Here is a 72,089-nt window from a genome sequence, read left to right on the forward strand (position 1 = left end):
TAACGTTCTCTTTTGTGTGCCATAAAATTATATATACGAAACAAAGAACCAGTAAACACAAGAGACAAGGAAGACAGTAAATATTACTTCAATCCTTAGGTCTTAGCATTTTTCCCACTCTAATCTTGGTTCAGCTTTACACAGCGAGCTATCCTTTCTGTCAAAGAATCTATTACCTCACAAGTTGGTAAAACGTTTTGCTCCATGAAAAATCAAAATTTCGTTGTCTAATATTGAAAAAACTGTTAATACGAATGGTACCTAAGACTAGAGTGGTTTTTTTTATTTCAATACGTTTATTTCGTCACCGTCTGCTATACAGAGTGGTCCATTAATCGTGACCGAACCAAATATCTCACGAAATAAGCGTCAAACGAAAAAACTACAAGGAACGAAACTTGTCTAGCTTGAAGGAGGAAACCAGATGACGCTATGGTTGGACCGCTAGATGGCGCTGCCATGGGTCAAACGGATATCAACAGCGTTTTTTAAAATAGGAACCCCCATTTTTTATTACATATTCGTTTAGTACGTTAAGAGATATGAATGTTTTAGTTGGACCACTTTTTCCGCTTTGTGACAGATGGCGCTGTTGTAGTGACAAACATATGACTCACAGTTTCAGACGAACAGTTGGTAACAGGTATGTTTCTTAAATTAAAATACAGAACGTAGGTACGTTTGAACATATTATTTCGGTTGTCCCAATGTGATACATGTACCTTTGTAGACTTATCGTTTCTGAGCACACATGCTGTTACAGCGTGATTACCTGTAAATACCACATTAATGCAATAAGTCCTCAAAATGATGTCCGTCAACCTCAATGCATTTGGCAATACGTGTAACGACATTCCTCTAAACAGCGAGTAGTTCGCCTTCCGTAATGTTCGCACATGCACTGACAATGCGCTGACGCATGTTGTCAGGCGTTGTTGGTCGATCACCATAGCAAATATCAGCTTTCCCCACAGAAAGAAATCCGTGGACGTCAGATCTGGTGAACGTGCGGGCCATGATATGAGACTTCGACGATCAATCCACCTGTCATGAATTATGCTGTTCAATACCGCTTCAACCGCACGTGAGCTATGTGCCCGACATCCATCATGTTGGAAGTACATCGCCATTCTGTCATGCAGTGAAACCTGTACTAACATTGGTAGAACATTACGGAGGAAATCAGCATACATGAAGGAGGAGAAACGGGGACATCACACAAATTATATGGAAGAATATGACGATTACAAATGTATATAAAATTTCGTACTACTATTTTTGAGTCTCATGCCTGAGAAGCTGAAGCGCATGAATGGAATGTGAAAATATTTCCCAATATAAAAGTTTTTCATGTCGCAGGCCTAATTCGCATTTGGTATTGGTAAGTCGTGAATTATATTCTGTTGTGTTATTTATGTAATGGGGTACATAAAAATGACAATTTCTGCCAAAACAGTCCTGCTTACTTGGCGTGTGTTACAATTGCTGCAATATTATAAGGGCTTACCGGCATTTCGTTTTATACAGGGTGGTCCATTGATCGTGACTGGACCAAATATCTCACGAAATAAGCGTCAAACGAAAAAAAAACGAAATTCGTTCTAGCTTGACGGGGGAAACCCGATGGCGCTATGGTTGGCACACTAGATGGCGCTGCCATAGGTCAAACGCAAATAAACTGCGTTTTTAAAAAATAGGAACCCCGATTTTTTATTACACACTCGTGTAGTACATAAAGAAATTTGAATGTTTTAGTTGGACCACTTTTTTCGCTTTGTGATAGATGTCGCTGTAATAGTCACAAACGTGTAAGTACGTGGTATCACGTATCATTCCGCCAGTGCGGACGGTATTTACTTCGTGATACATTACGCGTGTTAAAATGGACCGTTTACCAATTGCGGAAAAGGTCGATATCGTGTTGATCTATGGCTACTGTGATGAAAAATGCCCAACGGGCGTGTGCTATGCACACTGCTCTGTATCCTGGACGACATCATCCAAGTGTCTGGACCGTTCGCCGGATAATTACGTTATTTAAGGAAACAGGAAGTGTTCAACCACATGCGAAGCGTCAGCCACGACCTGCAACAAATGATGATGCCCAAGTAGGTGTTTTATCTGCTGTCGCGGCTAATCCGCACATCAGTAGCAGACAAATTGCGCGAGAATCGAGAATCTCAAAAACGTCAGTATTGAGAATGCCACATCAACATCGATTGCACCCGTACCATATTTCTATGCACCAGGAACTGCATGGCGATGACTTTGAACGTCACGTACAGTTCTGCCACTGGGCACAAGAGAAATTACGGGACGATGGCAGATTTTTTGCATGCGTTCTATTTAACGACGAAGCATCATTCACCAACAGCAGTGACATAAACCGGCATAATATGCACTATTGGGCAACGGAAAATCCACGATGGCTACGGCAAGTGGAACATCAGTGACCTTGGTGGGTTAGTGTATGGTGCGGCATTATGGCAGTTTTTTTCTTTTTTTTCAACGGGGGTCCCACTGGCAGACACATCATGTAAACTATGCACACATACAAAAATCATCTTATGATCCGTTCACAAATCAACTTAGAATATGTGCAAACACATTCAGAAACCAGCAGAGATGCTTCTTAAAATAATATGAATAATCGATAGACCAAAGTGCGCTGGATGCCAGGCGCTTTGTGAAATAATTTTTTTCTTCTTCAACAATATGGATTTGGCGGCCCCTGAAACTGCCACCGGGACCAGATACCCCAGTATGGACCCCCCCCCCCCCCCCCCAAATGTCAAGTTTGTATCCTTGGATGTTTGGGGTGGGCGATGATGAGTGAGTTAGTGACTGACTCAATCACATTCTTTTTGTATACAGACACGTCTGACTGCCAGGCCAGGCACATGACTTTGGGCGAGTGGTTCTGCTGAGGCCACCGGTGGCCACACGGCAATCAACATGCTGAATTGTTCCTCTCCTGTAGCCGTGATGTCACAGAAAAAAAAACACTGTTGATATTTATTTTTTTATATGTGCATACACTGCCTGACAAAGTGAAGCACCTAAAGACACGGCCGGATGTCAATGTAACTTAGTGTATGTACACACCATCAGCAGATATATAAATGATTGGAGTTTCAATTCTTTGTGACAGGTAAACTGCCACCTAAGCACATTCAAGTTGTTACTTGTCTTCGGAGGGTATGTAAGGAGCACAAATAGTGTCAGATCATCTCGATCACCAAGGAGGATATGTAGACACTGCTTACTAGCGTAAGGCAATGCATTCTGCTCCTGACAAAATTTTGAAGGGGTCTCACTGCCATTTGTCTGGCTGGTTGAATCATGCAATCTCCACATTTCTGGGGAATTTGGTTGTGGCATTGGTCTGAGGTTGGACTATGTGTGAATGAAAGGACTGGCATACTTTTGGGGAGCCATCTTGTATGACTTCAGGTCATGTCAGGCAGTGATTGAAGGAACTCTGGCAGCACAACAGATACCTCATGGACATCCTGCAACCTCATGTGTTACCTCTCATGCGACAGTGTGATGATGAGGTACTCCTGTGGCCAGCAAGATCTTCACACCTGTTTCCAATAGAACATGCATGGGAACATGTCTGACGATAGTGCCAACATAGTGAACATACCCAAGATATTGAGGACCAGTTACAACAGATGTGGGCTAGCAACATGAGACATTACGACAGGGTTACGACACCCTTCCAAACCAAATCAATGCATGCGTCAAGGTTAGAGAGAGTGCATAACAAAATGGGGTCATAATGCCAAATTCTTTGTAAATTTGACTTGATTTTGTAATCATTGACATAAAATCACACACCCTTCCCAAACTGGTGTCAGCGTCAGGCTCTGCTGTGGCCCATGGCAGGCACACAATGTAAGGCATGAGGCTCTGCTGTGGCCACCAGCAGCCTCACTGCCATCAACATGATAAATTACAACTGAAATACACGGTGCCCATAAATGTTTACCCTGATTTCAAGATTAAATATTAATTACATTTATGATCATTACATTTGTTATTGTTACAGGTCTACCAGGGAACCCATGAAGTTCCTGTACAGCTATGTCTCATTCAACACTTTTGCCAGAAGGTGCATCGTGTGAGCTATGTCATAAAAACACCTTTCCCCAGGAGAAAGCACAATGTGATGCATGACTAGCAGACAGCAAATCATCATTATTGTGCAATGGAAGTTTGCATCCCATTACGGAAAGAGGCGCCTGATATCAAGTTGATCAGAACATGGATGGAAACTTTTTTTCGCAACGGGGTTAGTTCAGAAATGGACAAGCACTGGCATACCATCTGTTTCGGAGAAGATTGTGCAGGCAGTTCAAACCACATTTATGAGAGTATCACAGAAATTGATCAGACTTGTGGGAGCTTCAAGTGCCGAAGAGTAAAGTGTATAAAGTGATTTGCAAACGTCTTCAACTGTATGTGTACAAGGTCCAAATTGTTTAGGCATTACAACCAGATTATCACCTAAAACGATTTGCAATGGACATGTTGAAATGTTTGGATGAGGACAATGATTCCTTAAAGCATGTGTGCTTTCCGGATTAAGCTACATTTCATGTCTATGGCTCAGGTAACTCCCATAATGTCCCGATCTGGGCATCAGAAAATCCTCATGTTGTATGAGAATACATTCAGGACAGCCAAAATTTAATATATGGTGTGGATTAATGTGTGATTGGCCCATTTTTTCCCTCAAAAGCATTGTAAATAGATATGTTTGTCTGGACATGTTGGTGAATTATGCTTTTCCCCAGCTGCAAGATATGCAGGGCATTATCACCTTTCAGCAAGAATGTGCTCCCCATCACTGGGCTCTAGACGTCTGCTATTTTCTTGACAAAACCTTCCCCAACAGGTGGGCTTGCAGAGAGAGCCTAATTTCATGGCCCCCGAGATCACCTTACCTTACCTTACCTTACCTTACCTTACCTTACCTTACATTACATTACATTACGTTCTAATATTTTTGTCTCTGTGGGTATGTGAAAGCTACTGTGTACAAAACAGCAGTTCCTCATATTGTGACATTGCAACAACACATCAGAGAAGCCATTGGCACAATCACATCAAGCATGTTGCAGAATGTGTGGCAAGAGATTGTATACCAACTTGATATTTTGCATATTACCATGGGGTGCACATGCTGAAGTGATTTAATGTTGTGTATTACCTGTATTAAATGTGTACAGGAGGTTCAAAACTTAATGAGTTGAGGCATATTTGGTACAAGAGATGTCATTCACTGTATCCAATAAAGATTTACATTGCTTTGGTATGAGGGTAAATATTTATGGAAACCCCATACACTATTTTGAAAGCAACAAATAATTTGTTCTAGCACACAGACATATTTCATAATATTTCCAATGTTTCATTTGTTTTAATATGCTCGAGCTGTGTAATCATTGGCCTGGTGGTGAAAGTCCACCAGCATTCATACAGCAATCAACTATTAAGATGAAATAAAATTAAGAGTTGATGAAATCACAGTACCACCCTTGAAAAATTTTCAAAAGTGTTTAAGGAGTTAATTAACAAATGCACAGTTGCATTTCCATAGATTTGCATCATATATATTGCAGACTGACAGCTCTTGTACCGTATCTAAACGTCCATGCTTCACTTTGTTAGCTTTACTCTTGCTCTCTGCCTGAATCCTTACTTTTTCTGAAATTATGTAGATCAGTCCTTCAATTTGAGTATTAAAAAAACAATTTACAATCATATATGCAGGTGGTTTGAAGTCTGGAAAAAAAAGCAAGAAAATGTTTCTTTCATAAACAAGTCCTCTTACTTCCTCAAATAATCTCCTATGAGGAATACACACTCGGTCCAGCAACCTTCCGGCTTTTTCATCTCATCAGATGAATAGGTTCTGTCATACTCTGCAAAATACTCATTGACTGCAACTATTACTTCATAATTTGATGAAAATTTCTTTCCAGTAATTCAAGGTTTCAATTAGGGAATAGGAAGATGCCACTTGAGGCTAAGTCTGGAGGGTGAGGAACCAATTCAAAGGCCAATACATGTACTTCCACCATTGTTATGGCTGGTGTGGGTGATAGTACATTATCCAAGTGAAAGAGCACTTCTTTGCACCAATCATGGTCTTTTTTCAGCCAACGTAAGTTTCAAACGATCATCAATGAACCATGGTACAGTTCACTTATGGTTCTGCCCTTTTTTTTCTCCTTTTTTCCCTCCAAGTAATCTATTAGGATTATTCCTTGGAAATCCCAAAAAACAATGGCCATCACCTTACCAGCTAACAGCTTGATTGGTTGATTTGGGGGAGGAGGACCAAACAGCAATGTCATCGGTTCCATCAAATTTGGGTAGGAAATCAGTAGTGCCCTTTTCAATGGAACATTTACCTGAAGCGATTTAGGGAAATCGCAAAAAACCTAAATCAGGATGGCCAGATGTGAGCTTGAACCGTGGTCCGCCCAAATTCAAGTGTAGCTGACAAAATCATTTTCTTTCACCAGCCTTCATCCATTGTTTTGACTGCCATTTTGACTCTGGTATCGTTTCAACAGTCACAAATCAGTGCAAACAATCTTGCAGATGGGGATTAAATATTGACACACATTGTGCTGAAGTGTTGCGTTGAATGTACTTTTGGTCAACTACGAGCAGTCACGGCACCCACTTTGCACACATCCTCTTTGTAGGCAATTCTCCTTGTGGGATATTAATGCACTCACTCAGTTGGAATGCCTACAGTCTCAGCAGCCTCTCAAAGTTATTTTGACAGTCTTGCATCACCATTCCAATGATTGTCTCAATGGTTTCCTTTGTGGTGAGCTCAACTGGACAGCTGGAGTGCACTTCATATTCAGTGGTTGTCTGCCCATGTTTAAAGTCATTAACCCAAAAATAAATTGTCTTCAGTGACGATACAGAGCCCACACGAACTTCATCCAACCCTGTTTCAATCTGTGCAGCAGTCCAACCCTACAGATGAAAAATGTTTAATAACAGCACAAAACTCTGTTTTCTCCACTCCCAATTGCAGTTGACACACTGACCAATTCAGACAGCTGTCAACAATGAGCTGTACACTGTACATTGCTGAAATTAGTTGTACAATTCTTGGAATAATCAAGCTTACCAACCACAAAGACACAACAAAACTGTTCTTTTATTCTGTGGAAATTTATCAGACTTGTGAAACCAGCATCATATAAGTCATTATTTACTTTCTAGCAATAACAGTTAATGTGTCTAAACTGTGGGCAAAATAACATAGTTGCTTCAGTTTAATGTGTTGCAGCCAGTCTGAACATTGTTAGTGATAATGTTTTACTGACGCTAATATAAACAGCTACTTCATTCACATTACCTGTTAATGATTGTAACTCACTGGAGCCCTTATCACAAAAGGGAGGTGTCACCTACACAACTTACATGTGACTTAAGAGGTTTGGTGATGGCACCAACATCAGCAAGATTTAGGAAGATTTAGGAAAGGACCAGGATCTGAAGTCTACTTGAATTCAAATATTAGCTAAGTTATAGAAAGAGCCTCACATGAATATTCATGTAGCTACACACATTTTGTATAACAAAACTTACTAATTTCACTATTCTCAAATTCAGCAAATTATGGTAAACTTATTGAACATACTTGTCTTAGTAACCTACAATAATGTTTAATATGCAGACCAAAAAGGTTCACACTTTTTATCCTTTTATTGTGTCTAGATGGAACACTGTATTACTCAAAAGTGAGGTATTACTGGTGCTACTGAACTGGATGTGTCGTTTGTTTTTCAAAGTTTACAGTGAACCAATTTGTATAAAACCAATTAATAAGTAAAATAGCATCCTTTACTATCTTCACCACTGTTGCTGGTTTGACTGATTTATTATTTGTGCAACCCATAAAAATAACTAATTCTGTCTCTTTATTCAAATAAAATGGCGGCTCATTAACATAGGCACAAACAGTAATAGGTCTAGTCAAATGCTTTTGAGACTTTCAACAATGCGTATTGCCTGTAAACATTAATCTACAAAACTATATGCTTAACAGAAAAAATGCTGTGGTTTTCAGCCAACCCTACATTCCTCAATTTACTTTTGAATTTACTGAAGTCTTCAGAAGCTTAGATCATATATTCTGAATGATACATTGGTCACTGTAGGCGAAGCTCACGCTGTAGGCAAACTTAAACAAAATTTCAGCTTGTTCAGTGATATTTTCTGAGTACTGATGTATAAAGAACCACTCTCTGGTGCCTGGCTACAAGGTAATAATGCAAATACGATTTATTCGGTTTGTTACACCAACCTATGAAAATACCTTCACAGCAGAAACAAGCCTACCATATACAATCACCAAAACATACAATTCATAACATAGAGTAACACAACATTCAGGTGCTAAAGTAATGTGATATGATTGTTGTTGCTCAGCGAACATCTCAGCATAGCGTCATTGTGCAGCTTGTCCATTGCATTCAATGAATCCACACACAAGGTGCATGTCAGGCAATTCATCATTCGTAAATTCATCACTGACTGGAGTGGCATACACCAATTCCTTCAAGTGTTCCCTAAAATCAAAATTCTGAGGTATTATGGTTGTTTGCTGACCTGGCCGAGTCGGCATCAAAGTAGGAAATATATTAATGAAGAAGTCCTGATAACAAGCCCCATTTAACCTTTGTAGTAAAATACATGACCAAATTATCTACAGCAAAATAAACATGCCCCAATATTGATTGAGAAACACTCCCCCTACAATTGCATGGGGCTTTTCATCATCCTACACATGTTCATTATGAATGTTTGTGACACCATCTCTTGTGAACAGTGGATCTGCACTACTCTTTTGCTAGAGCCTCTGACAGATGTAGTGTGCCTCAGTAGTTTGGTGGCCTCAGGGCTGTAAGGCAGTAATGTCCACTGCTCAATGTTAAGGCAGTAGTCATGTGGGCTTGGCTATCAGCCACTGACGATGATCCAGGCAGTATGCCGGCTACTATTTTGAGGAAGGTGAATGGCTGCACTTCAATTTCTTGAAGTGTTGGAATGAGACAAAATGACTACTGAAAACTTCTGGCAAGCTTGCAAATCCATAATGGCATATAACACTGCGGTATGAAAAATCGCTGAAAACAGAAATAAAGCACCACAACGAGCAATAGGCACACAATAATGTGAGATATATCAGAATGGTTATGACAATGAAAAAAAAAAATATTTCCACTTAGTAGATGGTTGTATAAACAAAATTACAAAGCTATATTAAAAAAACAAAGATGCTGTGACTTACCGAACGAGAAGGTGCTGGTAGATAGACACAATAAAAAACACACAAACACACACACGAATTTCAAGCTTCATCATGAAAGAGGGAAGGAGAGAGAAAGACGAAAGGATGTAGGTTTTAAGGGAGAGGGTAAGGAGTCATTCCAATCCCGGGAGCACAAATAACTACCTTAGGGGGGAAACAGGGACAGGTATACACTCGCACACACACACACATGTCCATCCGCACATATACAGACACAAGCAGACATATGTAAAGGCAAGGAGTTTGGGCAGAGATGTCAGTCGAGGCAGAAGTACAGAGGTAAAGATGTTGTTGAGGGCGGCAACTTGAAATTTGCGGAGGTTGAGGCCTGGTGGGTAACAGGAAGAGAGGATATATTGAAGGGCAAGTTCCTATCTCTGGAGTTCTGATAGGTTGGTGTCAGTGGGAAGTATCCAGATAAACCGGACGGTGTAACACTGTGCCAAGATGTGCTGGCCGTGCACCAAGACATGTTTAGCCACAGGGTGATCCTCATTACCAACAGACACTGTCTGCCTGTGTCTGTTCATGCGAATGGACTGTTTGTTGCTGGTCATTCCCACATAGAAGGCCTCACAGTGTAGGCAGGTCAGTTGGTAAATCACGTGGGTGCTTTCACATGTGGCTCTGTCTTTGATCGTGTACACCTTCCACGTTACAGTATTGGAGTAGGTGGTGGTGGGAGGGTGCATGGGACAGGTTTTAGACTGGGGGGCGGTTACAAGGATAGAAGCCAGAGGGTAGGGAAGGTGGGGTGGGGATTTCATATGGATGAACCAAGAGGTTACAAAGGTTAGGTGGACGGCGGAAAGACACTCTTGGTGCAGTGGGGAGATTTTATGAAGGATGGATCTCATTTCAGGGCAGGATTTGAGGAAGTTGTATCCCTGCTGGAGAGCCACATGCAACAAAATTACAAAGTTATATTAAAAAAACAAAGATGCTGTGACTTACCGAACGAGAAGATGCTGGTAGATAGACACAATAAAAAACACACAAACACACACACGAATTTCAAGCTTCATCATGAAAGAGGGAAGGAGAGAGAAAGACGAAAGGATGTGGGTTTTAAGGGAGAGGGTAAGGAGTCATTCCAATCCTGGAAAGTATCCTGTCACTAGAGGGGCACTTTTGGGGTTCTTCCGTGGGAGGTTCTGGGTTTGAGGAAGTGGCTCTGGTTATTTGCTTCTGTACCATGTCAGGAGGGTAGTTGCGGGATGTGAAAGCTGTTTTCAGGTTGTTGGTGTAATGGTTCAGGGATTCAGGACTGGAGCAGATTCGTTTGCCACGAAGACCTAAGCTGAACAGAAGGGACCGTTGGATATGGAATGGGTACTGTTGCTTGTTGGTGGGTTTGATGTGGACGGATGTGTGAAGCTGGCCATTGGACAGATGGAGGTCAACGTCGTGGAAAGTGGCATGGGATTTGGAGTAGGACCAGGTGAATCTGATGGAACCAAAGGAGTTGAGGTTGGAGAGGAAATTCTGGAGGAATCACAAAGTTACATATTTATGCACGCATGAGTATTATCCACAATGCTTTTAAAAATTTATAGCACATACACACATCGAGTTACATTTGTGAGTGGGAATTGACATTAAAACTTTCAAAAGACAGCTCCACAAATATCTGCAGTGTCAATTAATGAACTTCTTAATTTTATCAATAAACTGGACCAAACACAAACTGAAGCCACATGAATGGAAGTATTCAAATCAAAGCAGTGATGAAGAGACAGACTGGATCATGAACAACATCTGAGCCTTATGGTTCCATGAATTACAGACCTCGAAGCCAAAATAGGAAATCAGAAAACTAATATGTCGCATCTCAGGTCTGAAAATGTATGAATAAAATAGTGATAAAACGGGAACAAAGACAACAGGAAAAAATACCACATGCAAGGGAAAGAGCATGTATGTTCACTGTGGAGAGTTGCATGTCTGAACTAGACACAGAAATGAAACCAAATGATACAGAAATTGGATGCACTGAGAAGTCTGAAGAGGTCTCACGCACCATCAACATCATAATGAAGCGAGAGAAGATAATTTGGTGGTTCATGTTGTTGGAGAAGTCTGCTTAGCAATGGGCACATAAGCAGTTGACACACTAGATTAATGAATCTGCACTAAAATACGCAATATAGTAATGCACAGGAGAGGGGAAGCTGATGATTTTCAATACGTACAAGTAATTTATGGTGAATCAGCATTAGATAAGTACCTACCAGGGGCAAAACTTCAAAATATTTTACGTGAGGCAGATGTAAGTAAGTGTGAGTGATATTGTGGCTTCTGTCATGGACACTTCTGAATAAGGGATAAGTATGTGCAGTAGATGAGGTAGGTGTGTGTGTGTGTGTGTGTGTGTGTGTGTGTGTGTGTGTGTGTGTGTGTGTGCACGCACGCACGCACGCACAACTGTGGAACAAAAGAAATGCGGTAATCTGAAATAACCCAACTGTGTTCCTAGAAAGCGGTATGTTGTGCAAGCTAAAGTAGATCAAAACTGTTCACTTTCTCTTGGGATGTTATATGAAAGTCTCAAGAATTTGTCTATTTTTCTCAAGACTGTAGAGTGAAGGACATTCCTATTCCTAATAGGCAGCCACTGCACTGGGAGGCAACAGTGATAATGTGAGAATGTTTATTGGCTCAGAAGAAGGACTTTCTTGAAAAGACAGGCAATTTTCAGTATGTTGACACATCTGTAAAAATATTCATTTTAAAAACAAAAAGTAGAAATAAACAGTTATGTTGTGTATGTTATACCACAACCTAGCAGATAATCTAGGTCACTGCGTATGTACCAAGTACTTTATCCAGTTCTGAGCAGCAGTTGTCAGATGTTATCAAAAAATAGAGCACTTTGGAACAGCAGTACAATTTGTGAAACAAGAGGAAACATCATTCAAATTGCCGTTAAAAATATCCATTGTTTTTGGAACATAAGAGTAGCTACCATCTTTGTAGCAGGTGTTAGATGTGAGATAAGAATCTCTCTGTAATGAGCAAATATACACACACCATGTTGATTGGGGTCCCAAGATTAGGGAAGGTTGGGGAAGAAAGTTGGTCGTGTCCTTTCAAAGAAACCATCCCAGCACTTGCCTGAAGCAATTTAGGAAAATCATGGAAAACCTAAATCAGAATGTCCAGACACAGGTTTGAACTGTCGTCCTCTGGAATGCAAGTCCAGTGTGCTGACCACTACACCACTTCGCTCGGTGACACAGCATGTTATGTCAGAGGTTGTTGCTGTTTTTTTGAGCTCATTTCTGTTAACAGCCAAAGTGAAATTAAAAAAAAATTCTTTTCCATAAACTCCTCTACCACCCTCAAAAGAGATTTTTATGTTGTCATGTCTAGAGAACTTTTTGAGACCAAGGATGTCAGGATGTGTCACACATCCCATTTAGTACGGAGGCAGTGTGACATCAGTGAACTGATGAACGTAGTGGTGCCAGTATAAAGCTCCATCCAATTGGAGCATGGGAAGTTGTGGAAAAAGTCACATCTGCAGCATTTTGTGATAAGTATCTGAAGTCCCCATGTGCATACGTTAAGCTGGTTAGTTGGTTTGTGGGATTGAAGGGACCAGACTACTAGGGCCATCGGTCACTTTTTCCACGAACTTGAACCACCTACAAAGAATAAAAACAAACAATGGAGATGACAAGAAATGACAGAGGACAAGAAAGACACAGAGACCAGAAAAAAGGAATTAAAATTGCACTGAGTGTGACAGTGGTTGGCCAACCATAGAAACAAAAATGGAAAAGCCAACCACCAAGGAATGCACTAAAAACCCCAGTCTAAAATCGTAGGTCAAAGGCCAGACTCAACACAAAAACAGGACAAACACTTACATCAAGCGATAAAAATCCCCTGCACGAATAAAACTCAAAACTAAATCTGCCATCGCAACGTCATCTGATAAAAGTGCAGGAATGTATCGGGCAGCGCAAATGCCTGCCTGAGCGGAGTTAAAAGCGGGCAGTCCAACAAGATGTGGGCCACCATCAAAGCTGACCCACAGCTACATAAAGCTGGGTCCTCGGAGCGCAATAAATAGCTGTGTGTCATTCAGGTGTGGCCAATGCACAGCCGGCAGAGGACAACAGAGTCCTTGTGAGAGACCCGCAAGGAGGAGTGCTACGCACCGGTAGCCTCATCGATGGCCCGAAGTTTGTTGGGTGAAGGAAGTGTGCGCCACTCTTCACCCCAGGTGTGAAGTACCTACTGTCGCAAAACTGACCTGAGGTCATTCTTCGACAGGCCAATCTCCAAGGCTGGTGCACTGACAGCTTGTTTGGCTAGCATGTCAACACGTCCATTTCCCAGGATGCCGATGACCCAGGGTCCACACAAAGACCACAGAGCGGCCGCAACTGGCAAGAGTATGGAGGTACTCCTGGATAGCCATCACCACACGAGAGCGAGGGAAACACCGATCAATAGCTCATAAATCACTCAGGGAGCCACTACAGATAACGAAGGTCTCACCCGAGCAGGAGCGGATATACTCTAGGGCGTGAGAGATGGTGACCAGCTCGGTAGTGAAAATAGTGCAGCCAGCCAGGAATGAGTATTGTTCATAATGATCCCCTGGAGTAAGAGCATAACTGACACGACCAGCAACATCAAATCATCAGTACAGACAACATCAGAGCCTCGAAATGCGGCAAGGATTGAAAGAAAGCGGCAGCGGAGCACCTCAGGAGGGACCGAGTCCTTCGGGCCCTGTGCCAAATTGAGCCAAAGGCATGGGCGGGGCACGCACCACAGGGGTACACGCAGAGGGGCCCAGAAAAGAAGTGGAAGAGGGATAACCTCAAACCCAGAGAGAAGAGCTCTGACGTGAACTGTAATTGTACGCCCTGTCCAGAGCCGCTGTTCCGGAAGATGGACGACCGACTGAGAGAACAGGAGATGGTAATTGGGATGCCCAGGCAAGCTACAAACATGTGTAACGTAAGCGGCCAGTAATCATTGGTGCTGGAATCGCAATGGAGTGACACCTGCCTCCACAAGTATGCTGTTGACAGGGCTTGCCCGGAAAGCTCCACTGGCAAGATGGACCCCACTGTGAAGGATGGGATCTAGCAACTGCAATGTAGAAGGGGATACCGAACCATAAGCCAGGCTCCCATAATCTAGACAGGACTGAATTAATGCCTGGTACAGCCGTACAAGGGTAGACCGATCGGCACACCAGCTGATGTGACTCAAGCAACGAAGAGTGTTAAGGTGCTACCAGCACGTCTGTTTAAGCTGCCGAATATGAGGGAGCCAAGTCAACCGGGTGTCGAAAACCAATCCCAAAAACCAATGCGTCTCCACCACAGCAAGAGGTTCGCCATCAAAATAAAGCTGTGGCTCAGGGTGAACAGCGCGTCGCTGGCAGAAATGCATAACGCAGGTCTTGGCAGCCGAAAACTGGAAGCCATGCACTACAGCCCAAGACTGTGCCTTGTGGATAGCGCCCTGCAGCTGCCGTTCAGCAGCTGCAAGGACAGTGGAGCTAAAGTATAGGCATAAGTCGTCAGCATACAAGAAAGCTGAGACAGACGTTCTCACCGCCACAGCAAGCCCAATAATTGCAATTAAAAAGAGGCAGACACTTAAGACAGATCCTTGTGGTACCCCATTCTCCTGAATTCAGGAGGAACTATCGGAGGCCGCAACTTGCACGCGATAGGAACGAAGCGACGGACAATTTTGTATGAAAATCAGGAGCAGACCCCGAAGACCCCAACCATGAAGCGTAGAGAGGATATGATGTCGCCATGTCATATCGTATGCCTTCCGCATGTCAAAAAAGATGGTGACCAGATGCTGATGGCGGGCAAAGGCCGTACAGATGGCAGACTCCAGGCACACCAGATTATCGGCAGCAGAGTGGCCCTTACGGAACCTACCCTGAGACGGAGCCAGAAGGCCCTGAGACTCTAGTAGCCAACTCAACCTCTGGCTCACCATGTGTTCAAGCAACTTGCAAAGAACATTGGTGAGGCTAATGGGGCGGTAGCTGCCCACCTCCAGTGGGTCCTTGCTGGGTTTCAACACGGGGATTACGAAGCTTTCCTGCCATTGTGACAGGAACTCACCCTCAACCCAGATATGGTTGAAAAGGTTTGGGAGGCGTCGCTGGCAGTCCACCGAGAGGTGTTTGAACATCTGCATCCTCCCGAGTTCAGGAGAATGGGGTACCGCAAGGACCTTTCTTAAGTGTGTGCCTCTTTTTAATTGCAATTAATGGGCTCACTGCAGTGGTGGGGAACATCTGTCTCAGTTTCCTTGCACGCTTACGACTTATGCCTATACTTTTGCATCAGTGGGTGCGATCTGGCCCGGGAGCCATATCAGGGAAAGCAATTAGGGCACTTAGGAATTGCCACCAACTGAATGGAGCATTGTACGATTCAGGGTGGTGCGTGTGAAATGAAAGGCTCCGACGTTCCAGCCGCTCTTTCAGGGAGCAGAAGGCCAGTGGGTAATTCGCAGAAGCAGAACTCTGGGTAAAATGCTCCGCTAAGTGGTTTGCAATTGTGTCAGAGTCAGTTCAGACTGCTCCATTCAGTGAAAGTGCAGGTACGCCTAATCTTGACCCAAATCTACGACGGAAAGGTACGGAGGCCAATACATACCTTCGCCAGCATTGGCGAATGAGGCGGCGGACTTGTGCATGGAGCTGTTTAAAGGCAATGAGGTGTACCAATGAGGGATGCTGCTCGTGACGCTGGAGTGCCTGCCTGCGACCTGTAATCGCCTCGGTGATCTCGGGCGACCCCCAAGGCACAGTCCTCCGCCGAGGGGACCCAGAAGAACAGGGAATGGCAGATTCTCCGGCAGTAACAATGCTGGTGGTGACTGAGTAAACCACCGCATCAATGGCATCATTGATAAGAGGCTCAATAGTGGCAATGGAGGTGAACAAGTCCCAGTCAGCCTTATTCATAGCCCATCTGCATGGGCGCCCAGAAGAGTGATGCTGTGGCAGTGACAGAAAGATCGGAAAGTGGTCACTACCACACAAAGGTATCATGCACACTCCATTGGACAGATGGTAATAGGCTAGGGCTGCAGATCGAAAGGTCAATGGCCAAGTACATGCCATACGCCACACTGAAATGTGTGAAGGCACCAGAATTTAAAAGAGAAACATCAAGTTGTGACAATACTTGCTCAACAATGCTGCCTCGGCCTGTTGCCACTGATCCACCCCACAGAGGGTTATGGGCATTGAAGTCACCCAGTAACAGAAAAGGTGGCGGCAATTGGGCTATCAGCGCAACCAAGACATGCTGCGGGACATCACCATCCGGTGGAAGATGGAGACTGCAAACAGTAACAGCGTCCAACTTAACCGCCAACATGCAATTTGCTTCACCATCAAGAATCACCTGTAGTATAATTCATGTCTTATTCTTCTCTTCCAAGTTTCTAAGATTGCATTGATGATGGCAACACATTTCCTTCCTTCCTCAACATGAAGAGCTTGCACTAACAGTAGCTGGTAGGATTTGCAGACCAAACGTCACCTCATCACTCACCAGACAGTCATAAGGGATAGGTGAATAGACTTTTGTGAGCTCTGCTCAAAGGTTTCCCAAATAAAAAGCAAGAGGTCAATCTTGAGTCTTAGCTTTGCACTGAAAACCTCTCTCTTCAAGCTGGCAAAACAAATGACAATTTACTTCTTTTTTCCCGGGGCGGGGGGTCTAGGGCAAACCATTTAAGAATCTAATAAAACAGAAACTGGATTGTAATCACCAAGTTACTCATTGAACTACATCAGACACAAAAACTTTTTGTTGACTTGACACTATGCCCCTTCAGATTGAGGTTATAAATATGATAAATGAATAAACTGGCATTTGGCAGTATTTCTCTAAAATTCTACACCACCTCATTCTATCAACACACATTTTCTTCCCACACTACTCAATGCATTGTAAATGTATATTGTTTTGCAATTGAATTTACAAACTGATCATAATAACACAGGAAAAACTAAGATTCCGTATTCTGGAATTTATCCTTGTTGTGCAGCATGTATCAATAGATATAAATGGCTACAATCAGTTCATTCACTTTGAAACGCCCTGTACATCTGTCTTACATATTTCTAGTTTTTGTTATTCAGTGATGGCCATTTCAAGTTATAACATTACCCACTGCTTACCACTGCTCTTACCTTATTATCATAAACTCAATGTCCAAAAAGAGTCTTTCAGCTCTAATAAGAAGTCAAAGTAGTAGACACCGACAAAAAAATAAAATATTTATTCCTTATATACATTTTTGAAGGATAATATACATTCAGTATCAAGTATTAACTACAGTGCGTCAAATTTTCTTCCATTGTATTCTACAAAAACTCAAATATAAACAATCCAATACAGTACAGTACTTTGTTATTTTGGAAAGAAAGCAAATACTGTCCACTTGAATACCTTCTAATGCATGTATACAATGTTCATAAAACTTTTGTATCACAGACTGTTAATTATGAAAGGCAGATATGTTATAAAATACACGTATCATGGAAGAACAGTAACAATACAGGTTACACACACATCACAAATTCAAAACTAACACCCTGAAATTACGCACAGCGAAAACAATTACTCGTCCAGTTGTCACAACAGGTAACATCAGGAAGATACAGTGCATATATTCTGTAAAAGCCAATTCTTCTAAAATTAAAATTGATTTCTCTATGTGCGTAGGCCAGATTCATCAGCAACATCTTCAGATCACTTCCTGGTAAAGTAAAGGATACAGCCAATGAAGAGCTCGGTACTACCTCATCCCTCTAACTGTATATTTGTACTCAAAGTACTTGGAAACAATAATTAACATATCAAGGAGGGGAGCAGGGTCAGAATGAAATGTAAATCACACTAGCCTTTAAACATATGTGGTGAAAGAGATCCTCAAGAAGAAGCAGAAAACAAACAGGATTTACTACCTTGCACCAGGACACACAGCAACAGAATTTCTTGGGTGCAGCAAGGCCTGAATGTTCACTTACAAGCTAAGTATAGCAATATATCTGGACAATGATCCTGGATTTCAATTCTTCAGTAAAAATCTTTTGTCAAATACAACCCACTCCTCCTTATGAATGATGAATCCAAAAATCCAAAAGATAGCGAAAAAGGATTTTACATGATCAGACTGCCGATACTCCATTTTTGGAACGTGGCACAAACTGGTACTTTTAGTGTACAATATTATGACTAGAGTATGCTAATTTACAAATGGAAAGCAAAGCTGCAATACAATAAAACTCAGTAAAGTTTTATATATTTTCTGTAAATAACATAAATGAGAATCAAATGCATTTTATTCAACTCTACCTTAAATTTGAAACTAGCTTTAAATGAAGAAGAAGAAGAAGAAGCATGTTAACACTGTCAGTTTCAAGCTGGTGGCATGTTCATTTCACAAGGAAGAATATGAGCTTAATTGACACCAGAGTATTTTTCTATAATGGTTCCACACCACTGAGAGCAACTGAAAAATGAGACATGCTCCAGGTGTAAGTAAAAAGTAAAACTGTCATCAACCTGAAGGTTGGTCTGAACACCACAGTACTTTATGAAGCAATGTCCTATTGGAGGTGATAAGGCGTTGCCTTCCTCAAACCTTTGAACTGACTTACAAATGTAATGAGGCAATAAAAAAAAGTAAAGAGAAGTTAAATGCAGGCTGAAGAACTGTATGGTTATGATACTCAGTGGTGCACAATTTCAAATCACATTATGAGAAAAATGTATTTCAACAGGAATACAAACTTTGACGTAATTCCTTTTCATATATTTGCAAGTTCCCTTTCACAATGACAAAAACTCTTGATTTCAGCATTGCAAATGTTAATGGGGATGCAAACAAAATATCACTCAAGTCATCACATGCATGTGATCCCAGAAACCAAAACAAGAATGGCCAAAAGAGAAATTTTTGCAACACTATAGTGTCACAGCTAGAAATGCTGCTTTTAATTGCTATTCGGTGAGTATTATACGTCTATCAATGAGTCCAAAAATGCCATTACACACTATTCAGTTTCATACTGCACAACACGTTGAAATATTACAATACACGACTTAAAAATCTGCAAATTGCAGTATTGTCTTCTAATCGACCCAGAAACTTTTTTACATTTAAGACAGATGAGAAAATTACATACCACAAAATAAAAAAGAATATTTTAGTTGTTTGTCGTCATTAACTTGTAGCATCAGACTAGTTCAGTTTAACAATGTAAGCTGGTTTACATTTAAGTGTTCACAAAGTTGGCACATACAGCAACTAAAAAAATTAAATGACATTAAGCTGCATGTGAAGGTATGCCATTACCTATCGCAATAATCAATGTACCTGCAATGCCTACTACACTTAGTGTAACTGTACTTATTTCAATATACCGAAAATAATGCAGCCACCGAAGAAACAAGGCAACCAAATTATTGACATCAGTACCAAAATATTACATAATAAATCCACTGTCTAAATGCCACAAATTAACACCTGTGAGGTAAAAAAATCCTGATCCATGATAAGAACAGAAATAAATTCAAATAATACCTTCAATAATAAAAGTATGGTTCTTTAAAGAAATCATTTTGCCCCTATCTTTATCTCTCTCCTTATAAGCAGGAAGTTAACTCTAAGCAACACACAACTGTGAATGAAAAACTTCAGTGAACACTAATAATTTAAAAGAACTACTATTTGTATCAGTAACATCAACCGTGACAACCATCAGTAAGCAGCAATGCCCAGCACAAAAGGATGGATTATGGCACTGGTGTGCACAAAAATCTAGTAAACTAATTGAGGCCATGTAAGAGAATGGCACGTCCACGTAATCCTGCTGCGACACCACCATGAGGCAATACATATCCACGGCCATCAGCTGCTCTTATCTGTAACAGGCAGATATCCAAGTGTAAGCTCATATGACATCGCAAATGCTGTTTGCAAACCAATTTGAAGAACATTTAAAATGGTCAGCCCAAAACACAGAACCATCAGGTTACAGTAAAGGCATTGTTGTTGGTCATTTTTTAACTACTCCAGCTTTATTTCAAGCTGAAAAGCTTTATCAAATTGGCTTTGGTCATTACATTTGCAGCATTACGGCATTTAAAAATACAAAATTTTTGAGGTGTCAGTTGTCTTATATCCTAATAGTAGGGTAAAGTGATTGCCATACTCAATCTTTAGTGAAAAATAATTTGCATATATCTCTGTAGGTTCCACTGCTTTCACAAAAACTGTAAAGACTCTGCAATTTGATAAATTTCATTATCTGCTATACCATCAATCACACATTAGCTAAATGCACATTTTTAAAATGAATAATGGCTGAGTAGCAGTGAGTACTGCAACTAGCTGTTGTTATCCTCCAACTTAAAAGACTTTTCTGGGTATACTGTAATGGGAAGTTATGTACCACATGTTTAGTTGTTTGCTCTTATCTTCAGACAAAATGTCTACAATTTACTTGCTACCTTCTTTTTTGTTGCCTTATCCCATATCTTCAGGGGTTCTGCATGTTATTCTGAATTTGGTATTGTCTGTAGTAGGGAGTGGCCATATACCTTCCACCCTGGGGTGCAATTTGTGTAGCCAGGGGTGGCCAGCACAGTCCTCATCATTAATCCGCTAGGCGAATTCGATCCAGCATCTGTGTGCCTCTGTAAAGCCTGGAAGCGGCATGCTAAAGCACATGGTTAACCAAGTGGCCTCACAATTTCTTTGCTATATATTACCCAAACTGTGCTGCCTGACCACACCTATGGATGCTTGTGTAATTCAGTACTGAAATTAAAGATGACGCATTTCACTAGCAGTAAATTTTTGGCTTGCCATTTTAGCACAAGACTCAACTTGAATATGTTGCTGTTGCATCTCTATCACTGTAAATTTCTTTTTTCGAGTTCCACCCACCAGTAGCAAACATTTCACCTTCTGACAACATTTTTTGGTACTACTACACATGTACTTATCAAATAATGTAAGCTGCTATTACCTGACATGATATATTGGACAGTATTTCTTAAACATACTTTAGTGAGTCATGCATGAACTTCAAGAATCTATACGTGATTGCTGTCTATTGAAGGCTTTTCTTGTGGGGGTTGGCTACATTTTTGACAGTGCGATTACCTGAAGCATCTTACCACCAGTTTGTGTCCCACACTCACGGTACTGTTTGACCATCAGCTGAGTGCAGTAGCTTCTGGTTCCACTGTGATGGAGAATCAGGATATTTCAGTGTTGATTCATAAACACAGTTTACTGTTTTTGGAGAATAGTGGATGAGACTAGCAAGACTTGTTGGCGAGGCTGTGTGTTTACCTGATTTAACATTTTAGAATTTTTTTCCTTTGGGGGCATGCCAAGAGTTGGTTACGCATTACTCAAATCACCAACAGAGTTGAACTGGTCACATTAATTAGTGCTCCCTTTCACAACAAAAAATAAAATCCTACAATACTCAACAAATCTGCATAAGTACTGTGCAAAGATTTTCCTTGACAAAGGCTGAGCACCTGTAGTGAATTGACTTAGATATGCCTTAAAAATGTAATTTCTGTGTGAAATTATTCATTCTCAGTACTTTATGAACTAATTTTCAAAACAAAACATGAAGAGGGTGTATCAATCTGCATCTACACATGCAAACATACTCCACAAGCCAGGGTATTGTGAATGGTGGTGGGTACCTTGTTCTATTATAAGGAATTTACTTTTCTGGTCACACTTTTTTCTGTTTTTCATGAGCCAAAAAACCTGTTACAGCTCGGAATTGAGTGCACAGCAAATGAAAGTTGTGAAAAATGGTACTAGGTGCTGCCATAACAAACTTTTGCTGTTGAATACAAGAGCGCTAAATATGCACACTTTGCAGGAGCGAGGCTAAATACTGGCACCAAAACTTCTACATTAGTAAAAATAAATAAGAAAGTAGAAGACGAGACTACTTTATTCTAAATTCAATCATTGAATTTTAATAGAGCTTTCAACAAAAAAAACAGAAATTCAGTATTGCTCTTCTTCAAATGTCAATATGGATGACACTACGTCCCCATGACAAGAGATGTCGCCTATGAATGTTGAATCGCACACACTTTGCACTATAAGAATGTAAATGTTACGCCATGTAATTTTTTACCTCATTTAAATCCTGTCCACCTAACAAACTCGAGTGAGAAAACAACAAACACAAAAGAAAATACATATCATTTAATGTTTACATTTGTATTATTGTTATGTTAGCGATATAGTCACGAATGCAGCATGACAACTGACTTCTAGTACTGATTTTTAAACTTCTAGTACTGATTTTTAAATCTTCTACGACTGGAAATACTATGCAGACAAGTTAAGTGGTTGTAAATGTCTGAAAGCGTAAATTAATCTACAAAATAAGTTCACCTGCTAAACTTACGATTCAAACACAACTATTGTAGTTCTATCTTGATCCATTCTATCTAATTTGTATCTTGTGTTAGAATGAACCAACTTTGTTTTGGTTTTGAAGCGTGGCCCATAACTTTCTCCCCCCTGACTTTCGAGTCTTTTTTTTATGCGGCTTATACTCGGGCATTTATTTTTCCTCCTTCAGGTGCAGCTTAGATTCGGGTAAATATGGTAGAGTGAGGGGAAAAATGACTTTACACCTCAAGGAAATGTACTCTGGAAGCATTACACTCATTCTGCAGTCTGTTTCAAATGCCAGTTCTTTAAATTTTTGCAGTAGTGCTCCACACAAAGATCACCGTCTTCCCTCTAGGGATTCTCATCCGAGTTCACGAAGCATATCCTGACTTTCGAGTCTTTTTTTATGCGGCTTATACTCGGGCATTTATTTTTCCTCCTTCAGGTGCAGTTTAGATTCGGGTAAATATGGTAGAGTGAGGGGAAAAATGACTTTACACCTCAAGGAAATGTACTCTGGCAGCATTACACTCATTCTGCAGTCTGTTTCAAATGCCAGTTCTTTAAATTTTTGCAGTAGTGCTCCACACAAAGATCACCGTCTTCCCTCTAGGGATTCTCATCCGAGTTCACGAAGCATATCCGTAATATTCGCGTGTTGATCGAACCAACTGGTAACAAATCTAACAGCCCACTTCTGAATTGCTTCTATGCCTTCCTTTAGTCTGACATGCCGGGAATCCTCAAAATTCTAGCAGTACCGAAGAATAGGTCGCTCTAGTGTTCTACACACATTCTCCTCTTCTAATAAACGTAAGTTGACAATATGCCTTCCCTACTTCCATCCTTAGATGCACATTCCATCTCATCTTTCTTTGCAGCATTATGCCTAGACATTTAATTAACGTGACTGTGCCAAGCAGCACACAACTAATGCTTTATTCAAACATTATGGGATGTTTTCCATACTCATCTGCATTAACTTAAGTTAAGAGAGAGCTGCCAGTCAGCACAATGAATTCTGCAAAAGTCATCTTATATCCTCCAACTGTCACTCAATGACGACACCTTTCTTCCATTAAACTAACCCAATGAAGATGCAGTTTCCAACGGGTGTTGCAGGTGAAGTAGAGTGGGGGGTGGAAAGAGTATCAGAGATAAGCATCAGTTCAATGTGTTTGTACAAGTGCTGGCCACACAGCTACACAAATGAAGAACATGCAGATTCTGTGTGCATTGGGGCTTCTACAATGATAGGACTCCTGCTGCTGTCGAAGAATACCGTTGGAGCTTTCAGCCACATTGAATCCCTTATTACAGGTTGTTTACCAGACTTCTCAGCACAATGCATGAAACAGGTATTCTTTCAAGTTCCTACTTGTCTTCTGAATGTGTAGTTCAACAACCTGGACAGGAACAGCAACACGTTATTGAAATGGTGCACCATAGTCCTGCTATCAGCAAATGGCATCTTTCTGCATGTATCAATGTCTCGTGAGCATGCATATGACAAATGTTACATGCAGAAAACTAGTACCCATTTCACAATCAGCATGTCCATGTCATTGGCAACAATGCCACACAACTTGAATTTTGTCAATTCTTAAAGTAGTGATGAGACAGAATTACATTTTTTTATGAGAATTTGTACATTGTGGTAGTACAAATAACAGGCCACCAAGATTGCAAGATTTTACATGATTACATTTTTGTTTAAGAGGTTGGTGTACAAACAAATGCTGACTATGTGAGATTAATTGCTTGGTCACATCATGGATGCTGCTGCCACCATTAGAGAATGTATAGAGGCACTATGACAAGCAGCTCACCATATTCTCCCAAGATTGCATTGAATTTATTATTGATTGTATGCGTATACACACAATTCATGCCAATATTTTCACACCACACTACAAAAGAGATATGCAAAAGCTCTAGTTTTAATTGACCTTACAGAGTGATGTTCAAGAGAGGTTATCCATTCCAATGTTGCTGGAGAAGCATCAAACATATCCTCTCAGACTCCACTGAAACATCTCTTGGGACACTCCTCAACAATGTGGCCAATAATGGTCTGCTCTGAACCTTCACACACACATAATGCAGAGTACCTATTTATACAGGGAGGACTTAGTTCTTCCACGTCAGATTCTGTTCCGTTTACACCAGGTTGTTCTATGTAGTTGCAAGCCTGATATATGGGTGGCGTGTTCTACTTTGGAAACCATTCGGAGTGGGGCATATGTCCATATGAAGTTTTTTTTTTAATTTCAAATGATTGTTCCTGTCATATTCCTGAATACTGACCATTCCTCCTGGGACATCCTGAACATGTAGATGTAGTAGGCAAATGCTGAATTTGTATAGTAAAATTACCTTGAGTAATGACAGTAAATCACATCGCAGCCAAATTGTCCAACCATTTAGACTCAATGGTACAGATCTTATGGCAAAAAATCACAATTTGTAAACATAATTCAGAGTATATTCCTTCCTTTACTTCAGAAACTCTGCAGCACTTAAATCTTTGAGGGAGGCAGTCTGTTCTGTGGTTGAACAAAGTAGGAAGCATGCTTTTTTCAACTATCATGAATCCAATTCCTTTTATGGAACATGGAAAAGATTTACTTTGTTTCCTGTTAGTTTTATATCCCTTTTTATCTCTACTCTGCCTTCTGTTTCTATCTGAAAGTGTTTCTTCTTTTTAAATAAACTTTGTAAACAGTTTGTATTATTTTGGTTGCAGTGAGATTTATGTATTAGTAAATTTATCAAACCAGCAAAATCTTTCTCATTTTAAATGCTTTTATGTGTACAGGCCACTTTATAGCAAAACAAAGTAAACTGCAAATTTATGAAAGAACCAAACTTAATAAAATAATATGAACTAAAATGTTTGTGTAAAAAAAATTATGCCTAAACTGCAATTCTCAATATGCAACTACAGCACAATGAGTAGTTCTGGTTGTTTTCTGTGTAGTTCTGGTTGTTTTCTACAACTATCTTTTGATTAAATTACTTCTTTTGGAACATTGTTCTAGGAAAAACAGCAATCTATTAATATTGAAACTTATTTCGATACACACCATCACAATCGTATTTAAGTTGTCTATTTTTATTTTTAAATGACCGGTTTTGATCTATCTTCTATAAGATCATCTTCAGATCTTACATTCCTTTATGACTATAGGAACTGTCGGTGGAGAGCAGCTGTGAGGCATGGAGAACACTGCCAGGACTGCAGCCTGCCTGGCCTACACATTTTTTGCTAGGCAGAATGAACTAGTGCCATTTCAAATTTTATAAAGGTGACTATTTCATGACCCATGCTGGATCACTCCTTTGTATGCCGCAGACAATTTTTGTACCATTGCATATATTGTTCTCACTACAATTACAACTGTACAATTACAAATCATGGGCATGATGCAAGTTTTAGTAATGCAATGAGCAATTTTCATTCCCTATTACCATGATCTTGCAAGATTATCATTCACAACCTGGCTTGCTCATTACGAAGTTTCTGATCAAACACTGTCAGTGTTGTTGGTAAACATTTTGAATGGCTGTAGAAAACAACCGAAACTAATTTTCATTCTATAACTATACACTGAAATCGGTGGTCTAGGTATAAACAGTTTTTTACATAATTTTTTTATGTTAATAAATTACATTAAGACTGCTGTCTCCTTCCTGACTACATCAGACTGCACTAACTTCATTTTGGTTAATGACTCTAGCGAAGCATTCCAGTTCCTTTCCTTCTACATTATTCTGCAAAATGCAAGCGGAAACATGTGCTCACACACATTAAGTCTAATAAAATGCAAGCTACAGTACACTAAGAAAAATAATTAAAAATCACGTGGAAGATAAATTTAGTTGCAGGCTTACCAGGCAGAAAGGGGTGGGCCTGCCACTTGTTAATAAATTAAAGAATTTACTCCAGCAGTTATGGGGCTGTTACGACAGGCATAAAACTTTTAAATAAGATTAACACTTATCTGATCTCATCTCATCACATTCTGTAAACCCCAATTCAGTTTTAGAATTGCTCTCTTATCCAAAACAACTAAGCACTTGTTTAAAATAATTTACCTTGGAATGTTTACATTGTAAGTACAATGAATTGGTGAGAAACATATCAGAGTATAATGCCATGTTTTGAAGAGCAGTACCGCATATAAAGACAAATCATGGTACATCTGACAATCAAGAGTATGCTGTGGTAAGACTGTGTTGGTTTTACTAACCTCATCATCTTGTTCCTCACCTCCACTCTTCCTCCGACACACACATGGCTCTCTAACACTGATATATTATCCTGCAAGGGAATGGCAAATTGTGCAACAGTGTTTCCCTGGAAGTCTCCTTGGTTGATATATCATTTTGCTCACTTCCCTGGCTTACAATATGTCCTGAAACCCAGCAAATCACATAGTCTTAGCCTCTTTTTGAAGCAAGAAAAAGTTGTCCATTGTGTTTAAGAGCATTTTGTCTGCTGGATGAATCTGATGAAGAACTTGGAGCAACAGAGAGAACTGAAGTATGTGAAAACATTGCTCCATACATCAATTCTCATATATTTCAGATTGTGTGATCTGGTACAACTCCTCATTGTACACTAAACCGATTAGGAAGGAGATTCTTAAAAACAATGTAGCTAAATGTCTTACCAACAATTAGTTCACAAGAAATAAAGCACATTAATTAAAGACAAATAGCAAAACAAACCACCTATGGCTTGGAGGAAAATTAATCCCATAATTTGCATAATATGATTTACATTACCTATTTGAACACAACTCCTCCTAAATTTGCCTTCATTCTCACAAACACTGTATTCCATCTAGCTCTGCAGTTCTAGCAGGCATATTCAAGGCCAAGAACTAAACAATTCTCTACATAAACCATATTCCATATATTCAGAAGAAAAGAGAGACATAAAAACAATACCAAAGTTCACACTCTGTTACAGGGTGCACACTGAAATGAAACTACCATTGAAATGAAACTACCTACACTCTGTGACAGGGTGCATACTGAAATGAAACTACCTGCAAACTTCATAAGAGAGCCATAGTGTAACTTAATAGGTTTACATTGGATATAAATTTTGAATGTGCCAGGAACTTCACTGCAGCATACAGTCCTATTAAGCAGTGAAATATTTGTTGAGAAAACTGCATCTAAGTGCAGCTAAGTCATCATAACCTCCAAGTTTTAATGTCAGAATGTTCTTCATGAATTAAATATTGAATGTATTCCTTTGTAAGACTGTCCAGTTTACAACATTTCTGAATCTCTCATATGGCCAGAGATTGTTAAGTTCAAACTTCATGGAAATATCAATGTTTTCTTCATCTAATTCTACAATGTGTATATTGAAGCAGACAATCTCGTGATGTACTGACCAGGTGACACAGCGCTCCCATACAATAGCCACCTAAGAAAGGCGCTGGTTGCACCTTTTGTAGGCACGGGCCCAGGGCCGAGGGGCCCCTGGCGCATTTCACCCTGTCACTATTGTATGGCACGAGAATAAACATTCTTAACACTCTTCGCAGATGTCTTCCTGCTATGATGAGTGTGGGAGATGTAGCCAACTCAAACAAACATTGTCAGCCTGGAAAAAAAGGGGATTATCAGATGCAGAGGTGGAGGTGACAGCTTCGCAACTCCACAGGACGTGAGGCATCAATGTTAAATGGATGACATGCAATTTGCCAGGTGAGAGGACAGTTGTCAGAAACAGCCTTTTTAGCACCTGCATGTACTCTCCTGCCCAGAGAATTCTGAGAAATATTGCACACCCAAAAGACTATCAAGCTGCAGTGAAGAGAGATGTTGGCAGTGGCAGACATGACAAATGGGTATGCTGTCCAAACTCTTTGCTTTTACAAATGTCTGCTTGTGTCTGTGTATGTGCGGATGGATATGTGCGTGTGCGCGCGAGTGTATACCTGTCCTTTTTTCCCCCCTAAGGTAAGTCTTTCCGCTCCCAGGATTGGAATGACTCCTTACCCTCTCCCTTAAAACCCACATCCTTTCGTCTTTCCCTCTCCTTCCCTCTTTCCTGATGAAGCAATCGCTGGTTGCAAAAGCTTCAATTTTGTGTGTACGTTTGTGTTTGTTTGCGTGTATCAACATGCCACAGGTTACATTTGGTAAGTTACATCATCTTTGTTTTTAGAACATATAGTTGTGCATAAATGAAAACAATGACCATTTACCATATTTTACAAAATTCACTGCAACAGCAGAAACAGTTACAGATAAAGTACTATCTTGACATATCATTCCCAAACAAACCTGAAAAGGTATTTTAAATTTGGGGTATCTAAAAGACATCTGAGATAGAAAAACCACAAAAATATGCACAGACAGTCTGCAATGATCTGGATGCCAGGTGTCTAACGGTACTATGGTCCAGCAAATATCACAGAGCATTTAAAGGTGAAAGGAAATACCTAACGGTTAACACCTGCATAGAAAACCATGTAGCACAATGAAAACCAACTGTCTACCAATACTGTCTTAATTTTTTATCATTACCAGGTGACCACAAGCATCTAATTTGCCTTACTGAGAACTAATTTCAGTTGCTCAAAATGGTAAGTGAGAAGTGTCCAGTGGAATATCACATGCTGAATGCACTCGTGAATAAAGTGTCAGTTACAGTAGTAAGTAATCTCCTTACTTGTTTGTAATACATCTTTCACTTCAGTGAATATGCAAATTTCTGATGTAGGCACTCCATAAAATAGTAAACAAGGATCAGGCTTTTACACCCATCAGTCACTATACAGCCATCTTGGTATCCTGAACAGGACTGAGGTCAGACGAAGCTAAGAGCCAAACAAGTATCCTCATGTCTGAGTGTTTGCAGACACGTAAGATAGGATTGAGTTTTGCATTATCTTGTTAAATCCATTTATCTAGGGCAGTGTGTCACAGACAAACAAATAGTGTGTTTGGTCTGCCAGTTGATTCCTATATTTTTCACTACTGACTGATGATAGCAGATCTACTTTCCCCGCAGCTTCTTTACCACATTGAGAGGAGAATGCAAGGAGCAAAGTGATGAAGTCTCATCCCAATTTGCAAAATATTGCACACAGTGTGGATGAGCAAGGTGCATATTGCTCATATACTGATGGTAACAAAAGTTAAAATGACATACGGAACTCGCACACATTTGCCTGTCAATGTTACTGAAGATGGAACTGCCTTTTTAATTAGCATAATGTAATATTGTTATACTACATCCTCTACTGACAAAGTATTACTTTGCTGCAAATGTCGTCAGTTTCTGGTGCAGGGGTGCTATCTGTAAGAGATAATTTCTACTGTCGAGAACTGTTGAGCTGAAACACATAGAAATTAGAGTGCAGGTAATATCCTTGGTACTCTCTCATCTGATATAAAAAAATATCGAGTGAAGACAACTACTAATCTGTGCTCTCCTCTGCTTGCAAGAGAAATCCATCTCCTCGTACTGTGTCATTCATACATTTCAACTGATAACATGATATGTCCATCTAGGCAATGTTCTCTCTCTCTCTCTCTCTCTCTCTCTCTCTCTTTCTCTCTACGGCAGGATTCCTGTACTCGTGCTTAACTCTACAAGCTGTAGCATATGATATATGATGAATGCATGTGCTCATGTTATCAGTCAGTGGCTTCCATGTTCCAAAGCAATCTGATGTTTCTGCGTAGTCTAGTTGCTACCACATTTTTGTTATTCTTCTAGTATAACACTTAATTAGCAAATAATTTGTCAGGCTGTCTGACTCAATCAACTGTAGTCACTATAAGAGCTATGTAGTAGCAATCAATATTATTCACATGCTTTTCACCAAGGCACCTGACCTGTTGGTAGTAGTTCCAGCAGAAAGAAAGTACTTGTGGCAGATATTTGACACAACTGCCCATGGACAGTCCAGTATTGCTGATTTAGCCATGGTCAAATGCAATTAAATCTCACGTCTTTCCCATCCTACACATCACTGTCATAAAGCTGGTCAAAATAAAGTTTTACAACACCATTTTGCTTTACTGCATTAACTATTCCATTCATCATGCAGATACAAGAGATCTCTCTTAATAAAGAAACTATCTCCAATGCAACTGTTCATCAATTTAAATCAGTATTTGAATTTTTGTGAAAAGATCTTGCTGCAATGGAAAATGGTTGCCACCCCAACAAATGCATTGTATTTGTGCCACACTTTCCCCTATTTCACAATAATACAAAATGAGCTGCCCTTCTTTAAACTTTTTCCATGCTCTCTGTCAATCCTCTATGGTAAGGATCCTATACTCCAGAAGAAGACCGACAAGCACATTGTTGCAGCTCCTATAAGTTCTGCCAATAGAACACAGTCTTGGGTTTGATTTCCACACGACATTTTCCATGTCATTGTTCCAATTTAAATTGTTTTTAATTGTAATCGTGTTAATCAAAACAGATGCATTTAATCAAAGTTCAACATGTAGTGAATGAAGCCAAATGATAGTAGAGGGAGCAGCACTAATAAAGCCATGGAATTGTACTGGATACATTTTCAGAGGGCATTCTTTGACAATATGCTCACTGGTTTGTTATTGGGCCCTGCAACTGCAGGCTGCAAAGTTTCGGAGCCCCACTTGTGCAGCATAGCACTGAATCTGGTTCAACCAGCTATTCTGTCTTGTCCACTCCTCTTCAGATCAAATCCTGGTACTCTGGCTGATGGATCTTTAACTCTTTATTGTTTAATTGTTGAAGCATTCCACCTCTTGCACCACATTTCTTTAAAGTAAAACTACTTGTTGTTTCTTCCATTATGCCACAGGTTGTTTCTCCCATTATGCCACAGTGGAGTGCGTGATATCAAGCAGTCAGGAGGGGGAACATTTAAGACTGTATGAACTGGAACGTCTTGGGAGTAGTAAGAGTTATGCAGCTTTCTCAATTGTTTGCTTCTTGGTATCAATTCAGATGGTGAAACTTTACTGATGGCTTGTGGATTTTAGTGTACCTGTAATAATTCTCACTGTTCCATTCAGATGCATGTCTAGTTTCCTTAAATGAGCACTGTGTTGCCATACTAGGGCATGGTATTGACTACGTGCTGACAGATTGTTTTCTTCAAGTTAATTCATAATGTTTGAACAAAGTATATGTTCTAAAGTCCTAATACAAATCAATGTCAATGATATTGTATTTCAGCAGATTACTTCAGTTTCCTTTCTTGTATGCTGATATGACTTTTAAAACTTCCTAGTTGTTACATATAAATCTTTCGCTGAGCAAGCAGCTGTACACATTGTTACATCAGCACACTATGAAAGTAACCTAATTGGTATACAGTTTGGAATGGAAGATTTGTCCTTATTAATTAATTCACATTGCTTTGCTACGAAAAGGGTGTCTACTTCTGCTGCTCTTGAGCTTTATAAAGCTCCATCACAGCTGAGCAATTATGAAACAAATTAACTTCTGTGTCTGTGTATCACAGACTACTGCGTCTTCTCGCAATACTCCAAAAATTTTCCTGAATGTATTTTAGCAACACTTATTTCCACGATTTTTTACTTCAGGTCCACCAAAATTTCATGAGCAAGATCAAATGTGACTGTCTCTGCACAGCAGCCTTGACACAAAATAAACTAAGAAGTTGTCAACAATGTATTGCCTGGGATGTATCACAGTCCATTTTCTCAAGCCGTGATGGCTGTAATGACATTTTCCTATCCTCATTTCATCCATTTCAACTAATGATAGAGTGTGCACTCACAAAATTACCATGAATTAGTATGTTTAGTTAATGTGGAACTGCAATGGCCTGAAAGTAAAAGAATCATACTTTAATACATAGAGAAAAAGAACTGACTTCATCCCCACTGAGAAAAGTTACTGTTCAGATTAATATAAGGGTCACTTAAGTTTTTAGAAATACCCACAAGATAGTCCTACTGAGATGTGGCACAACTATCATTTTAAAATTTGTCATTTGTTATTGTTTCAATGATGATAGCTTAAAAACACTGGGTAATTTGTTTATAGTGAGTTTTTAATGTGGAAATTTCACAGGAAAGTTGCTTCTGGATTTGTTTTTACAATTTTCATAACTACAATGCCACAAATTCATTCGTTCAACTTTTGATAATCAGCTACCTATAGAAATGACTGTTTGCCATTGGTATACAGGATTTTGTCACAGCTGTGCTTCTGTCAACAATTAATTTCATGAAACAAGGAAAGAAGATTAGAGTTTAACACCCCATCGCCATCGTGGTCATTACAAATGGAGCACAACTTCGGACTGTTTCAAGGATGGGGAAGTTAATTAGCTGTGCCCTTTGAATCATCCAGCATTTAGCTGGAGTCATTTAGGGAGATCACGGAAAACCTAAATCTGGATGGTCAGACACGGAATGGAGCCAGCATCATCACAAACGTGAGTGTGCTAACTGCTATGCCACCACACTTGGTAACTCTACCAAAATCTGTGGCTGTTACAAAAAATATGAGTGTTGGGTGCAAGATGATTGAAGAAGATCAGCGCGTGACTCACCGTAGGGGTACTGGTATACTACAGCATCTTTAAGACTTGCAAATTTGTTTGCCAAAGGTCATCAACAAACTCAGTAAAAATAACCTAAGATGTTGTATCTTTCTACACAATGCTGTCACATAGCATGTCAAACAACTAAACATTTAACTGAAGACTTTCTTGGCAATTTAAATTCTTCTTGGCTCTAATCGGGTACAGTCATTCATACTACACAACTTTTCAGGTGCCATCAGTTGGCCCACTGCTTATTCCTCTTAAAAAAGGGTGTACAAATGGCCCCACTCTCCCCATTCCTCGGCAGTTCACTGAAGATGGCAGCAAGACTTCTTGTTGAAAATTTGTATGACATTAATGACTACACTTGACTGAATACCCAAGAACAATTAAAATGGTTACTTGACAGAGAAAAATGACACATCAGTAAATAATTGTTTTCTTTTGTTCCCTTATTTTAAAAAAAATTGTGGATAGTGGGATTAACCATACTAGAAAGCTGCTGAATCTTTTCAAAACAATGTTGTTATTTACCATCATCAGAGTAGATAAACTCACAGAGTATTTTTAAATGCATGCAAAAGTGTGTAAATTTTGAAGGCAAATAGGCTGAGAAATAATTTGCACCAAAAACATACTTTATCTACACCTCCAATCTAGAGACGATGGAAATGTATATCACAGGGAACTGTCCACTGTACCACAAAGTACAATTTCTCCCCATTCCACTTGTTTGACTCATATTTAATGTTGCTCAGTTGTGTGGGACCAAACAGGACTAATAGGAGATATCGAACAGCTACATAGAATACTAGGACGAATGGTCACAGGTTTATTTCACACAAGGGATAATGTTACAAACATGTTAAAAAAAAAATGAGCTGGGAGATTTTTAACGATAGACACAAACTATCCCATGAAAATCAATTTACATATCACTTCCACAGGGAATGCGAAGACAAGATTAGATTAATGTGTGAATGGAACTAATAACTGATAAAATGGGATGTACCCTTTATCATGCAAGTAACAGTGGTTTGCAGAGTATATATGTACATGTTGTGGAAGTAGATGTATATGGAAATGGAAAGAATGAGTGCTTAAATGCAACTATGCACACTGTAATTAGTCCAGTCTTAAATTCATGGTACCTGCAGGAGCACTATATATAGATGGTTGCAGTATATTCCTGACTTCACTGTATTTTTTCTTTTTTTAATAACTTATAATATAACCCTCATATTCATTCTCTTATATTCTCTATACAAGAACAGCACATGAAAACTAAATTTCTATGGATAATATCATTTCACAATTTCAACTTTTTTACACAATCTGAAGCAACAGTTATATTGTACCATGCAATTAATCTGTTATTTAAATGGATGTAGCATGATGCACAAGACTAAAAATTCAACAAACCGGATCAAGCTCAATGAGGTTCTCGTTGCTGAGGCGGAGTTCTTCATATGACCACAAAGCCAGTCGACGACTCTTTCCCTGTCGAGCAACTACATAAACAACAGATGAGTCCAGTCTTACTGCCCCACACACAGCAGCCCAGTGGGCTTTGTGTCCACGTCTAAGACATGGTGCGTGGTTAGCATCTGCATCATAGCTAGGAGAAGGTAAGGATTACAACTTCTTCTTAAAAGGCAATAAAAAAAATATTTTTCAAAATTATTGTTTGACATTTAGTTTAAAAAATGGGGTGGATTTTTAATCCATTTGAAAATGGACAGTTACTTACAAACAACACAAAATAGCTCACTACTATAAACACTGTGCATTAACTCACAACATTATGGGATCATAATAGAAACAATGTGCTCAGAATATATTTCATTTTTTAATTCCCTGAATTCCTCTTCACCATCATCAGTTTTATTGTGCACCACATATTCTGTCATTTTAGATTCTACATTGTGTCACTTTTACGACCACAGCATAATTCTATAATACCCAATCTAATTTCACAGAAATGCTATTTCATGCAGCAGTTGAGAGAAAAATACTGTGTTCATGTGAAAATGATAATGCTGGTTTATCTGAACACGTACTAGTGACCACCACTATGATCTAGTGGCTAGTGTTACTGGTGCCTGATGCAAAACAAAACAGGGTCAAATCCACAGATCCACCTCAGCTCAGAGAGAGGTCTGGAAGCGACCAATGACAAGTTGCTTCAGTAAACAAAAGAGCAAACTGGATCAAACACAAAGTGCATTGGTAATGTAGGAAAGTTTGTATAAGGTGTGGGTTCTTTGACAGGTGGTCTGCTTCTGATGAGGCAGAAAACAAAAGTGACAGGGCTGTAATAGAAGCTAGTGGGCAGATCAATGGAAGATGGCTTGCACCTGTGTCTGCCACAAGGATATGACCCATGGATCAAGATTTGAGAGTAGGAAGGACATTATGACAGAAAATGATATTCCATAGGTAGAGTCTAATAGCACTTTTAGAGGGATGCGAATAAAAGTAGGAAGGGCATACACCAGGTGGGGAAGCTATATGCCAGAGATAATCAGTGCCTAGCTGAGTGTACGGTTTAGCATTTCCAGTTGTAACACTGCATGTATTTAGGTGAGAACTGACCATCCAGTATTAATTCAAGAAGAGATGAATTTGTTGTACAACTGAACACTAGCAGGCCCAGGTTTCAGGGCATGCCATGCAGGTCCGGCTAGGTGACTGGTACAGTTAAGTCCAGGTACAAAGGCGAGAAGCATCACTGAAAATGAGTAAATCTCAGTATTTGTAATTTTGGTGATGATGGTCGCTTAAGAGATCAGACAATGCTCTATGAAATGGTGTATTGTCAGACTAGCTTCTTCCAGCTCTTTACAATCTTCGGTTAGTCACAGTCAAGTATTAAAGCAAATCTGAATACATCTGCAATCTCATGAGAGTGAAGTGCATCCAATGACCCAACAATATTCCAGTATCTCTAAAGTTACAGACATCGGTATTTCACAGTGAATATACATTTTCAAAATGAACCTCTGAATTAACAAGTTCTTAACACTACTTACAACTGCAACATACAATATCTTAGATAAGAGCATAGCCTTATTGCCGCCATTCCTGGAAGCTACCTGCCTGTGTTTATTTTATTTCTTAATTTACAATGTCTTTTATTCTGAAGAACAAACATTTGGTTGCTACATGCTTGACTATGCATTCTCTTAGTCAATTGTTCACCTATGCTAAAGATGATATTGTGAACTACTCTTCAGTGAAAACCTGTAGATAAGCCACACTTCCTGAAGACTCTAGATAAACAGCATTTTTGCAGAATCTGCAACAGTTTCAAAGAAACGGAGAAGCCAGGAGCAAGTGGAAGTTTGAATTGTTCTATGAACTGTGATCACATTCTTATGGAGAAATGACACAAGGAGTTCCACAGGGCTCCATTTTGGGTCCAGTCATATTCGTTGACTATGTGAATGACCAACTTTACATTCAAAAAGTAGAATTGATACTTTTTTCGCAGCAGAATCAGTGTTATAATAAATCCGATTAGAGAGAAAGCCACAGAAGGAATTATTAATTTTATTTTTCAAAGAATTATAAAGTGGTCCTCTGAAGATGGAATCTCCCTAAGTTTTGTGAAAACACACTGTATTCAATTCTGTCCAACAAATAATCATACCAACAACTTTTGTAGCACGTAAACAGGGGTCGATAAATGGAATGTTCCAAATTTTTGAGTCTATATACTGATGAAAATTTTAACCGGAAGAGGCACATTACTCAGATTCTGAAGCAACAAAGTTTAGCTATGCTTGCTGTTCATATAATTGCTGGTCAAGGAAACAAATGAACCATCCTGCTGACATATTTCCTTTCAACAATGTCATACCGAATAACTTTCTGGGGTACCTCTTCACTTACAAACAAATTGTTGAAAGAAAAAGTGAACAGAAAGAATATTATGTGGTGTTCAGCCATGATAACCATGTAGGTACCTCAATAAGGAGTTATGCATTTCAACTGAACCATCACATACATATATTCACTTGCAAAATTTGTCGTAAACAACCATCACAATCTGGGAAGAATAGTGATGTTCATTCCTACAATAATAGAGGAAAAATTGACCTTTGTTACTCATTTTTAAAGTTGGCATTGGCTCAGAAAGGAGATCAATATGCAGCAACAAAATGTTTTATCATTTGCCCAATAACAAAGTGTTTGACAGGAGTGGCAAAGCATGTTTTAAATCTAAACTAGAATCGTTTCTCCTGGACAACTCCTATTTCCTGAACAAATATCGTAAATAAAAAAAAGTGGTAGCCGAGAGCTGGGAGGGGGGAGGGAGGTTGGGGGTTAAGTGTAGTTGCACATGTAGGACTAAAAAATATGTTCACTAATTTTAACACTAAGCACGCATACATATCCTGCAAACTGGCTCATTCCACATCATTGTGATTTTAAAAAATCATTCAGATGACCTATTGAGCATATAACTACATAACTATTACAGTAATTGGTAGTGCACTACACACAAAAGCAAGCATACAGATTTCAGGGCCAGTCTGGCAAACTGTTTTAATTGATCTTATATAGTTAAATGTACGTTTAGAGCTTTATTCAAATAAACCCTGCTTATTTCTGTTTATCACAATAAAAAAAATGGCAGCTCCCATCCCTCTTTCCTTTATGCATGACGTCCCTAAAATTTTTTGCAACCGTATTTACTTCCTACTGGTCAACAGTAATGCAGTATTTGCATGTAATGAGAACATCACATGCAGATTCTGTATTACTGGTGAACAGTAGGTCTTTTATGTCTTTTTCATCTTGTACTTTGTGTTTTCAACATACATAACCAAGTTTACCTATGACCAATTCATTTCTTTTTGTGCACTACTGGTACCTCTTTTTTTCTAGCTGATTATTTTACCATTTGCCCTACCATCATATCCAAGTCTCTCTCTCTCTCTCTCTCTCTCTCTCTCTCTCTCTCTCTCTCTCTCTCTCTCTTTTCGTAACTTTCTACTCCAGTTATGATTACAAAACGTGAATCATTATACACATTAATGTTTCAATTCAACTTGTGAAACTATATGCTTTCGCTCCTGCTTTCACTTATCCTTATAACCACATAAGAAAATGTGTTAGAGGCAACATATTTTCGGGTCAAAACTATAAGAGAAGATAAGTAATAACTCGTGGAAGATGTGAACAGATGGCACTTGAAAAGGATGAAAAAAAAAAAATGAAAACAGTTCTAAAGTTATCACTATGTTTGATTGAAGACAACTACAAAGGGAAAACTGTAAGTTTGGTATATGTATATGTTTCTGAAGATATAATCCTGACTATGCAAATAAAATCAATGATAAGTGTTATCACATGGCTTAATGGCTGCATATAACTCTAAAGTATGAGGTGTGGCTATAAAATAACAGGACTGAGGCTGCCTTAGAGTATGTACGCATGTACCAAAGATTTACAACCAATAGCTTTCTCAGTCGAATGCAGCTCACTGGTATCTGTAGACAAATCAGTGTGGCTGTGGTCTCCATTTGTGTGAGAGCTCTTACTTGGTTTTCCCAGAAAAATGATAAATGTAACAATAGAGCAGTGAATTATCTTGAAGTTTCACACGAAACTTTGAAAAAGGGTTACTGAAACATTTCTTTTACTAAAGTAACTGTATGCTAAAGACGGTTTATCACATTTGTAAGTTTCTGAGTAGTTCAAGCATTTCGAAGAAGGCCGCCGGTTGATTGATGAAACCGTAAGAACGGATACAGAATGCATAAGGTAAATTTTACATAACCAATTTAAAATAAGAAAAATGTGTGCAAAACTGGTGCCGAAAATTCTCACATTGCACAAAAACTTCCTGAAAATGTATCCAGAAACTTCACTGAGAGAGAGAGAAATTCAAATGAGCAAATCAAGATTCTAAGAGGTGGTGAATGATTGGGGTTTTTCCCCCAAGACTTTAGTGTTCATGTAACTGTATGTCCACTGGGTTTCTGAACGTCAAACTATGAGGTTGTTGCTCCGTGAGAAAATAAGAACAACCTGAATTGTGGAAGGACAGGGCATCGTTTCTGCATTAAGACAACACACAAGCTCATACTGCACTTTCTGTTAAGAGGTTCCTGGTGAAGTACAGCATCCCAATGTCAGACCATCTACCTTATTTGCCTGATCTAATGCCACATGACTTATCTGTCCCCCAAAGTCAAATCTGTATAAAAAGGAATAAGATTTCAGCCCACTGAAGCAGTGAAAGAAAAAATGACAGGTATCATCAAGACACTCGCAAGGGAAGATTCCAGCACTTTTTCCAGTAACAGAAAATTCACATGAAGTGGTGTAAGGATAAAGGTGGGGTGTATATTGAGGATAACAATAACTGCATATGTATGTTTTTGAAATAAAATGTTTTACCACAATAGTCCCATTATTTAATAGCCACATCTCTTATAGCATATAATTCCTTGGCTGTTAAAACCAATGAATACAAACAGAATAAGAGGTAGTTAACCAAGTCTGGGGGCCACCTCTGTAGCTTGAATATCAGCCTATTACTGATAAGTGGGGGACTTGAATATGAAGTCACTTATTTCTGAAGACTGGCACTTACTGGAAGATTATTCGCTGGGTTTAATCAGCTTCACATAGATTAATAAAAGAACTACCTGAAGGAGAAGTAATGGCTCTGGTTTGATGAAGATGGTATTAATGGTCAGGATTGCAGAGTGGTAAAAACAGTGACATCCAATGATATTGCTAGATTATGACGAAGTGACCGACTGACAGCACAGCACTGGTCAATCGTCAATGTTTTTAGTTCTTGTGTGTGAAGTCGATGGTATGCTACAGGAACAACAAGTTCATAAAGTGGAAGAAAAAAGCAATAGGAATTACACATTAATCAGACTATTGAAAATTAAAGGAAACCACATACTGATTGGATGAAAACGTTGAAAGAAGCAAAAAAGCGACAGTGAAATTGTGAGATCAACAAATGAAGAAATAAAAAACAGAAGTATCAGAGGAAAGGACAGAATTTATGCTGCAGGGACATTTTTTACGATTTCACATCTTCTGATACAGTTATTATAACTCTAATTTTCCTTGTGCTTGGCAAATCATCATTTAATTAATATTATAGTCAGATAAGCCTATACCAATATGTTTTTCATCAAATACATCCCAGAAAACAGATAAGTCTTCTATTTCCTAATACCCTAACATACCACAACCAGGTTAGCGTCACTACATGTAGACTTCGGGGTCCCAGGATCGATTCCCAGCTTGTTTGAAGATTTTCTTCATCTGGGTACTAAGTGTTGTTGCTGTCCTAATCATTTCATCCCATCTTCATCACAATGACGTGGACATCACCAGAGTGGCATCAAACAGAAAGAATTGCACCAGGCAACCGAACAATCTAACAGATGGGGTCTCCTGGTCAATAACACCCTAAATATGATCATTTCAGTTTCACCTTCTCCGTTACTTTTATTCTCTGCTTTCTCTGTCATCACATTTTGGGAAAACTCAGCTGGTTTTGAAAGGAGGCACTGATTACTACTCTTCACCATTTAAAACTCCAAAACAGCATTCTGCAGAATGTAAGGATTCTTTAAAATACAATAAAGATTTCACAAAATGTGGCAGATGACTATCATAGAAGCCTACAACATTACTAATGACAAAATTAAGACAAGTTACATGTAGTATAGATGCATTTCATATTTCAGAACTTACACTAAATACATATATAAAATGTCTTAACAAATAAATTCAATGAATTGAGAAAAGGATACGGGACAAGAAGAATTGCACCATGAGCAAGATGACCTAAAATGTATGTCACATCATGACCAAGTCCTCTGTTCAGTACCTCAACTTGCTGACAACTGTCTTGCAATGTTTCTGCTGCTAGTGCTGCCATATTGTCCACAGAAAACATCTCCCCATGGTGACTGAAGCCACGATTAACTGCCTTCCAGAAAAGTTGCTCCACAGACAGCGGCTGCCTTGTCAAAGTCGAAGCCATACTGAGAGCGACAAGCCCACATCTAAGGATTAAATAAGTTGTTATACTAACAACAACAACAACAATGAACAATCACCACCACTACCACTACTATTGAAATGATTTTTGCTCGAAGCAACGCTACATTAAAAACATAACACAGTCCTGCAAAATTTCTGCAAGTGTTGAAAACAGTAAAACACAAACAAATATAAGGGGCCATCAAATAAAAACATTACAGATGGAAGGAAGTAGGCAAAATGTTTATTATTTTAAAAGTTATCGCCGTAATTTCACACTGTGAGACAAGCGGTCAATGTCTTCATAGAAAAATGCTTGAGGTTGCCTATGGAACCTTGATTGTAACAAGGGAGGCACCTCTTTGCCTGCGGTAAATCGACAACCACGATCATCTTTCCTCAGGGCTCCAAAAATATGGAAACCGCTTGTGGGGAGATGGTGACTGTATGGAGGATGTGCAAGTGCTTCTCAGCGAAACTTCTGCAGCATTGTCTAAACAACCTTGGTGACGTGGGCCCGCTAATATTTTTATATGAGTGCACTGATTATCTTGTCTCTAAGAAAGACAAATGTAGTAACAGTTATGTTGATTATTGTAGAAATAATAAACAGTTTACTTACTTCCCCCCCCCCCCCCCATCTGTCTCATTTTCATTTGACTGCCCATTGTGTCAGATAATGGTAGGTATTATTGTAAAGCCTCTGCTATATAATATGACAAAAATGAGTTGTGTAACCACTATCAATTCCTTTGATTATTAACTTTCTTCTCCATAGTTTGGAAAAAGGTATTGTATTTAAAGCTGGTTGAGCTGCAACTATGACCTTCTAGGTGTCACAATTTGTACCACAAAAGGGCCTCACCACTGTACATGTCATCTACCATTTCACTGATTATGTATTAAAACATCTGAATGATAAGATTTCACCTACCAGCACATTTTTGATCTGTCGACGGCACTTTACTGCACAAATCACAACATCCTTTTATAGAAATGTTAACGTTATGGATTTTGAGCCACTGTGTAATTGTAAGTGATTCACTTCATATATAACCGATAGGAAGAGCAAACTGTCATGTTAAATATCTTACACAGCTCTTGAGATGAATCTTCTTCTCAGTGGCAGAATTCACAACTGGTATTTCAAAGGGCTTAATTATGGAACCATTCCAGTTCTTTGTACATATAAATGACCTACCATCTTATATTGATAAAGCAGGAATAGTGCTCTCTGTTGTGATGCATATATCATAACCACACCCAATAGGGCATCAAGAACAGGAGGTATATTAAAAGTATTCGCAAGTATTGACTGGCTCTAGATGAAGAGCATATCACTTAACATAAGAAAAACACAGTTCATTCAATACTGTAAAAGGTAATTTGTTCAGAAATTGAATTGGAAATCACACAGGGCCTATCACAAACACTTTGGTCCAGCAATATTTATTGTACATGTAACCGATTTTTGGCAATGACAGCATTACAAAGTTAGCTTACTCTGCACACTTCCGTTCATTGTTGTGATACAAAATGATTTGCTGAGTCAATTTCACAAAGAGAGAAAGTATTCATTGCATAAAAAGTTACTGTAATCTCTGCCATCTATCTTGAATGAAACTGTTCTGGCCTGCAATTCTGCCTCATAATTCCCAGTACATTTACAGACCTATAAGGTTCATTGAGAGGAACAAGGCACATGCTGATAAAACAGCATTCATAAATTCAACATGAGTGAGAGAAACAGCCTCCACTACTAATAAATTAACCTTAAATTTGCATAGAGACAGCTGATAATGCTGTCATAAAAATATTTGACCATCTCCTTTAAGAATCAATCTAGAAAGAATAGTGATTACAAAAAACTTGGCCACCTCATCCAAGACTACTGCCCAAGTGTGGGATGCTGAAAGATCTAAACTGGCAGACACTCAAAGACGAATGTAAAGTATCCCATGAAAGTTTACGTAGAAAGTATCTAGGAAAAACTTTAAGTGGTGAATCTAAGAATATGCTGCACCCCACTACTTATCATTCCCACAGGGAGTGTGAAGAGAAGATTATACTAATTGCTGCTTGCACAGAGGCATATGAGCAATCATTCTTCCCACATACCATATGTGAACAGAACCCGAAAAAGTCTAAATAACTGGTGAAATAGGAAGTACCCATTATCAAATACTTTACAGTGGTTTCCAGATTAAAGTCTAGAATTGGAATAAAAACACTAGCAGATAAAACAAAATGAAATCAAACCTGCATGACAACACCATTTACTCTATAAATAAATGTTAGAACAGAAAGAATCTGTATTGATCCACGTAACACAAAAAACTGAAGTAGTCTGTATACATTTCATTTATATGCATACCAGTAGTTCATTTAATTTTACATCTCCCATGTCAGATAAGTCCCTGCATAGCAGTCTCTTAGTTTCCTTGTTATGTCTCTTTCCTGAACGATTTGTTTCAATAATCAAATGAAGCTCTGTTTCTTCTCTTTTCCCACACTAATGAATCATGAATTACATCATATGTATCGATACAGCATGAAAGTACTGAAACAAGTATGTCTGAAACCATTGTTTTAGGGGAAGGATCTTGGTGCTTGGTTCCTATTTGAACTAGAAACACGAAGTAAAAAGGTCTTGGTTTAACCCATACCAACGAACATTTGTATAGCCATTCTAACAACTGTCTTATTGTAGTTATGTTACATTACATCAAACAAGGTTTGAACAAAAAATCAGAGCTGGCACCCAAGCAAGCTGTGTGAACTTCTTCAAAAAAAATTTAACTGGGATGAAATTAATGCTCAGTTAATGGCACCATTTGTATGTACTCAGCTCATATTTTACATGCAAAAATAGTCACTCTATGGTTTTTCCAGGTTTAAGTTTGCAAGTATGTACACTTCAGAACTTTCTACCCTGTTTATTATTTCTTGATGGTGAACTAGGTTAATAAGTGGTAGGATATTTTTGACAGTATAAAACTGGACAATGTTTTCCCCAGAAGTTTAAAAATAGCCAATCTGTGTAAAACCAGTCAGTAACATTCACAAAATATATTATTTACAATTTCTTCTGCCGATTCTTTGCTCAGCTTCACACCAATGCTTGCATCATCTGCAAACAATTCGAATTCTGGCTTTTGAGGCAGATGATGTGGAATCCTTATTTGTATTCTTGAGCAGCCTAGGAAGCTTTCTAAATTCTTCTTAAATAGCAACAAAATCAGAGATAGGCTGAATTACATATTTCATACATATCTAATATTTCTAACAGAATATCATGAGTGATACAATCAACGACCTTCAATAAGTCACAGATGATCTCAACTGGTGATATTTTATCACTTACACATGCTTACATATCGGCAATCACAGACCCTGAAGATCAAGTGCTGACCTTGAAATGTTCCTCCATAGAGGGCAATCTTATACACTTTGAACCCACTTCTTATAGAAACACAGTCACTGAAGATCCTACTGCTGTTTTTCCTCTCATCAGTTCCCTGGTCTTCTTGCTGGACGGGTTCCATGATGTTTTCGTGAAAGCATAACTTTGGGCTAGTAAGTGTCTGGCCTCCTGTTCCCATTTTCAGCATGATGTTCAATTGTTTCATCAAGTTGCACAATTCCTAGTTCTTTCTACATCTCCTAGTGTCCTATTCATGGGTTGGACAAAAGATTTTTCTCCAGATTTTCTGTTCACAAGTCAACAGGTTTTCTTCATCTTGTTCTGGAGTACTTTGGTCTCTGTCCAATATAAAAACACTAGTATTATCACTGCATTATAGGTTTCAAGTCTGGTTGTAATATATTTTTGATGACAGCTCTGCTCCAGACAGAAATAAGTTTCAGACTCAATGACAGTATGTTATTAACTTCTTGTTTTATGTAATTACGCCTGTTGAACCAGATGCCATCTACTCAGGCCACCTTCCTATTCCTATGTGTAATGAAAGATTATTAGTGGCTTCCCTGAATACTCTGTATCTGCCTTCTTCACACTAATGCTCAGCCCAACAATGGCATTATTTGCCAAGTCTACTATAGTTCCTGCCATCTCCTCTGACTCCGCTAAGGTTGCAATGTCATCTGCATATTCCAATAGCTGTGTTCTTACATTTAGCTTCATTCCTTCGCCTTATCTTTTCATTTCCCAACTACTTTCTCCACGACCAAAATAAAAAGCAATGGTGAAATGGCATCACCTTGCTTCACAAATATTCTGATGACAATTCCTTGGGCTGGTTCCCCTAGTATTTCACCTTGGCATTTGTCTCGGCTGTTCACACCTTCACGAAGTCAATTAGCTCCTTCGGTATGCCCTACTTCTTCAAGACATTGTACATACTTAATCTGTTTACATCATCATAAGCCTTTGAGAAATTTACAAATGTTACCAGAAACCTGTAGGTTAATTCCAAGTACTTCTCTCAAATTTGTCTCGTGATGAGAAATTCATCCACAGTTGACCTTCCTGTCTGAAAACCTGCCTGGTACACTCCAACAATTTCTTCAGCAAAAGGCTTCAGCTTTCAAGAATTATTAATAATAACACTTTGTTTTGTACAGTCAGAAGAGATAACCATCTATAATTGCTACAACTCATTTTATTGTTCTTTTTGTGCAATGAGATAATGCCCACAACCATTTCCTTGTCTGTCAGCATATTTCCACGCTGATCATTAAAAACCAACATTGTATTTTTATCATTTATAGATTTTACTATGTGCTAATCAAGTGTATAAATACCTGTCTCAGTAGAGTGGCCCTTTTGAAATCCAGCACTGACTGGCAAAGTATCTCATTACTACACAGATAGGTGATAACCCTGGTGTCCATTAGTTTCCAGATATTCTAGTAAACAACATAAGGAATGACACTGGGTGGCAGTTACTTATATCTGTGGAAAAATCTTCTTGTAGAGGGGCCCAAGAATGACATATTTTAACCTGTGTAGGAAAACCCCTTGAATTAAATGCATTACATATGTGACTAATAACATTAGATGTTATTGGGGCACAAGTTTATAGTGAGTTATTGGATCTGTTGTCCACCCCGTAGCGAAAATTTATTTTTTAGTGTCCTGGTGATCTTTCTTGTTTCAGATGGGGAAGTGAAATTAATTTTTATTTCATTAAATGTCCTCTGTATATCTTCACTGGTTTTCTATTTTGCTATCTCTCCTGAACTATTTGCACCAATTTTCTCACTTATTTCTAAATAGTGATTATCATATCTGCTACACATCAACTGCCTTACAATATGTTCCCACTGTCTTTCATAGAAATAGTGCCATATTCTATAGCTTCTTTCCCTGTCCTTCTTACCAATATTCCACATTAACCTTATTTTACTGTCTGATGTGTTGGTCACAGACAAAATGTTAAGCAACGCAGATAAGCAGTAGAAAAAGCAACATAGATAACAACTCTCTCTGCCACAACAATTGACCAGATATATACAAACACAACTAAGACGTATGACCATAATCTTGATGACTGGTTTAGAAGACCACACTGCTGCCAAACATTTCTCCTGAATTAAATGCTAATTTCGAAACACAGTTACTACACAGACCTGGCCACCACACGAACCATATATCACAAATAATAAATTAAGAACCAATTGGTATTTTATGAAAAAATGTGTACTGTGCACAGACAAGACTCCTTGTTAAGATGTTGATTTATTTTGTTTACGGAAATTCTCATTTCAATGGATGATTTTAACACAAAATGATAATTAATTGAAAGAGACCATCCAGAAACTTGTGCAACCATTGTTTTAAAAATTACAATTTGTTACACTGCTTTGCTTATGTATCTTGGAGATCACATAATTTGTGAAAATAATTATGGGGAACAAACACAGCCTTCTTCATAAAAAATAAGATGTTCACACATACAATACTGTGTGAAAGCTGCATTTACAGACAAACAAAAATTAAGGAAAAGTACCACTGTAAACAAGTAACCAGTTTTATTAAAAAAAATTAACTGACGAAATTACAGCCATACATCTACCTTTCTAAATACGTACTATAATAATAATAATGATGATTTTTAATGGAACTTAATAGGCTATTTGATATTGGTGGCCTTCCAGACTTTCCTGTATATCCTAATGCTTTAAATAGGCTACTTTGTAAATTTTTAACATTGGCACAGTATATTTTTCTCCTGGCTGTAAAAGCCGTAAAGTGGCAACTGGAATTTCCAACTGTGATTACAAAGGAAGATGCTACAGCTGTGTCAAACAACAAAAACAATGATACACTAACAGAACAGGGAAGGGCATCAGCTGTTAATGATTTGGTTGAAACACAGACAGACTAAGACTTCTGCAAGAAAATTATTTTGAGCTATCATATAACGAGGCAACAGTTTATATATGCAGACACAAGTATCAACAACAGCTGGATTCATCTGAGTTACAGCTTTTGTGTCGCTTTTCACAATCCATCATAAAACCAAACAACTTTATTGGTTCGTAATCAACTACTATTCAGTCTAAATTCATTTATAATTCCTGATAGTCCTTTGAGCACAATGGTCATGCATTCACTATACCCTCAGTTCTGAGTAAGAAAGGTAAAAATTTTGTGCCAGAAAACTTACTTTGGTCCATCTTGAAGTATTGGCTGTATGTGGTTGTAACATAATACTTCTGGAGGATATTCGCTTCTTTCTCGTTCCCACAGCAGTCTCGTTGCCTCAAATAACTCTTGCTCTGGATGCTGAAATCCGCATGGTATTACACTGACTGGTACAGTAATGAAACCACACGCACTAATCGGATTTATCGGCGGGATGCTATTGAGCAAAACAGGCATAACAGGTGGAGGAGGCGGTGGGAAGTACATGTCATCTCTTCCAGACATCTGAGCAGCTTTATACAGGGATGACGGCAGCTAACAATTTGATTTACAGTGTCAAACGCTGTCAGCTAAAAACATTACATTTAAATGTCTGCCGATGAAGCGCGCCGTAGCCATCAGACATATAAAAATCAATTCATAACAATGAAACTTGTGATCTACATTATTCAAAAAATATATACACCATTTACTCTAGTATTCACTATTCACCTACACTCTTCTTGCATGCTATTTGACACCTCCACCACAGCATCCCACTCTCAAAGAGATAACAACTAAATCTCAGAAATCGAACAATGTTGTTTGAATTGTGACTGCATCTCTTCATAAGGAAACGCTTTGCTAATTGTTTCAGATCCACAATCGACATTCTCATCCACTCTCTACTACTCAACCGAAACTTAATTCGTATAAAATAGCGATAAAAAGTCATAACTCCTGATTTTGACCCCTGGCAAACTGACGTCACTACTTCCTTTTAGAAGGGTTATAAATCGACTGCAACTAAACAGCATATTTACATTTCGTCTACACTTCCCTATGGAAAAATCAGTAGATTTTATTGTAAGTTTTCCACTCAGTTTGTTGATCGGTTTTGTCACGAACAGTCACAATGGCAACAACGAAATAAAGAAGTATACATTTCGTTCTATGCATAGATCGATAACTAAAGGGTGGAAACCAATTAAGTGAAAAAATTTGAGCAGATCTTCATTTAAATCTCTCCTGTAGAAATGAATAAAGAAGGAACAGAAACAGCAGCAGTGTCCAACGAGGTCAGCAGAAGAAAAAATTTGCCTCCTTCCCACCTGAATAATTTTTATTAGGAAGCAGACTAGAGAGGAGCATAGGATAAAGAGAGTCAGGATGTTATATGAGGTAAGTGGTTCATCAGAAGAGACTAAAAGTAGTATTCATAATAAGCAACGCAAAACCACCATTTTTACTTCCAACAGTTCAGTTCATCGAATTAACGCTAAAAATAAGAATAACGTTCACAAAATTTATTAAGATCACTTACTTTGGTCCAAAAAGGTGTTTTTTATACATGAAAACACATTTTCAGTAATTTTCAAGCAGCCATAAAAAGTTTAAATATAAACAAATTTCACTTTAAGAGGAATCTAAAGGATTTATTAGCTCCCAGCTCCTACTCCACTAACGAATTTCTAATCAGAACCAGGTGATGTATTATTTATTATTAATAATGTCAGATAACAGGTATTATATAAAATCTGAGTGCCGTATCTCTTCAGTGCACCAGTATAGTCAGAGTAAATAATTGTAAACTGATTTTCCTCTTTGATGATGTGTTGCCACAATAACCTAAGAATTGTCATATACACATAAGGATATCGTATATATACATGTTTTGTGACAAGTTTGTCATTATGTTTCAAACGAAAAGATGTTTCCAATTTTTTAACATTTTCCACGCCCGTAAGGGCTATTTCACTGAAGGTACATCAAGTTTTTTTCTTTATCGAAATGTATTGTGTATTCTTGTTTTTCTGATAAGTTGAATATCCTTGAGGATGTCCTCACTATGAATCCATTCAATGAAAAGCACATCTAATCTAATCTAAGGGCCTCATTCTATTGACCTTGCAGAAAGGTGTGATAACAATAACAAGTCAGTGTAGACTTACATAACACAGAGCTGTTACACAACATTCAACTACTATTACTCTGGCATCAAATATGAACATCCTAGAATAAATGGACAAGTAGAACACCACATGTCATAGGTTATGAGTAATTTCTAAGCATGGAGGAAACTATGTTTATGTACTGCTTATAAACAATATGTTTATCCAACTTCATTGCAATCCCCCTTCCACTAGTTCACTCCTTTAACGTTTCTAGGAGAATTGTGTTTATTTAATTTAAAACAAATCCCATTATTAATGTGTTGTAATAACTGTGTATAGAAAAATTGAAATACAAGCAGTCTCAACACTCTTAAATAAGTAATCAAAATTACATAAAATTACATTATTAAATACATATACTACTTGTTTGTAATACGGGCCCACAACTCTAAAATTTTTAAATCTTGTCATCTTGCTTTCACTGGTTAGAATATTATTTTATGATTTGAAATTAATTACTGAATGCTCTATAAGATATTGAAATTTATAACTTCTTCAGAGAACAACCACAACAAGTACTCTATTAAAAAACAGGCCTCAAAAATAAAATTTTTCTCGAATGTTTTAGACATTTACTCTAATGTATTGTAAGTGCACACTCTTAAAGGCATGATATACGCAATCCATTGAAAACCACACTACATAAAATGAAATATTGACTAGTATTGCTGACTAGTTGTACCGTGATATGTATATTACGCTGTTACCCCTGCCTAATGTAAACCTATATGTCAAAATCTTATAAGTACAGTATGTACTTGATTACATACAGTTTGTACCACTTTAAATATTTCTCATTACATTGCATTACATTTTGAAAATGCTTGTCAATGGCTTAATGCCGACATTGCAATCATAAAATGCAGTTCTGGTAATTGAAATTAAGGTGATGTTGTTTAAAAAATTATTAAATATATACGCTAGTAGTGGATAATATAGATTAGCAAATAGTCATGGTGTCTCCACAGCTGATCATCAAGTTTGCTAGAGAATATATGAGATTTATGATTAGGGCCCACTAACACACACTGTTTGCTTACTAAAACTAAGGTAAGATAGGTGATGCAACATTAGTATGACTTTGTAGAGGCCATTCATATGGAACTGAGATAAGTAACTGTAGTTAACACAGCTGTAAAATGTAAATAAGGTTGGATGAAATTCACTTACACAATTCTCCATGAGACATAATTCCTGAACAAATCAGGGATAAAAATTCTCCAAGTGTAGGCTACATTGAAGCATCCAACTGTAAGCTATTATTTTTTAACATGCAAATTCTCACAAGATCATCTAGAACTGTTTCTTTTTTGTTGCATCAGATCTAGGTTTGGTTGGAACAATAATCCCCACCACATTACAGTTCCAGTCTGCTCTGAGGACAACCTTGTTCAAGAACAATGTTACTGCAAGAGACAAGAATAATGTAGATGTCATTGAGAAAGTGATCTCTTTCAGTGCTCATGAATTCATGTGCTATAAGAAGCAGAGCAGGAGAGCTTCTGTTAAGTTTGGAAGGTAGGAGACGATGTACTGGCAGAAGTAAAGCTGTGAGGATGGGGCGTGTGTCGTGCTTGGGTAGCTGAGTTGTTAGAGCACTTGCCCGCGAAAGGCAAAGGTCCCGAGTTCGAGTCTCGGTCCGGCACACAGTTTTAAGCTGCCAGGAAGTTTCAATGGTTTAGCAGTTTTGTTGCCTAATGATGTGTACAGAACTTTTCTCGTTAGGTGTAGAAAGATATTTTTCTTCTTTAGGGCCAGCATCGTAATATATGTCTGATAACGACATGATTGTTAGAGTAGATACAGCAAATAGCTGCTTACAACAAGTAAACTTTATTTACGATAGACTGTTTCAGCTTAATCGTCATTTTCGAGATCTGCAATTACAATTTTGATGAGAACAGGTAACGATGCCAATGTCATTCATATTAAAGTAGATGTCGTGTTCCCATGTCTAGATTGATGTGACATCCATACTGCGTCGTTAGTGGATTGTTTTGTAACTGTCACAGCTTTAATAAGATTGTAAATGTTGTCAAGATGTAGAAATTAAATGTTAATTACAACATGACAGCAGTTTGACAGATACACAGATACACATATATCTTTACAAATATTGTGCAGATGAACAGCGATATTATTTTATTAACTAAAATTTGTTACGATTATCTTTGGATGTTATTTCCGATTTATCCATTTTCGTGTTCTAAAAGTTCAATAAGTTGTAAGGTTAGTATCCTGATGTTCAGGTGAGCTATATAGGTGGCAGAAAGATCTATGTACATAATATTTATATCCCATACCTCAGTTGTGTCTAAATTCTGGGGTCTACTGAGGAACAAGATACAACCCGTCCACTTTGACCAATGATGTCAGAATTTGCCAGAGACCATTTATTACACAGATGTAACAGCTGAGAGGAGTGTTCAGAAACAAAGGAATACAGGAGACAAAAAAAATATGGTAGACATATATCAAGTCGAGTAATATTTTGACCTTAATGTTAAGGATAGTTTGTGTCCTAGCACTTCTGTGGAAAATTCAGGGGAAAAAAGGAATAGAAGAAGCGGTAGCATAGACTACCTCACGTCTCATATATATGACTTGTATCTCAATCTTCGGTCGAGTTGTATAGCTTAATTGCAGTACGGGATACTAATTTAACATATGTCGATTTCTTCCTTTTCGTTAGTATCCTGATGTTCAGGTGAGCTATATAGGCGCACAAAGATCTATGTACATAATATTTATATCCCATACCTCAGTTGACCTATATATATACCGCTAACGAAAACGAGGAAATCGATGTACGTTACATTGCACCTCACTTGAACTACACAAAGGTGCAAGAAGACGACACACACAAATTTTGTATCCCATAATTCAGTATGGAATAATTTTTTTTTTTTGCTAATGTTATCGACTAAAAGTTATAGTCTTGCTAGCGACGACAAGGAAATCAACAGCAGTGAAATTTGTATCCCATTATTTATCTGAGTCATAAAGGTCTACTGGAGAATATAAAAGTAGTGCTAGTGAATGGGAAATAACGACATTTATTACATGCGCATTCCGTACTTCAATTTACCTATGTACCACAATTCAAGAATAGGATGCTAGTGTTACAGGAGACGAAAAATAGCGCCTTACATAAATTTTGTGTCCTGCTCTTCAGTTGACATATACAGGTAAATCACATCAGTGTTATGTATATCGCTCTTTTCCTCTAGGTAGTACCAGTATTCCGCACTTCAGTTGACGTTTATATGTCAACTCAACTACAGGATACAAATTTTACATGTGTCGGTCTTTTCAACTTTAGTAGTGTTAGTATAGACTCGAAAAAATCGTACTGGTACTAGTGCTGGGAAAGGGAAGAAGAGCAGCAGCTGCAAAATTTGTATTACTTACTGCAGTTGACGAATACATACGTAACGGTGTAACACAACAATGAAAAACATCAAAATAGACAAATGCTATAAAACGAAAAAATAAAAAACTGAACTCACCACATGGAAATTCGTCCACAAGAAAACTTAAGCTCGCTTAGAAAGACGTCAATGAAAATCACATAGCCACATAGACAAGAAACACAACATTACGAAAGCACACACACACACACACACACACACACACACAGAGAGAGAGAGAGAGAGAGAGAGAGAGAGAGAGAGAGAGACAGACAGACAGACATTCAACCCCCACCCCCCATCCTAATTTGAAATTAGCTAACAAATTTTGGACGATACATTTGCCCAACACGTTTAAGAAAACACTTAAATAGCCAATATGTATTGGGTTCACTATGCCTCCATGAATATTCATCTAAGTGACTTTGTAGTGTCAAAATCCGTCATTTCTCCCTCAGTACAACATATTATATAGCAGATTTACAACCTTCTAAGCTATTTGTACAAGCCCCAGAGGATAAAGATCTGAATTCAATATTGTGATCAACAACAAGATGCTGATAATCACTATTCCCCAAATCCCTATATGAAGAAAAACCATCTGAAATCACTACAGAACGCTCTGCAACATGATCTTATTTAATGTGACTAAAACTTCCTTTTTCGATTGGAAACTACTTTAAAAACTACATTGTCACATTTTTGACCTGAAACTACAGCCCTCCCAAACCCATAATCCTACTGGAGGTTCCCCTCTGTTGTACGTCCTTTTGCCAAAATACGACTCGTCGATTTCGACTATAACAACCCCCCCCCCCCAACTACCCCCTATACTTTAAATATTCCCCACTCCCCACTAAGTTTCCTAAAAGAAGAGTACTAATCTACAACTGTACGCTCACTCACATTACATTCACGCACACACAGCCACACAGGATACCTCGAACACCAACAGTACGTAATTTTTCTGATATCCTTCAAGGTGGGCTTAGATTTCTCGAATCATGTTCCTTGTCTAATTGACTGCCGCAACCTATCTTTGCTGCACCGCCATACGAATAAGTCGTGAGTATGGGGAGCTGACACACTTATAAGGTACATATGTCCGCCGCACTCACGACATCGATCGCAATTGGCAACAAGACCCTACATTTGTAAAAATTGAATATCTGCCATTATGTCTACGCCCATAGCCTCCTTTAAATCATCCAAATTCTTTGGAATAGATAAATCCATACCTACAAACGAAAATTAAAAACTAAAAATTCTCCTAAAATAGAAACTATTAGACAAATTTATCTCAGACTCACTAAGAATAAAATCAGGTGCCGAATGAATTGTAAACAACCAGTTACTTAAATCAATGCACACGAAAAAAATTACGCAGTATCTAGTTCTGTCTTTTAAAACAACATTCAATTTTTAAATGCACAATATGGTGCTTATCCACAGCATACCACCGATTTATTATCTATGGCAGGAAAGTAAAGACATTAATATCTATGAGCAACCTATGACATCATTGCTCAAAGCCGACAGGTTGTATCCCATGCTTCAATAGGCCCAAATTCTGTATGTTAGTTTAATATTTTCTGTGGGTACCTTCTTGTGTACATATAAATTTCTAATTCCTCAAGAATGTTCACTGCAAAACCTTTTGGTATTTTATGCGGAATAGGTAGTGCATTTTCGATCGTATCAACAGTATGCCTGGGTTATCATATTTCGATGTCCTAGTAGTGAAAGAAAGTAATTTTATGACATAACCCATAGACAGAAATGCCACACAACCCTACTAACAGGATTGCAGCTAAAATAAAAAAAACGCTATATAATACTATTCTCACTGAACATATGAAAAGAACATATGTGGTAATGAATCCAACCACACCAACATTACGATTCCGACCAGACACACATAAAGCGACGGTTCAGGTTCGGCCAGTAATTAATTGCATAAATAGCCCATCATATTTTACACTTTCAACAAAAAGTCCACAATAAAAAATTCTAATACTGTGGGAAGAGATATAAAAGACATGCAAATACCTCCAAATGGTAAATTTGTTTCATTTGATGTCACTAGTCTACCACCAACATGCCTGTACAGGAAACAAATGCAAATTATGAAGTATAACCTGTTACAATATAGGAAAGTACCCATGGCTGGAACACTTGAAATTATAAATCTTTTGGAAATAGCATTAGGACAAAATTACTTTGACTTTAACAACAAAATTCGTATCGAATATGATGGAGTAGCCATGGGTAATAGTGTAGCAGGCACATTCGCCGATATTTTCCTAAATTTTGTGGAAGATAATCTCTTTAACTCAGATTAGCCTACTCTCAACCAAATTGTATACTATTTTAGGTATGTAGATGATGCACTCATGCTGGTAGATGGCAGCCACGCAGATGTCGAAAATATCCATCAAAAACCCAAGTAACTGCATCCTAAAATTAAATCCACTATGGAAACTGAGAAAGAATATACCATTATCTACATAGACTTCGTTATATAGTCTATAAAAATGATTTTGACCCCGACATAATCACAAAATTATATTACAAATGTAAAACACCAAAATTGAACACAATACATAACAGGATATGCCTAACTCAAGAAACATCACCGACACAGGAAATAATATACTTTCCAGCAGTCTACCTTGGTAGAATCCCCAACAGAATTAATGCACCTTTTAAAGCCACAAATATTCAATTAGCCTTTCGAGCCAATAACTACCTTTAAATAAAATTACTTTATGCCAGCAATAGGACATCGAAATATGGTAGCGCATGCATACATAACATCATGTGTGGCAGCTGTAATAACTTTTACGTTGGCCAAACAGGAAGAAATTTCAAGATGAGATATAAAGAACGTATTAGAGAGAGCGATATAATCAGTAGAGCTTCTTTCTACACTTGAAAAATCAAAATGTCCTTGCTGATACAATGCACTATAGATTGTGCACAGAATACCGAAAGGTTTTGCAATGAAAATTCTTGAGGAATTAGAAATTTATACGAACACGAGAAAATACCCACAAAAAATATTAAAACATTCAACACCCAAAGGTGATTTTAACTATTCTAGTGTATAAAATAGTATCGCTGTTCATCTGCACAGACTTTGTAAACAAATAGCATAGTAAGAGTGTAACTGTTGAACTGCTGTCGAGTCGTAATTAATATTTAATTTCAACATCTTGACAACATTTACGACCTTATTAAAGCTTTGACAGTTACAAAACAGTCCACTAACGACGCAATATGAGCGTCACATCAATCCTGACATGAGTACAAAATAGCTACTTTAATATGACTGACATTGGCATCCTTACCTGTTCTCAGCAAAATTGTATTTGCAGTTTCTTGAAAATGATTAAGCCAAAACAGTCTGTCATAAATAAAGATTGCTTATTATAAGCAGCGGTTTGGCGAATCTACTCTAATAATCTTGTCGTTATCAGGTAGACAGAAACGCTCTTTGCATCAAATGTGTTATTGTGTGACAGTTCGCCACATGTCTGATGAGGTAACTATAATAAGAAATGTTTCATGTAATTGTTTTGGTCATTTTGTATCGCTATGCAGTTTCGTCATTTAGAAAATAAAATGCAAAAAGTGAAAGCAAACAATCTGTTGCACAGAGGTAAGATTTTTGAGAAGCATTAATTTGTCAGCATCGTTAGTGGAAGTATGGAAAGTACATATGTAAACACAGCATAATAATTGCAAAATTGATCTTACAGGGAATAGTTATAAGGTACAAGGCAGTAGCTAACAGTGGACTAGAAAGTAAACACACAACGTCATATAGTGTACATAAAGGGTAATTTTAATTTTTTCTATGTAGCAGAATAATTTTATATCTTGCCTTGGTTTAATATGGCGACTGTGACATCACGAATCATGGCCTAGCTTCATGTAGTAGTCTTTCCACTTTACTATCGAGATCACTGCTATCGATGTAAGTCGAAAGCTTGTGTACACAGTCTAACACAACAGCCGCGACACTTCGCATGGACTTTGTTGCCTACTGCGCCAGCAGGGCGTCAAGTGGCCAGTATGTTAAACTTTTGAGTTCGGCGCGCTCGTGAAAGCGAAAACGAATAGTACTGTTTGTTTTGATTTGTACAATGGTTTTTACAAATGGGAGCATAGTGTAGCACAATACTGAAAAATATTAAAGACTGTAATATGGACATCAAAGCAAATATATTACAAGGAAAAGATAGACATATCAGATAACAAAATAAAACCATTATGGGGTATAGTGAAGGAGGCGACCAGTAGAAGCAGACATGAAGAGGGACAAATAGCATTAAGAGTAAATTATACATTGGTGACAGATGTGTATAGTGTTGCAGAAATTTTCAACAAACATTTTATAACTTTTACTGAAAAGAGGGGGTTGTCAGCTTCTGTAGATGCTGCCATGGAATACCTCAGACCAGACATTTCAAGTAACTTCCATAATATGAATTTGATCCTCACTACCCCAGCAGAAGTAATGTCCATCATAACATCTTTAAAATAAAAAAACATCTAAAGGGTGTGACGAAATATCAACAAATTTAATTTAAGAGTGTGATCTGAATTAAGTAACATATTAAGCTCTCTGTGTAACCAGTCACTTATCAGTGGAATATTTCCTGAATGGTTGAAATATGCTGAAGTTAAGCCACTCTTTAAGAAGGGAGATAAAGAAATAGCATCAAATTTCCGTCCAATTTCACTTTTGCCAGCATTCTCAAAAACTTTAAAAAGGTAGTGTACAAACGGATTTATAACCATCTTATCACAAATAACATACTGTCAAAGTCGCAGTTCGGATTTCTAAAGAGTTCTGATATTGAGGAGGCTATCTACTCTTACAGTGAAAATGTACTTAATTTGTTAGACAAAAAATTGCAGGCAACTGGTATATTTTGTGATCTGTCAAAGACATTAAACTGTGTAAATCACAATATTCTGTCAAATAAATTAGAATATTATGTATTAACAGGAAATGCTGCAAAATGGTTCAAATCTTATGTCTCTGGCAGGAAACAAAGGTTGTTATTGTGAAAGAGACACGTATTAAGCTATCAGGCATCATCCAACTGGGAACTTACTACATCTGGGTCCCACAAGGATCCATCTTAGGCCCCTCACTTTTTCTTGTGTATGTCAATAACCTTTCATCAATTACATTACCAGATTATCAGATTGTTTTGTTTCCCAATGATACAAAGATTGCAATAAATAGCAAATCAATTGTAGTCTTAGAAAGATAGGTTAATAAAATATTTGTGGACATTGATCACTGGTTCCTAGCGAATTCTTTGTCACTAAACCTTGAAACATTGATCACTGGTTCCTAGCAAACTCTTTGTCACTAAACTTTGAAAAAAACACACTACGTGTAGTTCAGAACTTGTAAGGGGTGCCCCACGAGTATGTGCCTAACATATGATGACAAGCAGATAGAAGAAGTGGACAGTGTTAAATTCTTGGGACTAGAGCTTGATAATAAATTCAACTCAGAGGAGCACACCACAGAACTGCTGAAGCGTCTTAACAAATCTCTATTCGCAATGCGAATTGTGTCAGACATAGTGGATACAAAAATGAAAAAGCTGGCATACTGTGCTTACTTTCATACCATAATATCATATGGGATTATTTTTTGGGGTAATTCATCAAGGCAAGCTAAAGTTTTCCAGGCACAAAAACGTGCAAAAAGAGTTACATGTGATGTGAACTGAAGAACATCATGCAGAAGCCTGTTTAGGAAACTAGGGTAGTAACTACTTCTTCCCAATATATTTATTCCTTAATGAAAATTGTCATTAAAAATAACACTTTTTCACGCCAATGGTTCAATTCATCGAATCAATACTTGAAATAAGAATAATCTTCACAAGGATTTAAAGTTACTTACTCTTGTACAAAAAGGTGTGTATTATTCAGGAACACACATTTTCAATGACTTGCCAGCAGCCATAAAAAGTTTAAAATCCAATGAATTTCAGTTTAAGGGAAGCCTAAAGAATCTATTGGTGGCCAACACCTTCTACTACATTGATAAATTTCTCAATAGAACCAACAGTTTGTGTATATACAAAGATATATATAAGTACAATCTATTCCTTACTACCCTAACAGCTCTCCTGCATCTGGATAACAATTTATTTATTTAGTAGTAAAAGTAGGGAAATTTTAGACCTCTCACCAGTGTAGGAACAAACAATAAAATCATGTATCAATTTTTTTTTAAAGTAGTTGCTTCCGGATCTGATAAGGACAATGATTGGAATTACTGTGATGACGATGACGAAACCAGTGAGGCTTCTTCAGAAATATTATGTCTGTAAGTTGTATACGTCTGAAGCTACAAATCTAACGTGTTTATTTTTGGGTTTACATTTCAATACAATTCAAGACACCACAACGTTGTTAGCCAACATTTAAAAACCATGATTTAGTATACATTATTTTTAGATGGCAGAAAAGAAGAAACAGAACGAAGACCTGGTCATACTGAGGACTTGCCAGCCAGTGCTTTTCCCCCTGAACCTCAGCCCGGAAAAAAGTAAGAAGGGAGCACACCTGGAAATCTGAGAAGAGAAAGACTTTGAGCAACACATGATAGGCTCATGTTGATCGTGATATGACTCTGTGTGGGGCTGGAAAGTTACGTGAATACAATCACCTGAGTAGGTACAAATGTAATGAAAATATTCCCCATGAGCAGAGAGAAGTAATATTTAGATTATTGGAAACTACATAGCTGGGAACTTCAGACATCGCTCTTGAATGGTGCTGTAAACTTACAGCCTGTGTTAAGGAAGAACACAGCTGTTACGCACAAAGACGTGTCATGTATTTATAAACTGACGGTTTTAGAGAGAGCAAAATTTTTTTGGTAGAATCGCTTGACATACCTAACAAAAGGATAAGAAACGTTATCATCAACAAAAAAAAATCAAACCCATCTGGCATTTTGCAATGTGACAAACTGGGAAGAAAAGTGCCCACAAATAAAGTTCTAGCAATCAGAATTTGCAATAATCAATGAGCATATAAGAAGATTCCCATCGTACTCAAGCCATTAATGTAGAGAAAATGCTCCAAACCGAAGGTATATACATTCAGAATTAAGTGTGACTATGTTGTATAAAAGGTAAGAACCATTTTGCCACGATGACAAAAAGTGAAACCTAAAAGTGAAAGTTAGTACAGACATACATTCATGACAGAATTTAACCTAAGCTTTCACAAGCCTAATACCGAACCCTGTGTAACTTGTGACAGGTTGCAAATGAAAATTGAGCATGATACATCTGATGAAAAAAAGCCAGCTGAAGTTGAGAAAAGGAATTTCATTTCAGGAATGTAGAAGCAGGAAATAAACCAAAAGGAAATGAAAGGAATTAGCGGACGACAACCATGCTGCAATATGCTTTGACCTTCAAAAGATGTTGCTGACACAACATGTGACCAACTCAAAAGCCTACTAAATGCGACTGCTGTGGACATACAACCTCAATATTCACAACTTAACCAGTGGTACTGCCCATATGTTTATGTGGCATGAAGGACAGGCAAGTACGGTTAGCTAGGAGATGGCATCTTGCCTGCTCAAGTATATCCAGAGTCTTCCTCTTGAAGCACATCTAGGCCTGGCCCCTCCCACTTGAGGTTCAAGTCCTCCCTCGGGCATGGGTGTGTGTATTGTTCTTAGCATAAATTAGTTTAAGTATTGTGTAAGTCTAGGGACCGATGACCTCAGCAGTTTGATCCCTTAGGAATTCACACACACACACACACACACACACACACACACACACACACACACACACACACACACACACACACACACATTTCAGCCTTCAGAGACAACTGTGGAGGTCAGAACAAAAGCCACCTAATAGTAAAATTTTGGTGTGATATTATTACGAACACCCAAATTGAAACTCTTGATCACTATTTCCTCGTTTCTGGACATTCATACAATGAATGTATTCAGGAATTTGGTATCATTGAACTTAAAAGAAAGAGGAACCAAAGTGACATTTATATACTGGAAATCTGGATGTATCTGGCTGCCTCAGGAAGTCGAAAATTTGTTGTTACTAAAATGACGGATGAAGACTGCATTGATTTTCAACCACTAAACTGGAACTTTAGGAATACTGTGCCAAAGATACGACGAATGCAGGTACTACATTTTGAAAAGGCAAACCCAAATACCGCTTTTTTATAAAACAACATCAGCTGAAAGTATTCTGTCTTAGTAGAAACTGCCAATGAAGAGAGAACGAACAGAAAAAATGCGTAAACAGCTTCCCAGTCTTCAATACATTGCTGTGAAACCAAAGCTAAAATAGTCAAAATATTAAGACCTGATGGAACTTCTGCAATTTGTCATACTAATACACCACCAATTTTCTAAACGTTTATCCCATGAAACAAAGACTGGTGAACCATTTGCACCTAGTACTCATGCGGATCATGATGATGATGATGATGATGATGATGATGATGATGTTGTCACTATGGAATTGGGTAACAACATCTATGACACAGATGATGATTGTGATATATGTTAATAAGTGTTAAAGCCGAATATTTGTGTTTTGTAAATCAATCAGTACACTACTGATGCAATACTGCATCCTGTTATAACAATAAATGTCTGTTATGTTGAGTATATACTCTGAGCATTAACATTTTATTCTATCGAAAGTGACAGGTAAAGGGGTCTAAGTGCGTATTGTTCATTTTTTGGACCTATCAACTATAAACAGGATGTTCTACTTACTTATTATCATTGGTAATAAAAGGCTAAGGACGTGAGTACTCGTCTGAAATGTTAGAAATGGTGAAAATCTCATGTCCCTTCCTACGAAGACCGTTACACTTTGACTTGCGTTTTCTCGAAACTATTTTTTGTCACTTAGACCCCTTGACCTCTGTGGGTCCTCATATGTTATTGATGAAACGTCTCTAATGGCAAAGTTGCCATATGATAGCACTTCGGACAGTGTTATTGGCTTTGAGGATCGGGATTTACTTTGACAGTATATTTTTCCCACTAAATGGCAGTTGCTTGTCACACTTACAATAATGTAAAGATAAACATCGTACTTGTGGCAACAGGCGACAATAAGCCTATGGAACGACAAATGGGGCGTCGATCCCTTTTACATGTAGGGGTACATGTCTGTGCTTCTTATATGTGAATCTTTGTGTTTATATTCTGTTGATATCAATGTGGTAAGCTGCAATTCTATCCAATGTCACAAATGTTTCTTCACGAACTATTGTAACTTGCCACTGGATTAATGAGTTTTATCCCTACTTGCACTTATTTTAGAATTGCTTTTAGGAACATCTCTGTCTTCTTATAATATACAAACTCTTGGAGGCAAAAAAATAACTGAAGTTCTCTTTTCTCTCCGCTTGGAGCGGTACTGTTGCTCCAGCTCTCAAATGGTAACAATCTTTACTGCAGTGAGTGTCGCGACTGTTATGTTAGACTGTGATTTGTACGTCTGCGGATTTCCTATCGCTACCAACCTTAGGTCTAACGCTAGGTGATCAAAAGTATCCGGACACCTGACTGAAAATGACTTACAAGTTAGTGGCGACCTCCATCAGTGACACTGGACTTCAATATGGTGTTCGCCCACACTTAGCCTTGATGACAGCCTCCACTCTACGTTCAGTCAGGTGCTGGAAGGTTTCTTGGGCAATGACAGTTCAAATGGTTCAAATGGCTCTGAGCACAATGGGACTTAACTTCTGAGGTCATCAGTCCCTTATAGCTTAGAACAACTTAAACCTAACTAACCGAAGGACATCAGACACATCCATGCCCGAGACAGGATTCGAACCTGCGACTGTAGAGGTTGCGGGGTTCCAGACTGTAGCGCCTAGAACAGCTCGGCCACCCCTGCCGGAGAATGACAGTCCATTCTTCATGATGTGGTGCACTGAGGAGAGGTATCGATGACAGTCGGTGAGGCCCAGCATGAAGTTGGCGTTCCAAAACAGGATTCAGGTCAGGACTCTGTGCAGGCCAATCCATTACATAGATGTTATTGTCATATAACCACTCCGCCACAGGCTGTGTATTCTTAATAGGTGCTCGATAGTGTTAAAAGATGCAGTCACCATCCGCGAATTGCTCTTCAACAGTGGGAAGCAAGAAGGTGCATAAAACATCTCTATAGGACTTTGCTGTGATAGTGCCACGCAAAACAACAAGGGATGCAAGTCCCCTCCATTAGAGGCACTACCACACCATAACACTACCGCCTCAGAATTTTACTGTTGGTGCTACACACACTGGTAGACATCGTTCACCCAGCATTCGCAATACCCACACCCTGCCATCGGATCGCCACATTGTGTACCGTGATTCGTCACTCCACACAACGTTTTTCACTGTTCAATCGTCCAATGTTTACGCTCCTTACACCAAGCGAGGCGTCGTTTGACATTTACTGGCGTGATGTGTGGCTTTGAGCAGCCACTCGACCATGAAATACAAGTTTTCTCACTTCCCGCCTTCCATAGTACTTGCAGTGGATCCTGATGCAGTTTGGATTTCCTGTGTGATGGTCCGGATAGATGTCAGCCTATTACACGTTATGGCCCTCTTCAACTGTCGGCAATCTCTGTCAATCAAGAGATGAGGTCGGCGTGTACACTTTTGGACTGTACGTGTTCCTTCATGTTTCCACTTCACTATCACTTCGGAAACAGTGGACCTAGGGATGTTTAGGAGTGTGGAAATCTAGCGTACAGATGTATGACACAGTTGACACCCAATCACCTGACCACATTCGAAGTCCGCGAGTTAAGTGTAGCGCTCCATTCTGCTCTCTCACGATGTCTTATGACTTTTGATATGGAGTACCTGGCAGCACAAAGCACATAATATGAAAAACGTATGCTTTTGGGGATGTCCAGATGCTTTTGATCACGTAGAGTATCTTCTTGCAATCATATTATTCCAATTTTGTTTCGCCGTGTTGTGTCTTGTGATTTGCGATCCAATTTATTACTTCAGAATGGGTGAATCTGATGCTACTACTCCATCGATGTTGACACTTTCAACTCCTTCCACTCCTGTTCACAATAAGAGATAAGTGATTTGCAGCAAAGTCCGCAAAATGATGAGGAAACAACAGAACACACTGCTACACCCACTTGTTTGGTCAAGAAAGCGATAGGATGCCTACAATTAAAATAGCTTGTCCAGCCTAAAGAAACTCCTGAAGTTCGTAAATACTCATCCGCCACGAGCTCTAGTAAAGAAGAATAGGTTAGTTTCAGTAATTATGTTATTTGACAGTCCTAGTCTGGATCATTTTAATCCGTGCATTCAATTACTGCCAGATCACTTTATATAGAAGTACAACTACATTTGGGTCATGTGATGTACTTTTACTTCATACAATGTACAACCTGTCTACATTCCTATAGTAGGCCTTTATCGTTCTTTTCTCCCATTAGGAGTATTGCTGGTAAAGTGTAGCGTAAAATCGACGACTTCAGCAACAATATGACACGTGACACCACGCACAACTTTTACACTTTGTAAAAAGATATAGGCGTACCAAGTGCAGGGAAACTGTTACAACGAAATATTTGTTGAAGATGGGGTACCACCCTACTGTGGAAACTGTTAAAATCAGTAGGTTTCGAGTGGAGAAATGTTCAGAATGAAAGGACGACAGTGTTAACAGAACATGAAGACATTGTGGACTGTCATTCTTGATTCCTTTTGGAAATGAAAGCGATGCATGATGCAGGTAACTAAATCTTTTATGTAGACGAGGCTTGATTGGATAATAGCTGACATTTGGATAATGCTGACAATGTAAAGAAATAGTTGGTGTCACAACATGGGGAAGTGCCATAAAACGACTAATGTGGCAACTAGAATTTCCAAAAATATGTTTATCACAGAAGCCCAGTTGCAGTTCTGGAGTAAATCCACCCAAAGAGACTACCATGGCAAATGAAATCAATGAACTTTGAGAAATGGTTCCAAGAATTAGTTTTGCCAAACCTTCTTTCGATTTTGGTGATTGTCCTGGACAATGCGCCATATCACAACAGGCAGTTTGTCAAGTCAACAATAAGGAGCGATAAGAGGGAAATAATGGTGGAGTGTCTGCATAAGAGGAAAGTCAGCTGCAACGACATCATAACAAAAAGGAACTCTCTTCTCCCTAACTGAACTGCACAAACCACCAGAAAAAACATGTGCCATCAATGAAATACCATTAAGTCTAGGCCATAAAGTAGTCCGCTTGTCCATATGTAACTGCAATCTCAACGTAACTAAACTGACTTGGTCAAAAGTTAGAAGATGTTTTAGAGAAGCAGTGTGACTGGGGACATACCCAGTGCAAACTTACACAGGCACCTGCCTTTACAGTGTCACAGCAGAAGATTGAAGAGGGTACTGCAATGAGGGAGCACAAGTAGAAACTGACTACTGGATGAACGATGGCATCATCGAAATTGCCATCGATGAAATGATTGTTAAGTGGACACAGGTCACTAAAATGCTGATGAATCAGAACAATCCAGAACTGATGTAAATGTTACTGATAGTGCAAGTGAAACTGCTTATCACAGCAAGTGAAACTGTAATGCAGTGTTTAGGGACTGGATTTATTTATTTTCAGAAAAATTAAAAATAAAGACATCATTGGTAATCTATTCAGTGTTTTGTAAATTTTACCTCCATCTGCCTAAATTAGATGTGATTTTAATTCCATTTATCATATGTTTTTAGTTGCTTTAATATTATTAAAAGTATTTAAAATACATATTTGCACTTTGCCTATTAATAAATGTGCAAGCAGATGACATATCCAGATGCAATCGGAATTAGACAAAAATACTATCCTTGTCAGTATGAGTGAAACGAAACATGTAAGGCAGAATTGTAAACATTTTTAGTATTATCAAATAGCTTTTCATTTGTACAGCAATTGCTATGCATTTGTAGTAAAGAGTGTCTTCATTAAGCGTATCAAATTTAAACCAAATTTACAGTCATTTATCATTTCTGTGATAAATATGTGATAAACGAGATACAATATTCTGCTGTTGTTCACGAGTACAACATACTGTCGTCCACTAATTATGATAGGTTGGCTATGCCGAAAGCACAGTCTAACATAATAGTAGCGAGACTCTGTCTTGTCTTTGTTCCCCCCCAGTGATAGCAGCGCCACAAACGGCCAGAAAGCAACTCTTCTTAATATGGTATCGAATGAGTGCGAATACTACCGCTTACATTGATTTGCAACGTAGTTTTTACAATAAGGAGTGTAAGTAATGCTATAAAAATCGACAACAACTAAAAAACTACACCACTTTGGGATTAATTAGTTTCATAAGCATCCTGGGAGATATAAAATCATGACTTATAGGACAGTTCATTTACGATTCTCTTTTCTTTACTGTTCTGTGTGAGTGACTTTTGATGTGGTCATATAGCTGAAATATGTTTAGTGTTTTCGATTGAATGATAGTACTTTTTCTGAAAGCACTATGAGTTTAGTTTGGTTAAGAGATGTTTATGATGAACGGGGATATAAAATGTATCAACAGCTGTCTAATGTTGAACTGAAGATCACTCTTCAAAAATTAACTCAAGCCAAATTACAGTAACTTGACTTGACAGTGTTGCTCAGAGCGATTGGAGAGGAGTGTTGCTTCCAGCATGTATCATAGGCATCACATGTAATAATGTCATATGATGATTAAGCAGATATTAGTGAAGCATTGCTATGTAATAGTGACTGTATGAAACAGGTTATTTATGTCAATGAGGAGCTTATAAATATTCACAATGACACTTAAACAGGGTGATCCCAATGGTAAAATCATCACTGTTCTTTGAGACAGAACCGATACTAGAGCATGCATTCTGTTTTCAAAGCAACTGCTTACAACTCATGACCTGTCTCACAATCATTGCAATAGTTTCTCTTATCAGCATTTAAACCATACTAAGAGCAATCTTTTGTTTCTCGTCATGATACTTTTCATCTGTGTTCATATATTTTCAGTCACACTGAAAGAGGCGTGAGATAGAAGAAACGTGATTGTGCTATGCTCCTTTGTCGGCCTGGTACTGTAGATGTTTTGGTTTGTACAGGCTTTACCCATTTCATTAACTCTGCCTTCTTCATGCCAGGTTATACTTTCTGCAAAGCAACACTTTTCTCTGTCCAAAACAAAATATGTGCTTTCTTCTATTACATTGTTGAAGTTTTATCTAAAACAATCGAATAGCACTATGTATTGTCCATTACTTTAGTTCAATTTTGAGGAATGATTGAGTGTCATTTTGTCATGAAAGTGGTATGCAAACTGGAGTGAAGCCATAAAGTGGGTAGTGTGTTGGAAGATTATTCTGCCACCTTAGCTACTGGTGCTTTTGTCATTCCTTGGGAAGTACAGCCTGTCCAACATTTTGTAATGTTAACCCATAGAGAGTTGCCGGCCGCGTGGTCTCGCGGTTCTAGGCGCGCAGTCTGGAACCGTGCGAATGCTACGGTCGCAGGTTCGAATCCTGCCTCGGGCATGTATGTGTGTGATGTCCTTAGGTTAGTTAGGTTTAAGTAGTTCTAAGTTCTAGGGGACTAATGGCCACAGCAGTTGAGTCCCATAGTGCGCCGAGCCATTTGAACCATTTGATTTGAACCATAGAGAGTTAAACTAAAAACTGTCTTCAAATGAAATGCTCCCAAGGCACATTGATACCAGTATCTTCTGACCACTCCATAATTTTAATGATAGTAAATGTCCAAGATGAAAGAAAAGCCAGTGACGATAATTTTGAAGAGACAAGATACTCCCTTCAGACGATTCTGCTTCTTTGATGCTGAAAAGAGGCGATTTAAAGTAGGGTAGTCCTGTCATTCATAATAACCATTCTTGTCTGCATTTTCCATCTTCCTTTGTTGTTCCATGTTAGTTACACATTTGTTGTAACTTCCCTGATCCTATCTTTCCAGGGAAAAATGACCTGACCTTGTATTATTTTTCTCTTCTTCGTTAATCTGTTTCTGCTTTCCAGTTTTCAGTGCCATATATCTACCAATATTAAATACAGTGAGTAGTCTCTCCACTACTCCTGAAATGTCTAAATTTGGACCCCCACTGTTGCACTTCAAAGTACAAGTGCACAAACCTGGTTCCTTGTCTACAAACTGTACTTTACCTTCATCCACACAAAACCATATCGTGGTGGACTCATAACAGGAAGCTATTTTGTGCACGAATCCACAATTCAAGCCTAAAGCTATCTCAACCTCCACCCAAAAAAAACAGCATGTTGGTAAATACTTTTCAGTTTGTACACAATGACTATGACATTGGTACTTGGTTAGCATCTGGGACCTGCCAACTACCATTTCAGACACAGTTAAGATGGTTAACATTTCTGGCATTGTCTGTGAGCTGGGTCAGTGCCCATTCTATACTGAGGAGCAAAATAAATTGGATAAAATCTGGTGTGCCTGTAAGCATCACAGGATGGCATTCACAGATGCAAAAAATAATCTCTTGTTATGTTAACAGATATTGTAATGCATCGTTTGGTCCTTTCCAAAAGAGGGAGGGCACTGATAATTGTTGTTCTCATAACTGCAGATTTGCAGCACTGAAATTATTGGCGACAAAAATTACAGCTCTTTTTCATCAACATCCAGTGGAGTGTAATGACATCATGATGGTTGACAAGTGCAAAAATAAACTAATGGACAAGTGCACTGAAGTGCATCATGTGTGCCAATGATGGGCATTATGAGAGAGCATGATTGAAGTCTAATAAACAAAATGATAAGGAGTATTTTTACGTGCTAACATCAAATTGCTAATAAAATTCGCATATTTTTGCCATTTTGAACTGTAATTGAATGATTCCACTAGGACTTATGTTGGTTTTCTGCTTTTATCAGTGCTTAAAACATTGTATGTTTTGTTAATAGTTGCTTGTATATCAAGTTACTCATTGATTCAACAGCTATCATATTAACTTTCACGAATTAAAGAACTGTTATTTGAAGAATTATTTATATGTAATTGTAAAGAATGACATAAAATCCTTCTAGAAATGTTAATAAATTTAGAATGACGTGAGATATAAAATTAGCCATTTTAAATATGACACAGTAATTCTTCAATGATTATGTATTTCATTAGTTATTTCCAAAATCATTAACAGTTGTACTTTCCAATATTAACATCTCAAAACACATAAATACCACTAGAAGTTGATACCTCGTTGTACATTAATACTTTAACTGTGATTAAGATTACTAACAGTTGATTCTAGCTTTGTATCATTAAATATTTTATGAATAGTCCAAGTACCTATATCGGTTGTATATTATTTTGTTGCATTGTATTTGAGTACAGGATGTGACTGATGAGCACCGCCTTTTGTGCTAGTTGGCATAAGAGTGAAATAAGATATCAATAATTATTTGCCACTGGTGATGTTATGAGAATGTGTCAGGTTATTAAATAATGTTTGGTACCTTGGACCAATATTCCCTGCCCTAAAGTACGAAATATTGAGTCATTGTTCTAACAATATACATTTGTTTCATGTTATATGATGATATATTTGGATTTTATTCCCTACAAAAGTTACCTACAAGTTAAATTTCCATAAAAAAGAAATAGGTTATTTTGGAAGCACCATTGGGCCTGTGTGGTGTCACATGGGCCTAAGATCCTAGAGCAAGTCTAGGTGTTGGAATGGATTGTATCAGTCTGCTAAAAACATAAATTGGAATTGGCTGCCTGTTTGATCATAACTAGTTTCAGACATGTCTTTATTAACGAAGCAGACAATGACCACAGTGACACAGAAACATAAGATTACAGAGGGAGGGCCAAAACTCTGAATTCGGTGTACCAAAAATGGTTCACCATGGAAGATCGTAATGCAGTCCTTCCTTTCAATCATCGTACAAATGTCACACACAGAATTTATTGAGGTAACCTATCTCAGAATAGAAAAGAAACTACAATTGATTAGTAGTATAAAGGCACCAGGACCAGATGAGATACCTCTAAGATTCTACTAAGATTATGGAAAAGATTTTGCTCCCCATCTAGCAGCAGTTTATAATAGATCACTGGAGCACAAAGGGTACCTAGCGAGTGGTAAAAGGTGGATGTCATTGCCATTTTCCAGAAGGGTTGCATGACAGCTGCAAACAATTATATACCTGTAGTGTTGATGTCAGTCTGTTGTAGAATTAAGGAAAATGTTTTATATGCAAGAATTTAGATGTTTTTGGAAAATGCAGATCTTCTCTATAAAAACCAACAAAGATTCCGCAAAGAAAGATCCTGCAAAACTCAACATGCTCTATTCCTCCATGAGATCCATAGTACCTCAGACAATGTGCTAATGTCCATGCCATGATCCTTGACTTCAGGAAAGTATTTGACACTGTTTCACACTTCCATTTAATAAAAAGAAATGAGGTTCCCGAATATTGATTCAAGACTTCCTTACAGACAGAACTCAATCACGTAGCTCTTAACAGAACAAAATCGCTAGAAGTAATGGTAATTAAAATTTTTTGGAACATTGTTCCAGGAAACAACGACCTACTAATACTACAATTTCTTTGGATGAAACAGTTGTGGTTGCATATAAGTTGATGCTTTTTGTTTGTGAATGAACAGTTTCTATCTGCTACAGAGATAGTTATCAGATCTATATTTGGTGGAAAGGAATAAAGCATATTATATTAGTTAAATCGAAATAGACATTAATGTACAATAATATAGTAAAAAGGTGCAGCATGTTAAACCATTAGTGATAGTAGGAATAGCTTTGGTCTAACGTCATTTGTAGCCAATGACTGTGAGACTTGGTTGCAGTGTATGGAGAACATGTATAGATGTATAATTACCAGGAGTTCAGTCTTTGAGTAAATGATGAACGACATTTTTAATTTATAAAGAACAACATACATGATAAAAGTGATAAAACAGGAAAAAACAGTCATTATTATATAACAAGATAAATTTAATCAAATAAAAACGTTTTTTGTTAAGAATGATCTGTCTGATAATGAGGCACAGCTAGTTACAGTATATGGCATAACCACCTACAGTAATGCTACACAGTACTTCAAAATAGTGTGTTCAGTTAACAATTTAAGAATCGTAAATTTTAGGGAAAGCTTGCAACATGTAGATTGGGATGAGGTGTGCAGGGAACCTGATATTAATTTGAAATTTAACCTATTTCATGATGCCTTTGTGAGTATATTTGAAAATAGTTTTTCTAAGAAAACAGTGAGATATAATTGTAAGAAACCATCCAAAAAGATATGCCTTACTAAAGGATGAAAAATCTTGTAACAGAAAAGGGAAATGTATCTTATAGCTAGAAGAAGTAATGATCCATAAACAGTGAACATTATAAAACTCCTGCTCTCTATTAAGAACATTTATTAAAAACTCCAGAATCATGTCCATTATGTCTGACATTAACGTCTCTGATAGTAAAATTAAAACTGTTTGGAATATTGTTATCAGGGAAACAGGGCAACTGAGAGCACAGGAGAACTGATTTCTATCAGACTCGATGAAAAGTTTGCTAACAAAAAATCAGAAGTAGAAAAAACTTTTATAATCATTTTGTAAAAGTTGTAGAGGAATTAGGAT

At 38.2% G+C, this 72,089-nt stretch overlaps 1 protein-coding gene across 2 annotated transcripts; it reads right to left on the minus strand.

The window, feature by feature from the left end:
* Positions 1 to 17,620: 17,620 nt before the first annotated feature.
* On the minus strand, positions 17,621 to 48,796 carry LOC126336257 (UPF0692 protein C19orf54 homolog). 2 transcript variants are annotated; one of them, XM_049999755.1, is made up of 4 exons: positions 48,036 to 48,796; positions 41,172 to 41,426; positions 34,798 to 34,993; positions 17,621 to 20,298 (listed from the first exon to the last, which is right to left on the minus strand). In XM_049999755.1, exons 1-4 carry the CDS (start codon positions 48,296 to 48,298, stop codon positions 20,203 to 20,205), a joined length of 810 nt encoding a protein of 269 aa, XP_049855712.1. In that variant the 5' UTR covers positions 48,299 to 48,796; the 3' UTR covers positions 17,621 to 20,202. The 2 variants fall into 2 exon arrangements, with proteins under 2 accessions (XP_049855712.1, XP_049855721.1); XM_049999764.1 differs by lacking the exon at positions 17,621 to 20,298 and adding an exon at positions 27,073 to 27,237 and having other exon boundaries at positions 48,036 to 48,570.
* Positions 48,797 to 72,089: the final 23,293 nt, after the last annotated feature.

This window comes from Schistocerca gregaria, chromosome 1 (assembly GCF_023897955.1).
Source record: "Schistocerca gregaria isolate iqSchGreg1 chromosome 1, iqSchGreg1.2, whole genome shotgun sequence".
NCBI classification, from domain to species: Eukaryota; Metazoa; Arthropoda; class Insecta; order Orthoptera; family Acrididae; genus Schistocerca; species Schistocerca gregaria.

What these genes read in the sequence shown, in the direction of transcription:
- LOC126336257 (XM_049999755.1), bottom strand. Translation starts at nt 48,298, where the DNA reads ATGTCTGGAAGAGATGACATGTACTTCCCACCGCCTCCTCCACCTGTT. An exon ending in ATACTTCAAGATGGACCAAA is followed by an intron (nt 41,427 to 48,035) that starts GTAAGTTTTCTG and finishes TTTAATCCTTAG; the next exon opens with ATGTGGGCTTGTCGCTCTCA. An exon ending in GGTGCAATTCTTCTTGTCCC is followed by an intron (nt 34,994 to 41,171) that starts GTATCCTTTTCT and finishes ACCTTCTCCTAG; the next exon opens with CTATGATGCAGATGCTAACC.